A 57,427-nucleotide genomic window follows, 5' to 3' on the forward strand; every position below is an offset into this window, starting at 1 on the left:
GCAGCCCCTTCCCCGGACTGAGGGTTGTAGGCAAACTCGGCCGCCGTTCCCAGCGCCGTTGCGGGAGGCCTGGGAGGGCGAGGGGGAGGCAAGAGAAGGCGCTCCAGGCCCCGCATCCCTCGCCCTCCAAACAACCCTGCGAGGCAGGCCGGCCGGCCCTTCCCAGCCAACCGCCGCCCCGGCTCTTCCGCGGAGACCTTGAGCCCCGGAGGAGGCGGAGGCGGCGGTGCAGGGGGCGGGGGCGGCGGAGGCTCCACCCGGAGAGTCCTCGCCGCTCTATAAAGAGGCGCCCCGCAGGCGGACGGGGACACTTCGGCCCCCCATGGAGGCGCCCGGTAAGCGGCGGGGCGGCTCGGGGGTCAGCGGGGCTTCGAGCGGGGCGAGTCGGCCAGGCCTACTGTATCCCGCGGGAAAACCCTCTCCCTCCAGCCTTGGCGCCGCGTGCTGGGTCGGGTAGCGGGCGGGGAAGCGCCGCGCCCTCCCCCGCTTCCTGCCGAGCCTGCTGGCGGAGCGCCACTCTGGGCAGGCCCGGCCCGTCCTCGGGATGGCTTTGCCCGACCCGTGGGCGCGCCTGCTTCCCCGGCTCGGCCGCCGTCCTAGTTGTGCGCTTCTCTCGGCAGGCCCGGCGTGAGCGAGGGAGGAGCAAGCAGCGCCGCCCGCGAGAAGCAGCCATGGACCTGGACCGACCACCGCCGAGCGCCCTGCGCTTCCCCGGCTGGAGCGAGTCCTCGCTGCCCTCAGCCCGCGGCCGGGCAGAGCCTCCGGAAAGCGGCTACCCGAGCCTGTGCGGCCACAGCCTGGAGAGCGGCGGAGAGTCCGGCGGGGCCGCCAAATCCGGCCCGTGGAGCTCCCCGGAGCGGGGCCGAGCGGAGAGGCGGAGGAAGGTGGAGTTCTTCCGCAAGCTGGGCTACTCCTCGCAGGAGGTGCTGGGCGCCCTGCGGAAGCACGGCCCGGAGGCGGACACCAACACCATCCTCGGGGAGCTGGTGAAGCACGGGGCGGCCCCGGGCGAGAGGGAGAGGGAGCCCGCCCAGGCCGTCCCGGAGGCCTCCGAGGCGGCGCCGCTGCCGCTGCCGCTTCCGAGCAGCCTGCCAGCCCAGCCGGACGAGCAGGAGGGGGATCATCTGCGGCCGGTTGTGATCGACGGGAGCAACGTGGCCATGAGGTATGGCGGGGCGGGCGCCTCTCCGCGTTGGGGCGCAGTTGGCGGGGGGGAAGGCTTGGCGGGGCCGGGGGGCTGACCATAAGGACGAGGAGGACTCTCGTGAAGGGCGACCTCTGCCTCTTTCTCTCCTGGTTCTCGGGACTTCGCTAGAGCGGGTGCCCTTCTGTGCCCTGCCGCTTGCGTGGTCGCGGATTCACACCCTTCGGGTTCAAGCAAAGGCCCCGTCACAGTGCTCGATACTGTAGGGCAGGGGTCCCCAAACTTGGCCACTTGAAGACTTGTGGACTTCAACTCCCAGAATTCTCCAGCCAGCTATGACTTGAATCCACCAGTCTTAAAGTGGCCAAGTTTGGGGACCCCTGGTATAGGGTACCTGGCTTGAACAGAGGTTGGACTAGAGGACCTCCAAGGTCCCTTCCAACCCTATGATCATATACTCTTTGTCAGCTATGCTGGCTGGAGAATTCTGGGAGTTGAAGTCCACCAGTCTTAAAGTGGCCAAGTATGGGGAGCCCTGGCTGTAGGAACTTGAGGAGGAAGGGGCAGGCTGTGCCCAGAGAGGGAGCTTTGGCCTTGGGAGGTGAACTAGTTTGGAGTGAGCTGCTTCCAGGCTTGGCAGACCCAGTGAGAGCGGCCCTCAGAAAACAGAGATCTTGGGATCTGGTTCTGATCTGGAGTGGGAAACAATGGAGAAGGTAGAGACTGAAGCCCCTATAATGTCTCTGCTTTGGCTTCCTTCCTTCGTAACTCTACGGGTGGCAATAAGTAATTTTATCTTCTTGGGAATTTAATAATGGTTGATTGCTGGATTTTGATCATACTGTAAAGCAACGTGATGAGATTTGACAAATGGTTTTTGAGCATGGTGTGTCCTTGTCTTTGTTGCATGTGAGAGGTCTGCTTGGGATCCTCTGCAATTCCCTCTGTGTAAGGCCCAGACTCCCCCCCACCCCCCTTCAGACGAGAAGAATGAACTTTTGAAAACTGGGTGTTTGAAAAGGAAGATAGCCAGGTGATGTTCAAAGCAGGGTCTGATACCCTTCCAGGCATGCAGCTTAGATAAAGGGAGTTAGAACCACTCCCCTTTGTTTAGTTTAGTTTACTTTATTCTCATTGCGCCTTGTACAACTGAAATCAAACACCATCTTCAGTGCACATCATGACCATGACGCAAACACACATCCTTCACCTTTCACAAATTGAACCAGAAACCCCCAACACCACACCAATACTGCACTATACAGCAGAATTCAAAAGAGCTACTGCCCTGGGATAGAAGCTGTTTTTCAGCCTATTTGTCCTTGTTTTTATTATCCTGCACCATCTAATAGTTAAAAAAAAAAGGGGGTGCCCAGGATGAGATGGATCTTTGAGAATGTTTTGAACTTTCTTGAGGCAGCGGGAGCAATAAAGCTCTTCCAGAGAGGGGAGAGGGCAACCCATGATCCTCTGGGCAATTAACCCTCCGGAGCGCTTTCCTATCTGCCCCTGTGCAATTGGCAAACCATACAGAGGTGCAGTAAGTTAAGATACTCTCTATGGTGCAGCGGTAGAAGGTCACCAGCAGTTTTTCATCCAGTTGTTATTCAATTTCATTCAATTGTCCGGTGTGGATTTGGTCAATACTAAAGAAGCAACATGTTACTTCCCCCACCCCCTTTTCTGGGAATGTAGTTGAAAAGAACTTTCCGGGAAGTTTCTTTCGGAGCTGGAATCTTTATAGCCCCTTCTCCTCTTGCTATTTCTCCCAGAGGTCACAAGTTTCCAGGAATTGGCGAGGACGGGACTCCAGCCCACAGTTGCACATCATGTGCAAGTTATACAGATTCAATACAAGACTTAAGATATTCAGGTTACATCAAAAAGGATTACTTGTATCAAACACCCACCCACGTCTTTCTTCTTCCACTGTAAGAATGGCAGATACACGGATCTGACACTCTGTCTCTGAAGCAGGAAGGATTTTGCCAGGGGGGGGGGGGGCATGTGAACATCGTCTTGACTGGGTAACCAGTCTTGTGTTTCAGGCAGCTCTGCCTTGACTCTCTTGGGGGAGGGGAGGGGCATTCTTTCTTATCTAAACAGGAAGGAAGCCAGCACAGGTTAAAGGCTCACGTGACTCGAGCACCAAGTGCCTGGAGGAGCATTTCTCTCACCCTCCGGAGGTGCCTCCCACTACCCCTCTCCCCCCCCAATTGGCCTCTCAGAGGGAACTGAAAAGGTTGAGGCTCCAACCGAGGGGGGGGACGGACGGACACATTTTGGTTTTTAGGTGAAAAAGCTCTGCTTCCTAGAACAACCATGTCCCAGGATTCTAGACAGGTTGGAAATAGTGTAGTCCTCAATTGACAAGCACAGCTGAGCCCAACATTTATGTTCTAAGTGAGATAGTTGATAAGTGAGTTTTGCCCCATTTTACGACCTTTCTTGCCACAGTCGTTAAGTGAGTCACTGCAGTTGTTAAGTGAGTAACCCGGTTGTTAAATGAATCTGCCATTGGCTTTGCTTGTCAGAAGGCTGCACTTTGACCCTGGGACCCCGTAACCGTCATAAACACAAGTCGGTTGGCAAGCGTCCGAATTTTGATCATGGAACCAGGGGGGTGCTGCAACGACCGTAAGTGTGATAAACGATCCTAGGCCACCTTTTTTCAGTGCTGTTGTTAAGTTTGGTCGCTAAATGGATCGTTGAAAGTCGAGGACTTCCTGTACACGAAAGGGCCAGGATTCGTGAACCTTTAGCCTGAGCTCTAGCTGCTGAAGTGGGGGGTTGCACTTAGGGTGCCAGAAGATGTTGTGCCCCTCCCTGGGGCCGTCAGCCGGGTTAAGCACCGAACCTCCAACCCACCTGGCAAGCATCCTCCTATCACCAACCGATCCCATGAGGCTGGCGGGGGGAGGGGGGCTGCAGAAATCCGGACCGCCACCAGATAGCGGGGGGAGTCAAGCGAGCCCTAATTCTGCTCTTGGCGCCCAGACCTGGTAGCCCAGTGGGGAGAGGCCAGCCAGCATTATGACTTCTGCCCTTTCCTTGCCCTGTTTGAGATAAGCCAAATTGTTCTCCCGCTGTAAATGCCAGCCAGAGGGCACTTTTCTGGGAAAGGGGGGGCGGTTCTGAGCGGTGCCTGGACTTGGAGTTTCTGAACCATCTCTTTTCTTCAAGGGGGGGGGGGGGAAACGAAGGGGAATTTTTACGGGCTGCTTCCTGCATGAGTGGAGTGACAAAACAGTTCCTCACCGATTCACCCTTGCTTAGATAACACTCTGGCAGGTTTATGCAAATCTCGGGAGGGGCGTGTAGAGCGGAATTGTCCCCGACTTCCTCCTACAGGGATTTCTCATGCCTGTTGCCACATCAGGTGAACTACTTGGACCTTTTTCTCTTCAGCTGAGAACGGGGAAACAAAGTGGGAGAAGTTCTGTCCCTGGTATTCCTTTGCTCATCCTGCACGGCACTTCCAGGGCATTGGGGTTGGGCCAGGAAGGGCCTGGGTTGCTGGGGAGCTTTGTGGTTACTTTTCAGAAAAAGTAGTAGTAACGGGAGCTGTAGTCTCCCCTCCCTGATTTCATTGCTGCTTTTTTCTAACGTTGGACCCAGGAACTAATAGAATAACAGAGTTGGAAGGGACCTTGGAGGTCTTCTAGTCCAACCCGCCTGCCTAAGCAGGAGACCCTATGCCATTCCAGACAAATGGCTGTCCAGTCTCTTTTTTTTAACAGCCTCCAGTGATGGAGCAACCACAACTTCCGACTAAAAGACTAACCTTCATAACAGCCCACCCTCTGAGAAGAGCCCTGGGGGGCTGAGGAGCAAGGGCCAGCCTTGCCATTTGTTTCACTTGATCTGTGTGAACTGTATGTTAAATTGGGTGCTGCTAGGATTGAACTGGCATTAAACATTCACCCAGGGGCAAGGGATGTTCTCTTGCTTGCTCTAAGCCAGGGGTGTCAAACTCAAGGCCCGTGGCCCAGATCGGCCCGCAATGTGATCAGATCTGGCCTGCATGGCTGTCCTGGAAACGTCTCTCCGGCCCATCCCATCCCGGTGGGTGCATAGGAGGCAGCAGGCTCACAGGCCCAGCCCACATCATCCCAGTGCGTGCGCGCAATAGGAGGGCGCATGAGCTCACAGACACGCCCATGCCATTCCAGCTACAAGTATTTTCTATTATTTCCATGTATGATGAGGGGTTGAGGGAACTGGGTATGTGTGGGCGACTGAAGGGAAGGATTAGGGGTGACATGACACCTGTCTTCCAGTACTTGAGGAGCTGATACAAAAGCAAAGAAGAAATTACTGGCCTAATCCTGTAAGGAAGGCAGGAAGGAAACATTCTGGTGTTGCTTACAGAAACTGCCTCTCCGTTAACCCTTATTACATTCTTGGCAGGACTAGACTTCCTGTCTCTGGAACGTCTCTGGAGTTTTTTTCCCCTCCTTTGCTGGTACTTTGCTTGTGTGGAGGGACCATTCAAAGTTACAATGGCACTGAAAAAAGTGACTTATGACCATTTTTCACACTTACGACTGTTGCAGCATCGCCACAGTCACGAGAGGCCAGGCAAGGAGATGCGCGCCTTGATGTGAGTGATATTGAGTTGGCCACGCCCAGCCAATAACATGACCACCAAGCCACGCCCACCACCTAAGCCACGCCCACAGAACTGGTTGTTAAAAATTTTGAATCCTGCCCCTGGCTAAAGTGCTGGTCTAGAAACCAGCAGACTGTAAATTCTGTGTCTCTTTTAGGTGGGTAAGCCAGATGGGCCAGCCACCCACACTCAGTTTTCAGAAGAAGGCAATGGCAAACCACTTCCAAAATCTTTCCAAGGAAAGTTCAGAGACATCACCCTTCCCACCAGGCAGTCACTGGCCACTCCCAGCCCCCGATTCAACCCCTCCCAGTCCAAGGTTTAAGGGAAGAGCCAAGTTTTTTACAGCCTTCCAGAAAACTAAAAGGATAAGGCCCATCTCAGGAGGAGGTTATTCCAAAAGTCCAGGCAGCTACCAAGAAGGTGCACCTCACTGCATGTTCCAGCAGATAATAGCCTTTGAGGAAAGGGACCTGGGGCATGCTAACCCTGGCAGGTAAACTCTGGGGGAAGGGATGACCAGCACCTTGAATCATGCAGGAGCCAGGGCAATTCATGCAAGAGGGAGGGCAATGTGGGCAAGCTTGAAGTGCCCGGCACTGGGCATGGGTGATTCAAAGGCAGCCCCATCTAGTGTGCAGTGTAGTAGTCCAGCTAAGAAGTGACCTTCCGGTTTTGCTGTAGGGGTTTTCTGTAGGAATTAGGAGCTTTGTGTTGTGTGAGGATGAAGCTGAAAGGAGTTCCGAATGGGACCATGATGAGCCTTTGACTGGAAAAACTGCCATGAGGACTGGTGATGTGCAAGGTTTGGTCTCATCCCAGGAGCTGCTTTAATGAGAAGGGAGCCACTCCACCCATCAGGGAAAGTCCTTCGGGTTCCCTTAGGGGGCTGGAGACGAGAACATATGAAGAACAGTTGCAGGAACTGGGCCTGGCTAGTCTAGTGAAGAGAAAGGACCAGGGCAGACAGGATAGCAGTCTTCCAATATTTGGGGGGCTGCCCCAGAGAGGAGGAGAGGGGTCAAGCTATTTTCTAAAGCACCCGAAGGCCAGACAAGGAACAATGGATGGAAACTGATCCAGGAGAGATTCAACCTAGAACTAAGAAATTTCCTGACAGTGAGAACAAGCAACCCATGGAACAGAAGTTGCCTTCAGAAGTTGTGGGGGCTTCATCACTTGAGACTTTTAAGAAGAGATTGGACTCCCATCTCTCAGAAATGGTGTAGAGCGGGTCGGGGGGGCGGGGGGAGTTGGACTAGATGACCTGCAAGGTCCCTTCCAACACTGATTATCTGTTATCTGGTTTTAAATGGACTTGCAGAGCTGGCTCTGTGTGAATCTAGCTAGCCCTGAGGCTTAGTTCCTCCAGACGGCAGCCCTTCTTTCCGCTGTTCAGACCTTTCCTTCCTCTATTGCTTTGGCCATCTTATTGGTGCTGACACGGAACATTAACTTATCTTTCCAGAGAGGGGTTTGAGTAGGAAGAGTAGCAGGGGTGGACAGAAGAGTTGGGTGTGTGGGGGTCACTTTTGGAGGCAGTGCAGGGAAGGACCTGCTGCAGCTACTCCCAGCCCTGTCAAACTTCGTAACAAACCGCTTGTATCTTCCGGTAAAACACTCATTTCAGAACAGCTCTTGGTTTTTTAAATTGCAGTGCCATTGTTTTCTGTCAAAGAGATAGGAGAGCGGGTTGTTGATTAGGAGAGCCATTTATGTTTCACTGCTGAAAGTAAAACTGCACACATGCGAAGGGCTTGCGCTGTCATGCTGAAGAGGATAGAAACTATGGGATGGTATAGAGGGGCTTTGGAGTTCCCTTCTCTTTGCCAGAGGGGGACAAGGCATCTCTCTGGCAGAAGAGGATCTTCAGGTAACCATGGAGAATTGGGAGGTCTTCAACCCTTTCCCCAAGTATTTAGTAGATACGTTGTCAGAAATGAAGCTGCATTTGCCTGGAGGGAAGGTCTCTTAGAGTAAGTAACATGATGCAAAAAGTGGCTGAGAAACGAGTGAGCAAGGGCAATTAAAAGCAGGAGATAAAGAGAAACAAGGAAGGAAACCAAACTGCTCCATGTCAACATCATCTGCTGATGTTTTTCCATTTTTTTTCCTAGTTTGCCAATAGACCCCCCTTGGGGTGTTGCCTTTTGTGCCTCAAACTTCTCATTCTCCTTAAGAATCTCACCTTTTCTCAGGATCCTGACTCAAATATTTGTTTTCAAGTTCCATCTTTATTCATTCTTTCAATGAGAACATTGTAATAAGGACATCAAATTTCTATTCACATTTACCTGTCTAACATACTCAGGCTCTCAGCCTAGAAAAAATATATCCACAGCTAACACACCTCAGAGCCACCCCAAACACACCTTTCACATTTTCCAAATGCAAAGTTTCAATCTCAGCCATGCTTTGTGGTTCTTACTGCATTCCACAGACAAGCCCTGTCTCCATATTCTCCTAAACCATCCCATAATGCAAGCCTATTCACAGCATTATGCTGCTCTGAATCATAAATAATTGAAAGCACTTCCTTATATTCATATATTTCTCATGACCAGCTAAAAGGCAAATGGGGGCTTCCCACACCCTAGCAAAAAGTTTGCAGTGTGCTGCTCCCTTATCAGCCTGGCCTCCCACGGGATTTAGCAGGGGCCCCAGGGAGAGAGGGCGAGTCCCTCTGGAACCAAGAGAAGGTCTTGGCACCTGGGAAGAGAGGCAGAAAGCTGTAAAAGACAGGGAGTGGGGAAGGAGGTGAGTGTGCAGAACAGCCCTCCAGGCTGAAGAGGAGGGGAAGAGGTAAAACAGGTAGGGATAGGTGAGAAGACCACAGTGGTTTTCAAGAACACAGTGCTTTTCCCTGTAGGTTTATCATTCATCTAAGACAATTGGAATTAGGTGTGCCTAGTCTAGTGAAAAGGAGGGCTAGGGAGGATATGATTCAGGGGCTGCCACAAAGAATAGGATTGGATAAGGAATATGATCAGGATTAGGAATAGGATAGGAATAGGATAAGGAATAGGGATAGAATAAGGACTAGACTAGAACAGAACAGAATAGAATAACAGAGTCGGAAAGGACCTTGGAGGTCTTCTAGTCCAACCCCCTGCTTAGGCAGGAAACCCTATGCCATTTCAGACAAGTGGTTATCCAATCTCTTGCTAAGTGTTGGAGCATTCACAACTTCTGGAGGCCAGTTGTTCCACTGATTTATTGTTTTAAGTGTCAGGAAATTTCTTCTTAGTTCTAGGTTGCTTCTCTCCTTGATTAGTTTCCACCTGTTGCTTCTTGTCCTGCCCTCAGGTGCTTTGGAGAATAGCTGGACTCTGACTCCCTCTTCTTTGGGGCAGCCCCTGAGATACTGGAAGACTGCTATCATGTCTCCTCTAGTCCTTCTTGTCATTAGACTAGATATTCCTAATTCCCGCAACCATTCTTCATGTTTTTAGCCTCGAGCCCCCTAATCCTCTTCGTTTTTCTTCTCTGCACTCTTTCTAGAGTCTCAACATCTTTTTTACATCGTGGCAACTAAAACTGAATGCAGTATTCTAGGTGTGGCCTTACCAAGACATTATAAAGTGGTGTTAACACTTCACGTGATCTTGATTCTATCCCTCTGTTAATGCAGCCTAGAGCTGTGTTGGGTTTTTTAGCAGCTGCAGCATTCGGCTGGCTCATATTTAAATGGTTGTCCACTAGGACTCCGAGATCCCTCTGACAGCTACTACTATTGAGCAAGGTATCACATATACTGTACCTGTGCATTTGGTTTTTCTTGCCTAAATGTAGAACCTTGTTTTTTTCACCATTGAATTTCATTTTATTAGATAGCGCCCAATGTTCAAATCTGTCAAGATCCTTCTGTATCTTAAGCCTATCTTCTGGAGTGTTGGCTATTCCTGCCAGCTTGGTGTCATCTGAAAATTTGATGAGTTATCTATATATCCCCTCATCCAAATCATTGATGAAGATGTTGAAGAGTACTGGGCCTAAAGCAGAGCTTTGGGGTACCCCACTGCATACTTCCTTCCATGTAGATGCAGTTCCATTGAGGACTAGATACTGAGTATGCTTGGTTAGCCAGTTACAAATCCATCTGGTGGTGATGCTGTCTAACCCACACTTTCTATCTTATCAAGTAGTAGGTTATGGTCTGAAGTCCAAGTAAATTATATTGACAGCATTCCTCTGGTCCACTAATTTTGTCACTTTGTCAAAGAATATGGTAAGATTTGTCTGGTATGATCTCTTTTTGACAAACCTATGTTGGCTTTTGGTTATTACTTTGTTTGCTTCTAGGTGTTTGCTGATTTGTTTCTTGATTATCTTTTCCTGGTATTGAGGTCAGGCTGATAGGTCTGTAGTTTCCTGGATCCATTTTTATTCCTTTTTTGAAGATGGGAAGTACATCAGCTCTTTTCCAGTCCTCTGATAGTTCCCCAGTGCTCCAGGATCTTTAAAAGATATAGTTCAGTGGTTCTGAGATCTCGTCTGCCAGTTCCTTCAGAACCTCAGGGTGTAATCCATCCGGTCCAGTTGATTTGAACTCGTCTAGGGTAAACAGGTGCTCACTTGCCCTTTTCTTCCCTATTTTAACTTGTGTTCCTATTCTGTTTTTTTTGTGGTGCTGTTTTTGGTAGACAGATGCAAAAAAACAGGTTAAGTAGTTCTGCTTTCTTCCTGTTGCTTGTCACCTTTCTGCCACTTTCTCCCACCAATGGACCAATTGTTTCCTTAACTTTTTCCTTGTTTTTAACATTTTAGAAGAAACTTTTTTTTGTTATTTTTTACTTTTGCCCCAAGCCTTTGTTCATTATGAGCCTTGGCTTTCTTCACTTCACCTTTGCAGGCTCCAGCTATTTGCTGATATTCTGCCTCAGGTATGTGGCTCTCTTTCCACTTTTAATACTTGTCCTCTTTGTCTTTCAGTTTATCAGAGTGCTCTTTATGCAGCCATGCTAGTTTCTTCTGAGAGCTGTTATTTGTCTTTTTCATTGGTATTATGCTAGACTAGGAGTTTATAATCTCACTTTTCAAAATTTCCCAAGCTGCTTGTTTTTCCTTCAGGATTCTCACCCATGGAATCTTTCCCACGCTCTCTCTAAGTTAGAGAGAGCGTCAATCTATTATCCAAAGCACCAGAGGGCAAGACTTGCCTTGGATGGAAACTAGACAAGGAGAGAAGAAACCTAGAACAAAGGAGAAATTTCATGACAGTGAGAACAATTAACTAGTGGAACGGCTTGCCTTCAGAAGTTGTGGGTACTCTATCACTGGAGGTTTTTAAGAAGAGACTGGCCAGCCATTTGTCTGAAATGGTATAGGGTCTCCTGTTTGAGCAGGAGGTTGGATTAGAGGACCTCTAAGGTCCCTTCCAACCCTGTTACTTTGTTATTCTGTTACAATCAAGAGTCCATTTTCTGGCATGGTTGAATGAATTTGGACCCGGATTTCTCTCCATCCATGAGCCAACTTGGCTTGATTGTGAATAGCAGAAGGGCAGTAGTGAAGCATTAGCTCGTGGGACCCTCTGGAAAGGCTACCCCTCGCTTAGGGCTGCGCAAGGCCTGCGTACGAGATCAAGCAGGGAAGCGCTCTGAACCTCCAACTCTCTTCCCTTTGCAGCCACGGAAACAAAGACAGCTTCTCCTGCCGAGGCATCCAGCTGGCTGTGACCTGGTTTCTGGACCGTGGACACAAGGATGTCACAGTCTTCGTCCCGTCTTGGAGGAAAGAGCAGCCACGCTCTGATGTCGCCATTACAGGTAACAAGGTGGCCTTGGGCAGCTGCCCATCCTGCATTGACGCAGGCTAGCTTCTCTCTTAGGATGGGGAGGTACTTGACTGAGATGGGACATGCCGCTTCTTATCCCTCTGGTGGGACTTTTGCTTCTCATCGGCTTTAAGAGGCCGCTCCCCAAATTCTGCTGCTGGCCAAAGCATCAGGGAAGACTGTGGGCATCATTCAAGTAGACAGCCCTGTTTCCAGAAGTCTTATCACCTGAACACTTGACAGCTTCTAATGGCAAAAGTCGTGTTTGCAGATTTTTTTAAAAAAAAGCTACAGCATTTTTAGGGGATTGATTTGTATTCTTGACCTTCTAAAGCAGAGTCTCCAACCTTGGCAACTTTAAGACCGGTGAACTTCAACTCCCAGAACTCCTCAGCCAGCTATTCTGAGAGTTGAAGTCTACAAGCCTTAAAGCTGCCAAGGTTGCAGCCCCTGCTCTAAAGCATAGTCTTGTTTAGACATTTAAATTAAGAGCAAAGCTGTGGGAAGCAGCGTCTGGAAGAAAACATGGAGGAGGCGGAGGAGGAGGAGGAGGAGGAGGGACATCTAGGTAAACAAGAAAGACTAGAACAGTGATGACAAACCTTTTTGTTGTGGTGTGCCAAAAGCGCACGCGTGTGCCAACACCCACAATGCAATGTGCATGCACGTGCAACATCCCCGCCCTGCCGCCTTACCTGCAGTGCGCATTCACACATCCTCCCAGCTGATTTTCATTCCGTTTGAGGCTGTTTTCACCCTCCCAGGGACTCGTGGCAAGCCTCGGCAGCCTCGGGAGGCTGAAAACAGGCCCCCATTTCAGCACTTCTGGTATTTCCAGAAGGCCCGTCTTTCGGCCTCCCGAGGCTGCAGAGGCTTGCCAACAGCCTCCAGGAGGGCGAAAATGGCCTCAATTGGGCCGTAAGTCAGCCGGGAGGCACACACACGCACGCACAGTGCAGGTAAAGTCTGGCTAGGGCTCGCGTGCCCCTAGGCTTGCCATTACGGGACTAGAAGAGAGGGAGGACATGATTCGGCAGACCACACCTTGAGATCAGCCCAGGGCTTCTTCCTCCTGCCAAGGGGCTGTTTGGGGCACCCCCAGCTTGGCCACCTGATCGTTCCTCTGTCAGAAGCTTCAGTGGGGATGACTCCGCCCCCTCTTCCTGCAGACCAGCACATCCTCCACGACCTGGAGAAGAAGAACATCCTGGTGTTCACTCCTTCCCGGCGAGTGGCGGGCAAGCGAGTGGTCTGCTACGATGACCGCTTCATCGTGAAGCTGGCCTGGGAGTCAGACGGTATTGTGGTCTCCAACGACGTCTACCGGGACCTGCAAGCAGAACGGCCAGAGTGGAAGAAGTTCATTGAAGAACGCTTGCTGATGTACTCCTTTGTCAATGACAAGTAAGTCCTGGGTCTTGGGGAAGGCTGGAGGTGGGCCATGGGGCTGGCCGGGATTCTGGGGTGGGGTGGGGCGGGTGAAGACAACCCCCAAGGCTATGCCTGAGAATTCTGAAGTTCCCGGCTTTCCTAGCACCCTCCTAATTTGCAGCCCGCCTGCTTCTTCAGCTTGAGCTGACACCGTTGCCTATTCAGAGTTCTGCAGCGTTAATTCAGCGCCAGAAAAATAAGCACAGATGGCTGATGCTTGCCTTTAGAATCATAATAAGTAGATTTTACAAACCAGTTGTAGATTTCTCCAACATGGAGCAAACTCAGGTAGAAACGTGTTGCAAGTAACTTCAGCAGCTCAGAAACAGACATCGGTTTCACTTTAGTTCAGCAGTTTTTAGTTCAGCAGAGGAAAGAAAGTTTTTAGTTCAGCAGAGGAAAGAAGCAGTTTCATTCTGAACAGACAGGCTCAGAGCTCAACATAGCTGCAGAGCTTAATACAGAACCACGCCTAGGCTACTTCTAGTTTCAGTTTCCAAACAGTCCTCATTGGCTGACTTAGTTGCTATGCCTATTCATTGGCTGACCTTGTTAGCATGCTCTATTCCAGTTCATGAATAGACTCCGACAATGCCCAGCAGAGTCTCCTGAATCTCTGCCCAGCTTCCCAGGCCCAATAGGTTGCTCCCTTCTAGCCAGCCTTTCGGGAGGCGGTGGAGTTGGCGGGACTCCCAGCCTGATGGCACACACTGCCGTGGCCCTGGCAGATTGGGAAGGGCTGGGCCTGGCCTCAGAACCTGCGGCTCCTGATGGATGTGGTTCCTCTGCTCCCCAGGTTCATGCCTCCCGATGACCCCTTGGGACGCCATGGGCCCAGCCTGGATAATTTCCTGAGGAAGACCCCAGCAATGCCCGAGCACAAGAAGCAGCAGTGCCCCTACGGTGAGGCCACTCGCCTCTGCTTGAGGCAGAGCAGCTTGAAGGGTTTGGGGCGGTGGACGCCTGTCACACACAGCTCACCCCTTTCTCTTTGCAGGCAAGAAGTGCACCTACGGGATCAAGTGCAAGTTCTACCACCCTGAGCGGCCACACCAACTGCAGCGCTCCGTTGCCGACGAGCTCCGGGCCAATGCTGGGCTCTCCCCCACCAGGGCTGTGCCAGCCACCAAGGAGGAGAGGAGTAGCTGGAGGCCTCCCTACGGGGAGTTCTGGGCCTCTGCCCCCGCGGAGAGTGAGACAGTTCCCCTGCAGAAGGCCTTGGCTGAGAAGACGAGCTCTGCCCACCACGTTAGGCATGGCGACATGTCGCCCGTCTTCCTCAGTGCCCACGGCCTCCCAGCCCGGAAGGGCCACCCTTACAGGAGTTCAGATCAGTACCAGCAGCCTCCCAGGGACTCCCTTCCCCATGTCTCCCAAGACCACCTTGACTCGGGCCTCGGCTCCCTTGAGAGCCAGCTCTCTGAGATGTGGCCCGGTCCTGTCAAGTGGGCCCAGCAGGAGCTGCCTGGCAGGGGGAGCAGCTGCAGGGGGCAGGGGCCTGCCTATCGGGTCCCTCTCAGCCCAGAATCCAGGAGGTACAGCCAGTACGTGCCTCAGAGCTTCCTGTCTTCCCCGTCTGGCCAGGTCGCTCCGCACTCCTTTCCTGGCTACGAGGTGGCCGCCAGTGCTTCTCTGGGCCCCGGCCGCGAGTACTGGTCTGAGCCGTACCACCCAGGGCCTGCCATGTGCCAAGACCTGCCGAGGGCTCCCTGCCTGGCCTACGAGGACTCCTCACGCCACTGGGCCACCCCGGAGAACTTTGCAGAAGAGCGTACGAAGGTGCACGTCAAGCTTTGCGGGATCTTCCATCCTCACCTGGTGGACACCGTCATGAGCCGCTTCCCACACCTTTTGGACCCTCAGCAGCTGGCTGCCGAAATCCTCACGTACAAGACACAACACCCTGGGGTGTGACACGGCTGGAGAGTGGAAGGCCAACTCTAGGGGTGGGGCTGGGGCAAAACGTCCTTTGCTGCCTGCAGTTTAGGCCATCGTCCAGCGGCCACTCCTTGAGGGCAGCCACCAGCCTTGTTGGTGGCTCAGGTGCGATGAATAGGCCTGCCAAGAAAGACACCACAATGCTGAGCCATTTTCTCACGATGCCTGAAGGCTGGCTGGCTGGCTTGTGTGTCTCCTTTCAGTGGCTGCTCGGAAGGGGTTGATATGGAAAGGAACATGGAGCAAGCCCCAAGCTTTCTGGCCAGGCACAGCCAGAAGTGGAGCAGGCCAGAGAGGAAGGTACTATGATTTACAACCGTAGCCGTTCCCCAAATGGCTACCAGGGGATATGTAGCTGGTCACAAAAGAAATCGGAGGGAGGAAGGAGTTCCAGGTACTGTGGGGAACGAACTGAGTCTGACCTGCAGCCCGTCTGCCCTGTTTACAGGTGGCCAGGAAATTCTTCCTTCTTCAGCCCAAGGCAGACAGCAGCCCATTGGGGATAGTGGTGGTCTCTCCTCACTGCAGAATTGGGAAACAATTCTGGGGTCCATTACCCAGGTTTGGGGTGATTGTCCAGTGGTCTCCTTTCCCTTAGTTTAGAACCTTCTTGGGTTGTGAAGCAAAACCTTCGTTTCAAGCCAAAATTCAGCTGTCATTTCTGTTCCCCAAAGTTCCGTATTACTCTTCTGGGCCTCCGTGTTATTTCTTCTCTCCTGGAACAAGACATTGGGGGGCGCTCTGCCCCCCTTCTCCTCCTCTAGTGCTGCTGGTGGCAGGCAAGTCCTGCATGCAGGGCACCTGATACTCTCTTTGGAGGGTTGTGGCTTCTGCCTGGAGATGGAGCAGCAGTGCTGAAAGTGCATCTTAGCAATCTTAGCATTATAAACAAGTTTATATCTTAAGCTCAGATGTCACAAATCCCAAGGCTAAATGCAAAATGCATCAATGGGAAGCCAGGAGGGTCTCCAGAAAAGAGACTTGTTTTAAGAAACCGTTGGGGAACCTCTTTAGTGTCAGCTGTTTTGGGCAACTTGCCTGCCTGCTGACTGAAGACAACACCACCACTTTGTCAGTGGTTGTGGAAAGGCCCACTGGAAACTTGGGTGGGTGGGGGTGTGTTTAGCTTACCCTTTTCTATCAACTCAGTCTTGAGGATTGGTATGTCCAATACGGGCAGTTACAGATCCTTCGGTAATGAATTTGCAACAATTGTTCCCGGTCCTGCCCTTTTTAAAAATAAGCGATTCACTTGCAGGCCGGGCTCAGTTGATCGGTTGATGCACATTGCATCGGTCTCTCAAGTGGGTCTTTGGAGTAGCTGATGCTGAAGTCGTCCCAGGAGCTGCTGCCTGGGGGAGAAGCAGGGAAGCAGAAGTCCCTGTGGGCAGCTGGCAACGCCACCAGGCCCTGCGGCTCTCCCTGGCAAGCGCCCTGGAGATCATCAGCCACGCCAGCACTATGTGCTGATGAGGCCACACTGCCAAAGAAACCCTGTTTTACCTGGTTAATTATGATCCATCACAGAATTGTGGTGCTTCACATTAGTAAGCAAAATGCTTTTTAGTAATCATGTATAATCTTACAACTTTGCACACTTGTAAATTACAAGAGTCATAGTTGTTAATGAAACGTTTTCTAAGCCGAGGCTGCTTTGGTGATGATTGGTCTCCTTTTATTCTGCCCTAGGCAGAGTTGCAGTTGAGTAAAAAAAAAAATAAACCAACCTTGAACCTCGGAATGGCTGTCTCTTTTCTTCAATGGCAAAGTCTCTTTCCAAAGCACAGATCAAAGCTTTGGATGCTAAAACCGCTCTTTGCTCTTGTTCTTCAGCTGCTATAAACCTTCCCAAGGAGGGTGGGGTGCAAGTGCCCTCTGCCATGCCCCAGAGGCTTCGGAAGGAGGCCATGGGATGCTAGGAAGGCCACAGGAACGTGTCTCCCCTCCAGGATAGCTGAGGTCAAGCCCCATCTCCCAGTAACTCAGCCCAGTAACCGAGTGGGCCTGCATCCAGAGGAGGAGGGCGTAAGGGAGATCTGCTTTACGACCTGACGCTTTGAACATTTCCTCTCCTATGGCCACCCTAAGATAGGAACAGGCAATCCAGCTTGTGCTAGATGATTTGCAAAGCAGTTCACACATTATTTCGCTGCATGTGGAACAGTGATAGTATTCAGCCGGTTCTCACTGGTTCAGGCGAACCTGCAGCGATGATTTGGCATGGGTCGCCGAATCGGTAGTGACTTCTGGCTGGCCATGCCCCCAACCTGGTCGCCACTCGCTCGCTCACCCCGCCCACCTGACGCTCGCTCCTCACCTATGTGGCACACTGGGTCCTTGTGGCTTGTCTTTAACCTGCCTTCCCATGTGGTGCCTGCACCCCAACTGAGCAGCCCTGATCTTCCTGCTCACGGGTAAGCCTGCGAGTCGCACTAGCCCCCCACCGTCCCTGGAACTTGCCGAGCCCCCCCGTCCCCACTGTTCAGCTGGCTGGCTTTCCCACCGGCATAGCTTCATCCCAGGCGGTGGCGCTGGCTGCGGCCTAGCTAGCTGCCTTTCCCTACTGTCCCTGGGCTCAGCCGGCTGGCTAAGCGGCCACACGGTGCTCTCCCAGCTCTCCCTACCATGTGGCGGCCATGGCACAGCTCTCTGGGAGGGAGGGCGGATGTCCCGGGGCTGCCTCCCATAGCAGCACTGCCCCCGCCACTTGCTTCCTTTCAACCCCCGGGAGAAGCGAGTGGCGGTGGAGGGCAGGCAGATCTCCTGGGGCTCGCCGGAGCAGTCCGTCTCAGACTAGGCCTCTGTGTGTGTGTGTGAGAGAGAGAGAGAGACAAGAAAGAAAGAAAAGGAAAAATAGGAAGGAAGAGAGTGGTGTGTGTGAGAGAGAGAGAAGAAAAGAAAGCAAGAAAAAGAAGAGAAGAAATAGGAAGGGGAAGAGAGTGCATAGTGTGTGTGAGGGGGAAGAAAAAGCAAGAAAGGAAGAAAAAAAGGAAGGAGTGGTGTGCGTATGAGAGAAGAAAAAGCAAAAGAGGAAGAAAAAAAGAAAAATAGGAAGGGGGAGAAAGTATGTAGTGCGTATGTGAGAGAGACAAGGAAGGAATGAAGAGCGAAGTCAGAGAGAAAGAAAAAGAAATAGGAAGGGAGAGTGTCAGCTGGTGCTCCATTCAAAATCCAAGAAAGAAATACTTAGACTCCGTTAATGAGAGAAAATAATTCTTTTACTGGAAATCAAGTGGTAGCAACAAAAGAATTCTGAATCTGAGAAAATGACATACCACATATACAAATCACATATACAAAGTGATGGCAAAGTTTCCACCCCCAATAGTTCAATTGGCTCATCCAATTAAAAGTTGTGTATAGCATCATGTGGGCATCTCCAGGTGGTGATGAGGCCTCTGTCCGTTGACCTTGACATATTTTGATAGAGTTGGAGCTGCACATAGCATAGAATAGAAACCTAAGCAAGAATGTACCCACCGCAGCTTATACCATTCCCCCCTCCTCCCCCCGTTACTTATGACAGCCGAAATATGCAAAGCAAAGGGAGAAAATCTTGAAGGCTGACAGAGAGAGAGAAAACTCTGCTATTATTTTTAATTGTTCCATTATTTATCATATATTAATATTTTGTTCTGTCCCTACACCTATAGTGATTTTACTGCCTTTCTTTTGCCCAGGTATTTTTCAGGGTTTACAAATGTGCATTCAATGACTATAGTTCAGAGCATAAATACACATGTTTAACAGAGTTGAAAGGGACTATGGAGGTCTTCTAGTCCAACCTCCTGCTCAGGCAGGAAAACAGAGGATGCCAACTCTGAGTAGAGGTCCTGAGAAAGGTGTCAGGATAATAGAATAACACTTATAAGGGACCTTTGGGGGGAACCCTATACCATTTCAGAGAAACGGCTGTTCAATCTTTTCTTTAAAACTTCCAGTGTTGGAGCACCCAGAACTTCTGGTGGCAAGCAGTTCCACTGGTTAATTGTTCTCACTGTCAGGAAGTTTCTCCTTAGTTTTAGGTTGATTCTCTCTTTGTTCAGTTTCCATCCATTGCTTCTTGTTTGTCTTCTGGTGCTTTGAAAAATACATTGCCCCCCCCCCTCTTTCCGGCAGCCCCTTAAAAGCCTGTTGCTAAACTCTTGGGCAAAGCATGTGAGCCATTTCCATGAAATGGAAATGGTCCATGAAAGTACATCTATAGTACGTAGATAATAAAGTTGAAAAAAGGTGAACAACATTTTTACAGAACTATAGATAAGTTGAGGTTGGTGGGACAAGGAATGGCTGGGAGGGGAGGAGCCAGGCGACACACCCCTTGACATGAGTGACATTGAGCTGGCCATGACCACCCAGTCACATGACCACCAAGCCATACCCACCCAGTCACATGATCACCAAGCATACCCACCAAATAAGCCACTCCCACAGAACTGGTAGTAAAAAAAATTGAATCCCACCACTGGTCCCCTCCAGTTTTTAATAGCTCAATGATGGGCAGGGCAATTTCAGGAAAGGAGGGGATGAATTGCCTGTAGAAGTTAGCAAATCCCAAGAAGCTCTGAAGCTGTTTTCGAGTGAGAGAGGGTTGTCAATCTAAGTCCACTTTAAATTTAGCTGGGTCCATTTCTACTCCCTCGTTTGACACTCGGTAGCCCAGGTAGTCCAGGCTAGTCTTGTGGAATTTGCATTTTGACAGCTTTGCATATAGCTAGCCATGAGTTTTTTCAGGACTTGGTGCACCAGTTTAACGTGTTCTTGTAGGGTTTCAGTGAAAATGAGAATGTTGTTCAAATACACGAGGACTCCTTTATACAGGTGCTCATGTAGCACCTCGTTTATTAATTGCATAAAGATCGCAGGGGCTCCTTGTAATCCGAAAGGCATCGTTTTGAATTGAAAGCTGCCTTAAAGGACAATTAAAGGTTTAGTTTCAAAGTTAAAGTTGTCCACTTGTTGCCCTCCTTTATTTGCCCTCGGTAGTATGTCTCTCACAGGTCCAGTTTGGTGAACACCTTCCCTTTCGCTAAATGAGCTAGCTAGCATGTCCTTCACGAGGGGCAGTGGGTAGATGTTTTCCATGCATACTGCATTAATCCCTCTAAAATCCATGCATAATCTTATTGACCCATCTGTATGAATACTCGGGCCAAGTTAGTGTTGATGTAATCCCTTAATTCTGTCATCTCTCTTGGGGTCATGGAGTACATCTTTGGCTGGGGCAGTTTGGCTCCTAGCACGAATTCTATGGCACAGTTTGTGGGGTGGTGAGGCGGTAGGGCATTGCATTCCTCTTCACTAAACACTTCAGCCAAGTCACCGTATTCTTTGGGAATCTGGGGACTTCCCGGCTGTGACTCTTCAGGTGGCAGCTGCTTTTTTGCCTTCTAGCTGACTGCCTGAACTTTCCCCTGCAGGGCTAGGAGGAGGGAGAGGACCTAGTGCCAGTTTTATTTTCCGGTAACCATCTTACCGGATCCCATTTGTCCAGCCATGCCAGTCCCAGGATGACCATTTCAGTAATTTTTGGTGCCACCAAGAACCGGATAAGCTCCCAGTGGCAGCCCATCTCTAACTGCACAGGCTCAGTGACGAGGGTGGCAGGGGCTCCTCGATTAATGACCCATTGGGACTTGCTTGAAGTGTATGGGGTTGGTTAGGGGCCTCGTTTGGTTGCCTAGCTTCTGACAGAGCGGGAGGCTGATTAGGCACCAGGTGCAACCTGTGTTAGCTCTATTTCGCCCTGGGCTCCCATCTTGGGCACTACTACTCTCGACATAATAGTGAACGGACGGATGGCTTTATTTACCATAGGTTCATCCTCGCTGTCATTATTGCTGCCACCTGCTGCCAGCAGTGGGGCTTCCTGAGCCTAAGTTCCTTCCTTCCTTTCAGGGGGAGGAGAAACCTCAACACTTTGGCAGAGAAATTTCCCCTTTTCTGTGGGTGTCTGCAGTGGTTTCTTAGGCTTGGTCAATGCAGGGGTCTTTGCTTGAGGGAGAGGGGCCAGTGCCAGGCATTCAGATGCTCAACCCACACCGGAAACATTTGATTGATATCATTGATGTTCTCCTGGACAACTCTTCCAATTGGCAGGAAACAAACCAAGCTGCCTCTTGGGTTTTTTCTCTGGTGTATCTTTAGGGTGCCAGTGGACTCAATGTCCAGGGCCACCGCCATCTGGTACCAGTCATGGATGTGGCCCAGGAGGCCCTGGCAGACACAAGTATTGCGTAGCTCCTTGTCCAGGCCCTCCTTGAAAAAGTGCACTAGGAGGCATTCGGGCCAGTACCGCAATTTCCCAGCGAGCCTCTGAAACTCTCCAACATATTTTTAGCAAGCCTCTCCTTGATCACCTTAATCTGTGCCTCTGCTTCCTGGTCCTAGCTCAGTCGGGGCATTCCCAGCTCAGGGCCTCATTGTGCCGTTGGGTCACTTACTCCGCAGCTTCTGCTTCCAGGTTTTTGGTGATGGTTGTGTTTATCTCCTGGTCACTAAGCTTGTTGTCTCCATAGCAGTCGATGTGAGTGTTGGAGGTAATTCCCCGTTAGGAGAATGAGCGCATACAGGGAGACGTATTTGAGAGAAGTGTTTGAATAATACACACACAGTACACAGATACACTGTACAGTAAATGTAGGTTTTTACTTCCAGAAAGGTTTAAGCAAAGTCCAAGATAAGCAGTCCAAAAATCATTCACAGGTAAAATCAGTCAGTTTTCAATCCAGGGATAATCCAATAACAAATTCCAGTGTCAAAAACAGTTCAGTATCAGACTTACATTAAATCCAGTAATATCAGTCAATTAGAAGAAATGGAGCAATACTTTCCAACAGAAGGAAACAGAGATACACTCACACTCTCTTCTGAGACTCAGACTAAACAACCCAGGTTTCTGGCTCCATCTTATGGCCGTTTGAGAAACCACACCCAATTGCATGCTCTTGCATTCCCTTAAAGATATAGTACTAACATGTTTATCCTGGTTTATATATTTCTAACCCAAATAGCTGTTAGGTGACTCATATTCCTAACAGTGAGCCCACATCCGGTTCAGGTAGAAGGCCAGCTTAGCCGGGCTCCCATCAAAGGCAGCTCTAAAGCACGGTGGGCCGAGCCAGAGGAGGGGGCGATGCTGGGGCCGGGGCAGCTACTCATTGGGCTTGAACCCGGCCTTGCCAGGTGGCATCTGCCAGGCTGTTGGCAGCTGGGTTGTCCTGGCAGGCTAGGCTGAGCCAGAGGTGGTGGCAGTGGGCTAGCTGCCCGGATCATGGCAGTGGTAGATCTGTGCCAACTGGGAAGACTCAGCTGTGGGCTAGACTGTGCTGATGGGAGCAGTGGAGTCATGGGCCGAGTAAATAGGTCCCCCAAGGGGAGAAACATCAAAAGTTGGCAGATTCAGGTCTACTCTCACTGTCGGTTTGATGTGCGTGGCGATGCTCCCAAGGCTCAGCCGGCCAAATCTCTCCAACAGCAATCCCAGGGTTTGGTGGCGGGCTGTGATCTGGTATCTCCAATCCCCGGATTCACTGCAGGATATGTTGACAGTCCCAAAGGTACTGTCAACCTCTGCTCGAAGATTGTCTTTCTGGCCTCCCATGTCAAGGTAATTGGACGCTCTCCTACCAGCCTCTGGAATGTGGCCTAGCTGCCAATGTTTTCCTCTGCCCGGTAGAGCTCCTGATTGACCAGCCATTCGGAACAGACTTTGGGCCGGGTCCCCACCTGGCACACAATTTCCACCACCCCTTCCTCCACCCGTTGAGCCTCCAAGGGGGTTGGTAGGCTTTCTAGGGCTCCTCCACAAACCCCACAGACGCCTGCAGCCTCTCCAATCTTCTCTTCCATCTTCCCCAAGTCTTCCTGCTGCCCGAGCAGACCAGGTAGGCAGCCAGGGCTCAGGATCCCAGATAGCAACTCTGGTTGGAGTTTGGAATTTAAGAGTCGGTTTAATGTCAGGGTTCCAAGTCATAGACCCATAGCAAGCAAAACTCTGAGGCAGGTAGATTCCTCAAAGAACAGCTTTATTGGACATATCATATTGACACAGATCCTGTGAAAATCAACTCTGAAGGTTCCCGCGGTTCTCATCTAATTAAAAGTGTCACTTTCTCAAAATAATCGGTCACATGGTTTAATCACGGTGCTGTCCGGTTGCCTGGTGACATCACTCTGCCTTCCTCAGACCAGGTGTGAGAATGTCCTTGGTTCCCAAGAGAAAGTACTTTGTTTTGCCTACAAAATCCTAGCTACCTCAAATCCCCCCCTTCCTATCCCTCAGCTCCAGTGTGGTCAAGATGGCTCCGGTCAGGTCAGCTTCAGGGTTGACACTTGAGCATTGGGCCCTACCCAACAAAACACATTCCAGTAGTAAGAAAGCTAAGGTCTTGCATGTGGGCAGAAAAATCAAATGCACAGGTATTGAATAGGTGGCACCTGGCTCAACAGCAGTAACTGCAAGAGGGGTCTTGTTTGTATCAGTTGTTTAGACAGAGCAGACCCCGTATTCCCCATACAAGTCTAACCAGATAACACGTCAGAGGCACAGAAGGGCTGCTGAGCAGGGAAGGATTGTTATTCTGAGGAGCATCTTTCCAGAAGTTGAAACTCATTGACAGGGATCCCAATCGATGCCTCTGGGAATCTGTGGCAAAGCAAGAGATCCTCTCCTCAAAGGAAACTCCAGAAAGCTCCCAAAAGGCCACTTCTGCCCCAACCAACCACCTTCTCCATGGGTGGCTAAGAAGACAGAGCAGAGGCAGGCCCCGGAATCTGACTCCTTGGCCTGACTTTCTCTGCGAAGCTGAATTCACACAGCACCCGAGGGCCAAGGGAAGTTGTACCTTTCTGTATCGCAACTCAAGCCATTGTGGTTCATATCAGACTTCATTTATTAGATTTTTATCCCATTATCCTTTACAATTTAAGGCAACAAACATACCTGGTATTCCTTCCTCCTCCTGTTTTTCCCACAACAACCCTGGGAGATGGATTGAGCTGAGGCAGCACTAGAACTCGAGTCCCCCAGTTTCTAGCTTGGTGCCCTCACCACTAGGCCAGACTATGCTTTAATACTTATGCATCAGCACAATTTAGGATATCCCCTAATTTTGGTTTACTCAACCACCAGTGGTTATTCCTCTCAGTGATATGAGTGCAGCCAGAAAACAATCTAAAATGAACGTAGATTTTGTTGTTTTATTTACAATAAGGAGACATTGGTATGAAAAAGGAGACTGCTTGCCCCACACATCCATGTTTTCCCTCAAGTTGTTAGCAGGTGTTTCAGAGTAAAATGAAATCACCTTTCCCAGTTTGAAAAAAAACAAAACTATTTGGGCTCTGAAGAATAAAAGCTTCTAGCAGACAATCTGTCTTAATCTTTAACAAATGGAAAATTAAATAAAGTTTATTTTTTTTAAAAAAAGAGCCAAATACATAAGACAAAACAATTCAACCAGAAGATGGCAGCAAGTAGAGAGGACTTGACTTCGGTGGATTTTATGCATGATGAATTGGCAGCAGCTGTTTTCGCCAGCAGTGCTGCTGGTGTGAAGGCTGCTGCAAGAAAGAGCTGGGCTTGTGCTTATTCAGTCTCTTGGGAAGGGAGGGAGGAAGGAAGGAGAAAAGTTCCTGGAAGATTCATCCTGGAGGACCACTAGTAGTCCTGTGGGCACAAGGGCAGAGTGAACATCACTGGGGATGCCAGCACCAACTGTAGACACACCGCTTCCCACCCAAAGGAGCTGAGAGGGACTAGCACCACAAGGTGCCTGCTGGAGTACAGCAGGACCAAACCTGGAAAACCCTGGTCCAAATTCCGATCACTCCCCGCCCCCCACAATGCTGTCCTTCAACCATCCAAAGCAGAGGCTTCAAGAAGGACATTCTTCTCCCCTTTAAGCAAGCTTCACCACAACCCTACCCAGAACTGTGCAGTAACTGAAAGGTGGCAGGACATTGGGAAGAAAAAGAGAAGGGATACTTACAGCTCGTGGTTTTTTGTTCAACTTGAGATCAATCCTGCAATGGGAGGAAGGAAGAAGTGAGTGTTGGCCTACTGATGGCTAAGGCAGTCCCTGTGTGGGCTACAGCAGCAAAGGGTCTGATATGACCAGGCCATTGTAGCATTTCCAACCCAACTCCCAATGGCACCGAAAAGCAGATTCCACCCAACAATCAGAAGAAACACATTAAAGGGTTAGGCAGCATCCAAAGAACATGGGAACACAGCATCTGCTGGGTTAGCATGTTAAAGACAGAACTTAGAGGCAGAGGCGGCAGCAGAGGAGGAAATGGTAGCCAGAGTATTTAGTGGCACCAGTAAGAATCAATTTGTATTTTCTGCATTTGGGAAAACTGCCTTAACTGTAGGCCTCAGAAAGCAAAGCAATAAAAATCAATTTTCAGAGTTCAGTAGAAGTTTATCTGCTTTTCAAAATGACATAAAGAAGCAAAGAGGGTAGCCGAATGATTTTTTTTTTTAGCCAAGATTATTAAATAAAAAGTTACCTCCATTGTGCTTTTGTCTGTATTTTTAAAAACTTGCCAGCCTAACCTAATATACATACCTACAATTAAACAGATAAACTATGGATTAGAAGAGTTTTGAAAGCGCACGAGGGGACGTTGAAGGAGGGTGGCGAAGGGAAAAAGAAAAGTCTACACATGGACATCACAGCACAAAAACTAAGTCAAATCAAGTCAAACTTACTCAAAGTCATAATCAAACATGCCAGACGGGCTGAGGGGCAGCATTCGAAAAGAAGAAAGCAATAGAAATTAATATACTAAGGAATTAAATCAATTAGTTGATTAGCCACCCTAGCGAAGTTCAAAAATAACAAAGAGCAAGTTATACATCACTGTAATCTTGAAATATAAAATCCACCCGAGACCGCCCCCACTCCCCCAGAAGTCTGCTACCCCAAATAATCTTATAACACTGCAGGGACAAATATCAGCAACCTTGGAAAGAAAAGCAAGGTGGGAACCTCCCACCATGCTTGAAAGGAGTACAGCAAACAGCCCAATCGGTAAAGAATGGGCAAGATTCGGGCTGGACTTCCTGGAAGGAAATGGAAATGGAAGAGATTTTCCCCTGCTGCCTGGCTTAGTGCCCAGTCTTGAGAAGGCAGAATTGGGGAGAATGCTGGGCCAGGGGCATTAGCCAAGAGAGGGACTTTTTTTTTTTACTTTCCAGGGTAGCTCTGGGTGCTGAGAAGACACTATTCCTCAAGTCCAGCCCAACCTACGTCTCCACACTTTCTCCCAGCCTGTGAACAGGAAGATCTGACGTCTTTCAGAACATAATCTCCAAGCTTGACCTTTTTGTCTATTGGTACTTTCCTGCCTTGAAGAAGGCCAATATCCATTAATTGGAAGATTTCCAATTCTCAATAAGGAATGCCTCACTACACAAAAAGGGTTATCATCAGGCACTTGCAACTTAAACAAAACACATAGAACAACAACAGTCCCATTTCTCCTCTTTGTACCTTCACTTTCATTCCCTTCTCTACTGTCATTTTCAAGACTACATGAGCCACTTCCTTGCAATAAGCACAGAGAAAGTTCTTGGCTATAGCAGTAAAATGTCATTTCTGGGTTAACCTGCCAATCTAAATTGGCTATGTCTTTAAGAGAAGACGGGGTGTCTTTCTTTGAGTCCCTGGAAAACAGCTGCTGGTTTATGAACCTCCTTGGGGCAGAAGACCAGGACTGGTCTCTGAGGCTTTTCCAACCGAACCCCAAGAGAGTCCCTCAGCTGGGGATCAGCTGCCAGATTCAAAGGCCCACTTGGCCACTGAACTCATGGGGCGAACTCTGGCCCTCGTGGACCTTGTCTGTGGGGCAACAAGACAGGAATGTTAAACTGGGACTGTTCAAGAGAACAGTGTCAGGGAGGCCCTTCCTTCTCCAGAGGTTCAGGTGGGCCCAGCCCGCTCAGGGTCTCCAGTCTGCTGCTGGCTCACCTGTGCCGGTTTTTATTCTTCCGCTTTTTGTGGCTACTGTGGTGGCTCCCTGAGGCGGAAGAGGCCGCTTTCTGGGGCTTCACCCCCTGAACGGACCCATCCAGCTCTTCCACCTCTTCCTGGCTTGGCTCGTTCTCTTGGTTGTGGAAATCCGGGGACGTGTCACTCTCAGTGCCGCTGCCGGGCTCACCTGGAGGGAGAAAGGCAGGATGCCCCAGCTCGGCTACCCAGAGCCCCGGGGAAAGGGCCAAGGGGAGCTGGGAGGGAGGGACGGGCAGGGGACTTACGCTTCTCAATCAATTGGTCCTGAACTCCAGCCAGGGCGCTGACTGCCTGGGGGGCAGAAGAGAGAGTTAGTTTAGTTGACGCTACTTTTACTTTATTGCCATCGCACCTCGAGCATCGAAATCTAACGCCACCTTCAGTGCACATTGGGACGATGGAAACAAAGCACCAGGACGCCTCCTTCGCACTCTATCCCAGGGGTCTCCAACCTTGGCCACTTTAAGCCTGGAGGACTTCAACTCCCAGAATCCCCAGCCAGCTTTGCTGGCTGGGGAATTCTGGGAGTTGAAGTCCTCCAGGCTTAAAGTGGCCAAGGTTGGAGACCCCTGCTCTATGCCATGGAAGTGAGAACCCCCCACGGGGCATTCCCATCGCCCTGCTCCCTACTGTGGGGTGGGGCCCCTGCTCCCTACTGTCCCGTGCCCCCCAGCCCCCCACCTGAGCGAGTCCCCCAACTTACGGCCGCCGAGGTGACCGAGGACTTGCTGAAGAGCCGCTCCGCCTCCTTGAACTTCCGGTTCCGACGGTCGTTCTTGCTGTTGGAGTTTCTGCGGGGGAGGAGGGGGGAGGGAGAAGGGCGGGCAGAAATGGGGCCGGGGGGCGATCCCCCCCCTCCCTCCCTCCCTCCCCCGGGCGGCCCCCCACCCGCTCACTTCTGGTTGGTCAGGTAGCGGTCCCAGCCGCGGATGATGTTCCCGTACATCTGCGTGTCCTCCAGGTAGCTGCCCTCGAAGGCGTAGATCTGCCGCTCCAGGTTGGCCAGCGTCTCCTGCGGCGGAAGGACCGGCCGGGCTAGCGGGGAGGGGCGGGGCGGGGCGGGACGGTCCTCCTCCGCCGCCGCCGCCGTGCGCCCTCCCTCCCTCCCCTCCGCCCCCGCCCCGCCCGCCCGCCCGCCATGCGGCTCACCGCCAGCTCCTGCTTGCGCTTGACCAGCTCGGCCAGCTCGCGGCGGGTGTCCGGGATCTGCGGCGGGGCGCCGGCCTTGGCACTCGCCCCGTGCAGCGCCGCCATGGCCCGACCGCCAGCGCGGAGAAGCAGCCCGAGCACGACCAGGCCGCCGGAGAGGAGGAGGAGGAGGAGGAGGAGGACGCGGCGACGAGAGAGGCGGGAGGGCGGGGGCGGAGCGTGGCGCGGCGCGGCGGCGGGAGGAGGAGGAGGAGCCGCGGCCTGGAGCGCCCTCGGCCGGTCGGACGCCCGCCTTACCCGCAGGCCGCCGCGCCCTTCATGCGCCCGGGCCGCGCTGGAGCGAGAGCGAGAGGCCCGGCCCGGGGAAGTCGCCTCAGGCGTGCTGCAAGGCCGGGCGGGGAAGCGGCAGAGGCGGCAGGCCGGGATTAGCGCCCGGGGAGGCCCAACCGCGGGCGAGCCCGGCTCCTCCCCTTCCCAGAGAGGGACCCCCGCCCATCTGCCCCCCCCCGCCGCCGCGAACTCTGGAGGGGCTGTGGGGGCCGGTGGGCGCCGAGGAAGGGAGGAGATGCGCGAAGAACACAACACACACGGAGGCCTCTCTGTTCTCTTAACCAAGAAGCATCTATTTTTAAACAAACTGCACAAGGAATAAAAAAAGGAAAAAAGGAGCGGAAGGGCTTGTGGACTGTAAATGGCTGCCCTGCCATGTTCAGGATGGCCGACCCCTCGAGAGAGAGGCTTTCTCGTGGAACGTGCACTGGAAAAAAATGCCTCGGATGCTGCGCAAGAATCGAACTTTAAAAAACATCACCCCAGGGCAAAAAAAGGGGGCTTCCTGGCCTAGCCACCTCCACCCGAGGAACCTCCAGGTGTTAAGGCAGGGAGGGCACCCAGAGCTTGGAGGCTCCAATGTCCACCGGGTGGACCCCAGGGGGGTCCAGGTTCACTCGCTGTCAGCGCGACAGGTGGATTCTTCCTCCTCCTCCTCCTCCTCTTCTTCTGCCTTCTGGTCATCCTCCGTGGCATCGGAGGACTCGTGGAGGAGGACGTATTCCCTGCTGCTGAAGCCGAATTTCAGCACATCCTTCTCTCTCAGTTCATAGTAGCGCTGAGGTTCGATGCGCTGGTTATTCAGGAAGGTGCCGTTGCCTGAGCCGAGATCAATGATGTATGGTTTCACCTTCCGGCCCGCTGTGCCATCAGGACGGGTATACTGTACAAGCCTTGCAAAAGACAAAAGAAACCCATGGTAGTTAATGCCCAAAGATCCAGGAATACAGTTTGCCTCATCCGTACTTCTGAATTTGGATTCCTCCAGCCTCTCACATTGCTCTAAAGAGAGAGAGAGGGATCAAATACATCAGATCCCTTTTCATTCCATAGCTGGAGGTGTTTATGCCCAGATAACTGTGAGAAGGCAGTTTGTGTGCCTAGATTGAGTGGCTGCCCGATTCCCAGCAACTCGGGGTAGCTTACAGTGCAATGAAAGAAAAAAAGGCACATGTACCAGGAACAAACTACACAAGGTATCCAAGACAAGTAAGAGGCTTGACAGCTCCCTCAAGGCCAGGCTTTTAGAGATTTGTAGAAGAAGGGGTGAGACCAAACTCGGTTGAAGATGACATTCCTCAAATGGCAGCTCCTGGTCTCCCAGCCTGGAGCTTCTTCATTACCCTGGTGGAGAAAAATCACTGGGACTCCTGATGGGCCCTGCCTTCCTCTCCTCTTATAAAAATAACGTCCACTTCTCCATCTCAGGAAGAGGTGGACTATCTTCCACTGGATGCTCTAGAATAGATCAGGGGTCTCCAACCTTGGCAACTTTAAGCCTGGAGGACTTCAACTCCCAGAATTCCCCAGCCAGCTTTGCTGGCTGGGGAATTCTGGGAGTTGAAGTCCTCCAGGCTTAAAGTAGCCAAGGTTGGAGACCCCTGATCTAGATATTGGCCATGGGTAAGGGATGGTAGCAATGAGGCTTAACAAAGTCAACAACCAGATTCCCCACAAGGTCTTGTTTTCTCTTCAATTCCTTTTGGAAGCCAAGGGAGTGGCCTCCCCACCCATTTCTCTTCCCAAAGTCAGGCTCACAAAACCAATGAATTTTCCCTTCTACTTCTCAGCAATGGTTTTCTCCTCTCTCTAAAAGCTACCCCCCCCCTTTTATTTTTCCCACAGGTAGTCTTTGATATATGATGATTGGGGCCAAAAATCTGGTCATAAGTTATTGCAGTTATAAAGAAACCATGTTTTTCTGGGTTTTTAAAATATATATTTTCACGGCGATTGTTAAGTAACTTAATTTCCACAAATTGTGGCCATGCCACTATGGGAACCATAACTGATAGTAAATGCAAGCTGTTTGCTAAGCATCCAAGGCCAAGGTAACTCCAAATGATCTGAAAATGACTGTTGATAAATCTAGGGTTATCTGTACCTATCTCCGACTCTTCTTCTAGCTGCTTTTTAGGCAAGCAGTTTATTCAAATCTAAGCACCATCTTCTGCAGTCGAGCCTCCAAGTCCCCTCCTCAATTCTCTCTACAGTGCAACATTTGCTCCCTTTGATAGCAGTTAGTCTCTTTTGCTTGATTTGTTTCTTTTCTCAGGTCACTAATCTTTTCCTGACATTTTTTTTCCTGATGACTGTTAAACACATTACCAGGATTGTGATTTTTCCACAAATTGTGGCCAAAGCAGCACCTGCTGCAGTGTCCCATGTCACTAAATCTTAAAGGAGGTCAGGAAACAAAAAGTACACACAGGGTCAGGTCATCAAGGAAGAGTACAGTAGGCAGTTAGAATTATAAAGGTCAGGAAAGAATTTATTTGGACAAGGAATCCTACCAGGTTCTTTGGAAGAATGCACAATGAAGCCAGCAAAACACCCAACAGGTAACCAGTTTACCTGGGGATCAGTTTTCTCCAGCAAGACAACAGGAAACTGGCTGAGGCCCCGGAGCACAGATGGAAACTGACAGAAATATAGTCAGGATGCTTTTAGTTACTTAACCCAGAGCTATAAGGATGTTGACAACAATGGGATGGTTATCCAAAGTCAACACCTCCAGAGCAAATTTGCCAGGGTAACTTTATCTCACATTTTGATCAAGTAATCAGTGCTAGGTTGTGGAAGCCCTTTGGCAAAAAGCATCTTGATCTCAGCAACACATCTGATAAAATGCCCCATGACAGGCTGCTTTGCAAGTCAGCTAAGTGTAGCATGAGAGTGAAATGGATACCACGGCTGACTTGCAAATCATATCCCAAGAGTCCTCGTCAATCATTGTTGCACTAAAAAGATAAAGTGGGCAGCTTAAAAGTGCATCGCCTCTATCCTCTACTCATAAATGTTTTCCTTAATTGGGGAAAAAAGTGGTAGGAATTCTTATCAATTTGTAGAGTATATAAAATTGGATAAATACCTAGAAGACAAGAATAACAATGTTGAAAGGTTGGAGAAACAGGTCAAAAGTATCTTAATGACATTCAACAGAGACAAATGCATAGGTACAGAGTGGGAGATATCTAGCTTAATAGCAATAGTTGTGGCAATGGAATGGCACAATTGCAGCCAAAACAGAGCCCTCGGTTCCTTCTTTTCCAATGGAAGGGAAGAGGAAAGTATAGTAGGCTGGGTGGGAAAATACAAGGGGTAGCAAGCAGCAGGCTCTAGAGGTCAGAGTCAGTGTGGGACAGAAGTGGCTGCTGCTGCTGCTTTTGTTGCTAGCACAAGAAACTAAACAAGTGAAGAGAGCAGAATCTTGCCACAAGCAGCTAATCCCATTCCCCACTTCACCCTCACCCCACCCCAATTCAGAACTTACCGGTACTGAAAAACAGCATGTTGTTTAGAGCATGAGGGATGGTCAATAGGAATGTCAGCAATGCGTCGGTGCCTTCCCAACAGATAAGCACTCTGCCGGTGAATATACATAACGGGAAGAACCTCATCGTTCTTGAAGGGATATAAACGCCATCGCTTTTTGGGAATGCGTGCTTCTGGGGGTTCAGAATATTTGATTACAACGCCACGAAAAGTATTGGAATCCTCCAAAAGGGCACCAGATAGTTCAAAGCTTGGTTTTTCCTTCTTGCTAGCCTCCTTGTCCGTATTCTTGTTGCTGGGCCCTCTTCCCTCACTATTTTCCTCATCCCCACTCCCTTCCATTTGTTGACGATGTTGCCGCCGCCTCTCGTTATAGAATTCCCTTTCCGCCTCTTGATCCAGGAGATGGTGGGCGCCCTGTTCCCTTCCATGGCTCTCAGCCTGCTCTTTGGCGAGCTTCCTTCGGGCTGAATGGTCCCGGTGTCTCTCTCTATTTCTTTTTCGTCGCCTACGTTCAAGCTCTGAGCGGTCTTGATTCTGCCGCTCCTCATGTCCCCTCTGAGAATGATCCTCTGGCTCCTAGAAACAGCGGAGGAATAAATAGGTGGCTACAAGTGGAATTCAGGGACAAAGATAAATAAAACGTTCTTGGATTCCCATCTGTATTTTGTCAGAGAGTTCGCTATTATTCCAATAATGGTTGAAACACAGAGCTGCAAAACATGGCTAACATTTGAACTACGGAGTGATCGAGTGTAACTGAATGGTAAGCCCAGAAGGTCTCCAAGCTTGGCCTCTTTAAGGCCTGTGGACTTCAATTCCCAGAATTCCTCAGCCAGCTATGCTGGCTGAGGAATTCTGGGGGTTGAAGTCCACAAGCCTTAAAGAGGCCAAGCTTGGAGACCTCTGGGTCAGCCTAATGGCTAAGGGCAGCGGGGCAACGGAAGTGCGAGGATTGCCGACCTCCAGAAGCGCCTAACCTGGCCCCGAGAGGCTGGAAAAGTGGCCGGCTGCGAGGCCCAGAGCCAAGACTAGTCGTCTCAACCTATGGCCGGGAACTCGCTGGACGCAGCCCGAGAACATCCGATCTGGCGCCTGGAGAGTTGAACCGACCTGCCGCTCACTCGGCCCGCGGCCTCCTCCCTCCCGGGCACCCCGCGCCGGCTTCTTCAGCCGCGTACCTGCTTCATCCTGACGCCGGCGTGTCGCGGGCTCCGGCTCCGCTTTTCCCGGGGCAGCGGCGACCTGCTCCTCTTGCCCGAGGACCGGCGCCTCTTCCTCGACTGCGACCTTCCAACGACACACACAAACCCCGTCAGGCCCCGTCAGGCCCCGGCCCGCCACGGTCTGCCTCCCCACCTCCCACCCCCTCCCCTCCGGGTGGCCCCTGCCCTCGGCGCTCACCTGCCGGCCTCCCGGGGGCTTCCCCGCGGGCTGCGCTTCCGGTGCCTCCGCCGCCGCTCCGACTCCTCCATCGCGCCTCACCGGCTCCCAGTTCCTCGTTTCCGCCTCTAGGCCACCGCCGCCCTCCGCACGGCCCGGAAGCACTCGACCCAAGTGCTTCCGCCCTCAGTGGCGTGCCTTGCGTCCCATGAGCGTCGCGCTGCCGCCCGTGATTGGCGAGGCCAGCGGGCGGGTTTCTTGCGTCACGGCGGGCCGGAGGGCCTTGGTGCGCCTGCGCGCGCTCCCGCCCCGCCCCCGCTGGCGTCCCCGTGGCCGTGGCAACGGCGGCGCAACCAGCTGGGCGCCGGTCGGGCCCGGAGGAGCCGCCATGATCCCCCCGCGGACTCCCTCCTGCGCTACGAGACGCCGGTGCTGGTCAGCCGCAACACCGAGAAGCGCTCGCCCAAGGTAGGCGGGGGGCAGAGGGAAGGGGCCGGAGGACGGCAGGTATTCACCGCTGCACCGCTCCGCAGGCCCGGCCGTTGAAGGGGACCCCGCAGCTGACGGCGCCCGCGGGGCCCGTCTCGCCGCCCAAGGGCAAGGCGCCCTCGCCCTCGGTGGACCCCAGCAAGCAGGCCGAGGAGATCCTCAACGCCATCCTGCCGCCGCGGTGAGGCACGCGGGGGGGGCGGGGGGCGCGGGGCGGGGGACGGGACGCCCGAGGCGGCGGGGGGACGACACGCTCTCACCTGCGCTTCCCCTGCAGAGAATGGACGGAGGAGAACCAGCTCTGGGTGCAGCAGGTCTCCAGCACGCCCAGCACGCGCATGGACGTGGTGCACCTGCAGGAGCAGCTGGACCTCAAGCTGCAGCAGCGCCAGGCGCGCGAGACCGGCATCTGCCCGGTGCGGCGCGAGCTCTACTCCCAGTGCTTCGGTGAGAGGCGGGGGGGGGGGGGAGGGCGAGAGAAAAATGATAAGTTACTCTTTTATAATAGGATTCATATAATTAGACTAGAAGATTCTCTTTTGCTCTTTCTGATGCTCCTTGTTAACTTCCTCTTTTGCTCTTTCTCTGCATAAACCCCCACCCTAAAACCTAAAATGTAAATGAGACGGGGGAGGAGGAGGAGGAAGGGCTGCCAGCAGAGCCTGACTCCCCCCCACTGCTTCTCCCCCCACCAGACGAGCTCATCCGGCAGGTGACCATCAACTGCGCCGAGCGTGGGCTGCTGCTGCTGCGCGTGCGGGACGAGATCCGGATGACCATCGCGGCCTACCAGACGCTCTACGAGAGCAGCGTGGCTTTTGGCATGAGGAAGGCCTTGCAAGCCGAGCAGGGCAAATCCGACATGGAAAAAAAGGTACGGTCAGCTGGAGCTCCCTGGCGCCCGCTTGGCCCAGGCAGAGGGGGAGGCTTTCCTCCCAGGCTGCCCCACGGAGCAAGCCAGAGCAAAGGGTGGCTCGGAAACAGCAGCCGGGCCTTTCCCTGACGGGCGTCTTCCCTGCCTCCAGATTGCAGAGTTAGAGGACGAGAAACGGGACTTGGAAAGACAGGTGAACGAACAGAAGGCCAAGTGTGAAGCCATTGAAAAGAGGGAACTGGAAAGGCGGCAGGTTGAAGAAAAGAAGCACACGGAGGAGGTCCAGTTCCTGAAACGGACTAATCAGCAGCTCAAGGTTAGAGAAGACACAGACTGAGCGTTCTGGTTTTAATTGGCTGCACCTGTAGTCAGGAGTGGGATCCTACCGGCATAACAACCAGTTTGGGGAACGCACACATGCATGCCAAACGTGCATTGCACACACGTGCACGCTACCGGCTCCGGCGAGCATTTACCTTCTCCAGCTGACAAGCGGCACTCAGCAGTGCCATGCAAAGCAGCTGAGGAGGTAAAAGCATAGGATAAAGGACAGCCTAGAGCCCCGGCCGGCAGGTGGGCCGAATAGACGAACCTGGCCAAACCAGTAGCATCCCACCTCTGCCTGTAGTCACATTATTCTGCCTTCCCTGCACAATACTAGTCCTTGAGTAATGACCATAAACAGAGCCCACAATTATGCTGGTTAAGCAGGCTAATGCCTGAACTGAACTGATTTTGATTTTTGCACTGTAATTAAGCGAATCTGTTTTGTCCAGTTTTTTGCCATGTGTTCGTATCACTGTAGGATACTGCAAAGGTGAGCCAGTTGCCAAGTGCCCAAAATGTGATTGTCAGGATTCCGGCAGTTACCCCAATTAAATCATGAGTCTCAAGCCAAACTTCCAAAACTTCAAAAGGATTTATTGGGAGTTAAAATGTCCAGCACTGCCTCGGTGTAGCCAACTCTGAGACACATAATTCATTGTCACCCTTGACCCTGGTTTTCCCCCACCCCTGGGTGTATCGCAATTCATATTCTCCAATGGGACACTTCTATAGCCAAGAGTCATAACTCATGCTCTCCAGTTAGAATTTTGCACAGCAGAAACTTCAGTCACCTAGTTACTATCTTTGAAAACTACTTATGGAGTGCACTTTTGCTTTCCAAGCTGCCACACTGCTCCCCCTCCCTTTCTGTTGGCAACTAAAAAGACCATAGAAATGTTTTATGAATTGACAGTTGGGTCATGTGACAGGGTGCCGCTGCCATCTTAACTTTCAGATCAAGTCATAATTTGTAAGTTAAAGCAGTCACTAAGCAACTGGTTATAAGTCAAGGACTACCTGGACTTGGTTTTTGCCTTAGGCTGAGTTGGCCCTGGGCAATTTACACTGCTGGCGGTGTTGAAGTCTTTAGAAAAAGCCCACTTAGGATTCTGTTTTTCAAACTTAACAATTATGCTTTAATTTCTAAGCCAACCATATGCTGTTGCAGGATGGTTCATGGCTAAAATATTTGATGCAGTGTCTCTCCTTCATGTCCAGAAGCACCATAGTCTCTCAGGGAGAAGTTTTGTATCTTTTGGCATAAGGCAGTGTGGTCCTCACTAATTAACTGCTTTGTCTGCATTTTAGGCACAGCTCGAAGGCATCATTGCACCGAAGAAATAAGCTTTGTCAGCCCAATACAAAAAGTGCCTCGAGGGGGAAAAGGAGAACACGGCTGTAGATAATTTTTTCGGAAACAGTCCAGAATTTACGTGTATCTAAACTGTTCCACCTCATCTGAATCAACATAAATTCAAATACTGTTCAAATGTCTCTTGCACATTTAAAAAGAATCTCAACTGGCTTGGAATTTGTCTTTTCAATTAATATTTACTGGAGATAAATAATGGAGGTGCTTTTAAAAAAACAGTATTTTAGTTCTATGCAGGAATCTGCCCAACTGTAAAACAAAGGGCTGTACAAAATGCATTAAAATTAACCCTGACTCCTGAAATGTGATGTTTAACTGGTGTTCACACATCCTGATTAACTTCTCTTTTACCATCCATATAAGCCAAAGGTAGTAAGAAATCTTACTCTTTCTGCTGTTTTGATTGATTGTTTTCACATCAATGGTGTCTTTTGTAAGGATCCTAAATGGTAGCCAACAGTTTTCATGTCATAAATGAAAATATATTTTTAAAGATAACAATTTCAAGATGTATCTTTATTTATCTTGGGTTGTAAATCTCTGGGCTTCAGTGTCAATTTTCCTCTTGTTCCTGTTTCTATTTTTGACATTATGAGTATCATAATATCGAACACCAACTTTCTTTGAGTGCTGCCGCCGCTCTGCTCTTCTCTTCTGCAAAGGCAAAACAGTGGTTTTGGAAAAATCCAAGACAATGAACAATGTAATAAGCTGTAATTTACTATCCCAAAAGGGGTGGGGGGGAAATCCCACATGTAAGTGTTACTACAATTCTATTTTTAAATTCCACACTACATGACAACTATGCCGCATAAAATGAACAGGTTTCCCTTGGGCTGCACCTTATGAAAACCACAAAGGACAACTGATTTACATTCTACCTTGAGTTTCTATGTAACTCAAGGTGACCTACATAATGCTCCTACCTCCTGTTTCCATGAGATGGTTTGGGCTAAGGAAAAGTGACAGTCCCAAAGCCACTGAGCCAGACTTCACTGCTGATACCTACCTCCTTTGAATTTGGTTTCTTGCAGATGCAGGAACTCTGCTGTTCCTCTCCCTCTGAAATCTTCCTTTTCTTTCTTTCTTTCCGTTTTCCTAAAAATAGCACGTTGAGAATAGTAAGAGACAAAGCTCTTTCTGAAGAGCCAAACATTGTGAGCAACGAAGAGTTTTCCAGTAAAGGACAAAACTGTTTTGGAATGGGGTGGTTGTGCTCCCCTTCCACATAAAATGACAGCTTCCTGAACCCCCTTTTTCTCCGATGCATACCTTAAATATATTCAACAAATACAAGAAGCAAAGTAGATCACAAGAGCTTGAGGAAAAGTGCTCTCCAGAATAGGCGTGGGCCTTTCTACTGCAGCTTCCTAGGCTACACAGATGCATTTGGGAAGCTCTCCAAAGTGAACGAGGGCAACTGCCCTTTTTCACAGTCACTCCCTAACAATCAGCACTCAGTGCATACTGTTGGCGATTCAGATGTTAGTCAAAATCCATGCAGGTTAGTAACAGTTTATAGTTGTGAAAAAAACATTTGTGGAGGACTGGACTGTCTGCACTGCAACACACAGAATTCTGTGGCTTAAGTATGTCATGTGGAATCAAGCCAGTGTTGTCCCTTTATAAGAATAAAGCTATGAAACGTGCATAGGGTGCAGATACCACTGAAGGAGCCACCATACCTGTAGTCTTCTGAGTTTCAACAGCCACTGAATCCAACTCTGGTTTTGCAAGTATTTTTTCATTCAGCCCCTTAGGGATTCTAGGCAGGAGAGCAAACAAACAGTTACTCTACCTAAACCTGACTCCCCATTCCTCTAGCAGTTGTATAGCTCAAGTTTCATAGGACAGCCCCATTCTCCTAATTCTCTACTATGATAAGTTAAAAAAATACAGTGCACTGTAGAATATATATTTTACAAATAAGCAGCTGTGGACACAGTCAAGAAAACCAGTAAACAGATCACTGAAATAAACCCAGTGTAGGAATTGCATGTGTCAAGACCTGACTGGAGAAGGCTGTCTAGGCAGTCCTTGCTTAACAACTGCTCAGTTTAGCAACAGTTCAGAGTTACAACAGCACTGAAAAAATAACTTTACTATAAGTCACTGCACTTGTGACTGTTGCAGCATCCCTATGGTTGGTTACATGATTGAAATGTGGATGCTTTCACAATCAATAGATACTTAATGACTGTTGCATGTCCAGCAATCAGGCGCTCACCATTTGCCTGATTTACAGCTGGCTTCAAAAAAAGCCCATGGAGAAACTGGCAGTAAAATTGCAAGTCATGTGACGTCTCAATTAACGACTGCAGTGGAAGTGACATTAATCTGGTTTCCGGTCACATGTGTTGCTTAGTAACAGAGTTGCCAATCCAACTGTGGTCATTAAGTGGGGACTACCTACAATGCTGGAAAGGAAAGAGGAAGAGGATGACCAACAGCCAGGGGCATGGATTCCGTTACAGTGGCAATGAGTGCCCATTAGAAAACCTGAAAGATCAGGTAAGGACAAATCGTGGAGAGAAATCTCTCTGGCTCCTCAGAGTTAACTCTGACTTGATGTTAATAAATGAGGAGAAAGCTGCTTTGAACCTAGAAGAAACCCCTTTTTAGGATTATAATGGGGGCAAATAATGCTTTACTTGTCCTGCCTTTGGGAAGAAAAGAATTTATACATGGCAAAAATGGTGATGCCACTTCTCATAAGCTCCCACTTCCCAAGCTGCAGTTTCCCACCAACCCAACCACCACCAAGTTTTCAAGGGCCTCCCTTCTGCAAAAGCGGGCATAATATGGAGGTGTTCCAGAGTCTTTTATTCAAACCATCAACAAGGGGTGAATAACAGCCATCAATAGTAGGTGAGTTCTTTATCCCAATTGTGCATCATTAGATGTTGGAGAACTGTTTAGCATTGGAAGGGGATGAGATGGGACCTTAGCTGACAGAAAATCAAGGAAAGAAAAACCTATTTGTCCATTCCATCCCAATCATAGGGGTTGATTAATTTCTTTAGGCGACACAAATACATTGGCTGACTGTTATAACTGTTGGCAGGCCTATTTTTGCTGGACGTGATTGGGAATTCCTGCCTGTGGCAGAAGAAACTGAGGAACTTATTTTATGGCCTATTCCCACAGCTGCAGCCTTCCATGTATCTTGAGCATAAGTTCTAAAGCATGCTCCATGCATCTAAGAAGTTCCAAGTAGAAAATGGCTGCTCAAGACTAAGCTTATAGCTTAAGTGGGCAAGCCTGATTTTTTTGGAGGATGGATGGATGGATAGGAAAGATACAGGGTATGCAAACTGACTGGCTGTGCAGGAACAACTATGAGGAGAGAGCAATGTCCAGATTATTCTCTTTTCCTCCATAGTCCCTGCCTGGTTTTGGGCCCTATTCTCCCACTTGCCCAACTATTTCTGCCAGTACTATCCCATTTCAGTCCCTGCATAGACTAAAACAGCCCCTTTTGTTTCATTCAGTGGGCCAGAGAACCCCAAATGTGCATCTTTCAAGCCACCTGAAGACCACTCATCCGTGCACAGAACGTATTGTGCCTGGAATTTTTGTTTAAGTATGAATTGGGTGCTGCAACCGATGCTGGGAAGGAAGAGGATTGGGGGTCAGTCAGCCTTGAGTTACAAGATGAGTGGGTGTGTTTAGACAAAAACGACCTGCTCTCCTCCCTCAACCGCTCTTCCCCCCCCCCCCCCCCCCCCCCCCCCCCCCCCCCCCCCCCCCCCCCCCCCCCCCCCTTTTGCCTCCTTTTGACCAATCAGATGCACCAAGGAAACTCAGGTGCCCTACCTTATTGCTGAGAATCTCCTGGCCTTTGCCTTCTCCAAGAATCTCTTGTACTTGGCAATCTTCTCGTCCAGGGACCTAAGTACCACCTTTGGATCTCCTCTGGGGTTAGCCTCACAGGTTGGCCTCCCATGTGGGGAACTTGGCTCCTCCTGTTCTTCCTCTGTACTACTGTCTGTTTCACTGGTAGCCGGTATATTCACAGGGTCCAGATCCTCTTCCAAGAATTGAGAGGTCACCGTGATCTTTTCATAGTTTTGTGGCACTTGGGGCAAAGGCCATTTTGGTACCGTACTGGAGCACTCATCACTCCCAGCCTGTCCTTCACGTTGTTCTTTCATCCCTGGGTTCTCGCTTTGATTGAGGCCTATAGTCATATCTGAGGCAGCTTCTGTGGGCTGAGAGATTAAGCAATGGAGGTTAGTCTGCAGGCCAGGTCCATCCCCATCCTTCTCTTTGCCACTGGATTGCTCAACTCCAAACAATTTTGGTAGAATTTTCTATTTGTGAAGGCCCAGATTTATAAGAAAGGATAATCAAGCACACGACTCTCTCTGTGCTTGTGCATCACCACCAAGCAACCATCCAATCCTCCAATCTCCCCGAAAAGAAGAGAAGGATTCCAGACAGAAGCGATGGCGCAGTTTCCTTTTTTTTTTTTCCCTGACAACAGAACATGAAGGAGAAGGAAGGTAATTACAGGTCGTCCTCTGCTTATGATCACAACTGAGCTCAAAATGTCCATTGCTAAGCAAGACGGTTAAATGACTCTTGACCTATTTTATTTATGGCCTTTCTTGCCAACATTGTTAAGCTGAATCACTGCAGTTGTTAAGTTAATCACACCAATGTTAAATGAATCTGGCTTCCCCACTAATTTTGTTTCTGAGGTCCCAAGCAGGGATGCTGCAACGGTCATAAATATGAGTCAGTTGCCAAGCGCCCAAATTTTGATCATGTGATTCTGCGAATCCTGAAATGATCATGTGACAAACTGTCATAAGCCATTTTTTCCAGTGTCATCGTTAATTTCAAATGGTCACTAGTGAATGGTTGTAAGTTGAGGACCACCTACTACACTAAAGTTCGTTGTTTCGAACTACTCCCATGAGCAGTTTACAACTATGACAAGAGTGCAAAAACATTTTAAGTATGTGTGTATTTCTATTTGAGTAAGGTGGGCCTTCCTCACCCTGCGTGAAGACGGACATCCAAAGGCACAGAAAAGGCTCGTCTATTTGTCTGCCTATTGCGCCCAGACAGACACTATGGATGTTCATAGGGACCCAGGAAGACGGATTGTTACAAGGGAAGGAACATTTCTTATTATTTCAAGTTCTTGCTTGGAAGCCAGCACATGATCAGTTCTGATTGTTAACTATTGGCCCTTTTATTTGTTTTCAGGAGTCACTCCCCCCTTTTTTTCTTTTTGCAAAGAAACACTCAAGCTATTCTGGCAGCCCTTACCTGGGACTCTTGTTCCACATTTGGAGGCTTCACAAAGAACGGGATGCGGCCTCTCTGCCAGTCGTTCAGCACCATCCGACTGACCGTGTGCAGATCAGGCTCTCCTCCCTGGAAAGGCAAGAAAGGCCAGCAGTCACAACTGAAGAAGGGAAGAGAGGAGATCAAAGAGAACAGCCTGATGGTGAAGGGGCCTGGGACCATGACTTCAGGCAGGATGTGGAGGGGGGCGGGGGAGGCACTTATAGGCTCAACTCATACCGAACCTCCTCAAAATGTTTCATTGTGTACTTTGATGGCCTGATTCACCCAATATGCAAAGGCAAAGGGACACTCCCCAAATCACCATGGACCCCATTCCAGCCTCCTGGAGCACGCCATGAGCAGCCACACTGAGTTATCCTCTCCTTGTTCCATAATCATCTTTTCTCTCTCATCCCTTCCAGCTGCTCCCCGAAGGTTCCTCAGGAGCAGGTTCTCCTTCAGAAAACATCCCACTCGTTGAACAAACACCCGCATTAAGGGCCCCAAATTCCTTTCTCTATTCAGCACCCTTAAGACCAGATTCACCTTTAGTAACTTCCCAGTCTGGAGCGCCAGTTTCTTCAGAAAATCCTCTGCATTTTCCCAGGACTCTATTTTATATGTCTTCCGGATGTATTCCGGCTTGGCTCTGTCCAGCACTGTAGCAATGTGGTCTTCTGGACTCTTGATTTTTTCCACCTGAACCTGGAAATTACAGAACAGTTCAAACTCCCAGCTTATACCAAAGAGAGATTTCCACACACACATCTCCAATGACCACCAAGAAAATACAGCTGGAAAAGACTTGGAGGTCTTCTAGCCCAATCCCTAAACCATTCCGGACAAATCAGGTTTTTCTTGAAAACCTCCAGCAATGGAGCACCCACAGAGGTAGCCCATTCCATTGATTAATTCTTTTCACTGTGAGGAAATTTCTCTGTAGTTCTAGGCTGGATCTCTTTAAGGAGCTTTCATCCATTAGTTCTTTTCCTGCCTCAGGTGCTTTGGAGAGTAAGTCAATTGTAGCAGCCCCTTGTGTACTGGAAGACTAACACCTCCCTAATCCTTTTCTTAGGCTAAACATACCCAGTTCCTGGAACCGTTCATCATACGCTTTAGCCTCCAGTCCCAATATTTGTTGCTCTTCTCTGCACTCTTTCTAGTCTCAACATCTTTTTGTATCATGGTGACTGAAACTGGGTGCAGTGCAATATAAAGCTCTATTAGCCCTTCATGTGATTTAGATACTATCCCTCTGTTGAAGCAGCCTAGGACTGCATTGACCTTTTTGACAGTTGCTAGCTCATTGTGAAGTGGTGGTCTACTAGGTCACCAAGATCCCTCTCACAGTTACTACTGTTAAGCCAACTGCCACTATTCTGTCTCTATGCATTTTTTTTCTTGTCCAAGTGTAAGACGTTATTTTCTCACCACTGAATGCCAGGGTTCCAACTAACATACCCGTAGAAAACAAAACTCTGAGGCAGGTAGATTCCTCAAAGAATTGGATAAGTCATAGTGGCATGGGCTGATGAAAACCAGCGCCGAATACTCCCTTGGTTTTCACCCAATTAAAACTAAACGTTCTTCACTTTCTCAAAACAGTCAGTTACATGGTCCAATCAGGATATTGTCCCATTGCTGGGTGATTTCAATCTCCTCCTTCCGACAAACTGCAGGAATGTCCTTGGTTCCCAAGAGAAAGTATTTTGTTTTGGTTACAACATCCCAACTATCTCTATTCCCTGCTCCCTCTTCCTCTTCTCCAGTGTGTCAGCGCTGACATCTCAAAATGGCCTGTCAGGCCAGCTTCAGGGCTGACACTGAACTGCATGCTGTTGGATAGGACCCAGTGTTCAAATCTGTCAAGGTCCTTCTTGATCTTTTAAACCAGGGGTGTCAAACTGACAACCCACGGGCCGGAAGTTATCCGTGCAGGCCGTACCCACCCTGGCTCCAAAAGCCAAAAATGTAGTGATATGTTGCGTGATGCGATTGAGTTTGACACCTGTGTTCTAAAGTGTTAGCCATTCTTTCCAGTTTTGTGTCATCTGAAAATTGTATGAGTTTCCCTTCTATCCCCTCATCTAAATCATTCATGAAGATGTTGAAGAGCACTGGGCCTAAGACAGTGCCTCCCACTGCATGCTTTCCTTCATGTAGATGTGGTTCCATTGAGGACTAGATGTTGAGTGCAGTTTGACAGCCTGCTATGAATACAACCGGATAGTGGTACTGTCTATTCTACATTTTTCTATCTTACTAAGAAGTAGGCTGTGATCTACTTTGTCAAATACCTTACTGACATTTTAAGTAAACTAATATCTTGTGATTATTTAAGCACCTGCATCTTGGCAACGTTTCAATAATAAATAAGACTGGTAAGTCAGACTAAGGCAGAAAAAAAACTTTGCCCAATGTCTCCCTTGACACTTACCACTCCTTTCAGTACAATATCTGTTTCCGAGTCTCCTGAGGGATACACCACACCTGGGCAGTCAATAAGGAAGATACGGCGCATTAAAGTGATGTACTGCCATACCTGTAGGGGGAAAAAATAAGGCCAGCCTGTCTTTTATTTCAGAAGGAACAAAACACATGGCAGCAGCTCTTGATACTATTCAAGGATCTAAACATCAAGAATTTCATGGCCAGGAAACATGTGAGTAGCCCTTTATTGCCATGACCTCACCTGCTGTTACCTTGGAAAGTCTATTTAGCAAGCATGTTAGAGTGCAGAGCATATAATAAATCCAAGCCTGTTTTTCTTCTCTATAAAGAGAGCTTTTCTAGTGTTCATACAGCAAAAACTCAAAACCACGTTTACGTGGCAAGGGTTGGTTTTTTTGATACTGATATTTAAGTGACATTCTGTACATGGCTAATCAGCTGGGCATATTGACACAAAGTTTCTCACTCTACATGCTAGTTCCAACATGGCCATTTTGAGGACTTTCGCCCATCTGATAAAAGTTTTGTTCAGCAACCACCTCCAAAGGATAGTGACAAGTTGTCAAGTATTTTTGTCATATCTGCAGAAATAAAACCTTAAGTACAGAGAACTATAAACTACACATCGGGCACTTTTACTCCAGCCCTGCAAACCTAGAAATGAGAACATGCTTCACACTGGCACAGAAGACCTTGCCTTCAGACAGAAGAAGTCCTGTTAATCACAGTGGCTACATTCTAATCCTGAATCTGTGTGGAAGCTTGCCTTGGTTTCACCAGCAATGGGAGCCACATTGCAGACCTTCTTGGAGCGGAGAGTGTTGATTACAGAGCTCTTCCCCACATTGGGGTATCCAATGAATCCCACACTGATCTGCTTCTTATCTACATGCAGCTGTTAGGGACAACACACAGAGAATATTTATTTATTTATTGAATTTATATTGCCGCCTATACATCCATGGTGACTCGAGGCGGCTTACAGAATATAAAACCACATTTAAAATTAAAAAACAATAAAAACAAAAAGAATCAAATAAATAAATAAAGTACAATAGAACAAAATCGGGGGGGGGGGAATCACCCCCCAACCCCCACCACCCCGACAACAACAGATCACACGAGCCATATGATGGGCTCCATCCTGCTCTGGGTTCCCCAGGCCAGAATAACACACAAACACCCCAAGAATTAGAGAAAGAAGCTTTGGACCAGCAATTCAACTTTTGGAGAGCCATGTGCAAGACAGTTGATTGACTAAAAAAGTTGCCCAAACTGGCCATCTCTTTTCCATCTACAGCTTGTTGGTTTACGCTTTTAAAATGGGCTTATAAAATAAGCTTATAAAATGGGCATTCATCAGTAGAAACTTTAAGCAACCAGGTTCTATGGAAGACTGGCAAAGGCTTCAGCTGATGGGGCAACTTAGTCAGACAGGGAATTTATTTCTTTGTTTGGAAAGTGAAGTGTTAATCATTTCTGCTTTCCCTTGAAAAGCACTGGAGACTGCAAGGGGGTATTCAAAATATAACCTCGCAGCCCCCTGGCCATTCAACTGATCTCCTCTACAAGCCCACACCAATGTGATCATGTCCCATGGAGGACACGAATAGCTCATTAGGAAGCAAACGTCCAGTTTTGCTCTTTCTTTCCCCATGTGGGTGATGCTGATCCCCCTCCAGACTACGCCACTTCTTGGCTAGTCAGAAGTCCTTTGGGAGATAAATGAAATGAAAGCAGTTCGGGTGACCTGATATCACCATGACATTCTGAACCCTCCCTCAAAGTAACCATTAGACCAGAGGCCTCCAAACTTGGCAACTTTAAGACTTGTGGGCTTCAACTCCCAGAGTTCTCCAGCCAGCATAGCTTACTCTCTCATAATCCCTTCCTCTGCAATCTCTCCAATTTAGGAGGTTAAGGAGAATTCTGGGAGTTGAAGTCCACAAGTCTTAAAGTTGCCAAGTTTGGAGACCCCTGCATTAGATTGTCTACAGTAGGAGTGTCAAACTGGTGGCCCATGGGGCCAGATGCATCATGCGCAGGCCATGCCCACCCCCAGCTCCACGAAGGGGGAAAAAACCACAAAATGTCATGTTGACAGCATGATGCCACAAGCTTGACACCTGTGGTTTACAGAATAGCATTGATCTCTGGGAGAACAAATCTTTCAGACATCCAGCAGCTGACTCAAGTCTCTGCTAATTACGACAAATCACTACTCCTATCTGTGCTGCCATCAACCAAGCAACAGAATCTCCAAGAATAGCAGCTTCTTTTTTAGTTGAAGCTTCAAGGCACCTCTGGACTACTTAATTCTCTTGGAACTTTGTACCTACATCTCCCCCCGCCACCCCCAAAACCCACCCCCAACGTTCCAAATTAGTCCCTGCATCTCAAAAAGACGTTTTGGGGAAGAGGGGGTCAACCTATTCTCCATTCTGAGATGTGGGGACTGATCAGAAAATAGGTTGACTTCTTTGTGACAGCCCCTCAAGCACTGGAAGACAGCTATCATGTCACCCCATCTCTTTGCTGGACTCAACAGACTCAGTTCCCACAACTGTTCATCGCACGATTTAGCTTCCAGTCTCCTAATTATCTTTGTTGCTCTTCTCTGCATAATTTCTAGGGCCTCGGCATCTTTTTTCTATCGTGGTGAACTGGACACAGTATTCCAAGCGTGCTCTTACAAGTGCAGGCTTTTTTCTTTTTTCTTTGCAGCTGCAGCACACTGCTGGATCATCCTGAACTGGTGGGCCACTTAGCACAGTATTCTTCAGTACATTCAAGGCAAGCACAACGATTTACTATACCTTTCCAAACTGCCGCAAGAGCTGAATGAAGGCGCCTTTTCCAAAAGAGTTTGTGAGGCTGGCATGAAAGGCCAAGGTTGGATACTCCTGAGACAGCACTGCCACCCAGCGCCTCTGGAAGAAACAAGCCAAGTCTCCATGCTCAGCAGCCCCTCCACCCCATGCAACCCAACAGCTTAGGGAGGCAATTGCCGGCTGACAGGTTCTGGACCTACCCCCACCCAAGACCATTCCAAGGTACGGTAGGTAAAGCACACATTCAAGCAGCTGCAAGAAGTCATTTCTGACTTAAACCTCTGCAAGCTCTATTCCCGACATTTCCCAAGCTCACGTGCAAAATGGACTCTGCGCTGGAGACGAGCAACCAGCAGCTTCTTCTTGCAGCTCCTCATTTCCCAAGAGACCTACCGTCACCCATGTGGGCACAAGATCACATTTGTTCAAGACAAAAATGAGGTGCTTCCAGGGCTTCTCCTTCTTCAGGTAGGCCTCCACGTGAGGGGAGCGGGTCCCCATGGGATCTCTGGCATCCAACACCTGCACAATGACGTCTGATGAATCGATCACCTGGCAGTACAGAGACAGGACGAGAGAGTTCGTGAACTGGGGAAGCATCCAGGAGGATTTCCATGCTTTGACTCTTCATAACAATTAAGTTCAAGCATTTCAAACTACACAGGCCAGCAATTCTGTCGAGACTGAGATGATGAGAAATCTAGATTTGAACACATCAAACTCCAGGCCTGCTTTAACTTTATCTTGGAAGAATCTCGGTGCTTTTGGTCTACAGGTTAGGGAAACAGGCTGGAAACCAGGAGATGGTGAGCCCCAGTTTTGCCTTAGGCATGAATGCCAGCTGGGTGATTTTGGACCAGTCACCCTCTTTCAGCCCAATCCCCACCTCACAAGGAAAGATAGGAGGAAGAACAAGTATTAGGTATTCCTGCCACATTGAGTTACTTATAGAAATAATAGTGATAAAAATAATAAAATAAAAAGACAAGCAAGCTAGCTCAGGACACCTTGGCAGGAACGGCTTTCCCATGCCTTAGTCAGAAAGGTTTGTGGGAACACAATAACGCAGCCACATTCGCCACCCTTTCATATACCTTGTAAAGTTCTCCCCAGATCCGCTTAGATTGTCCTTTTTTGTAGATTTCTTCTTGCACCTCCACCCTGAAAAAGGGAACAAGATGCAGAAGCACAAAAGCACAACCATGCTGTATGTCAGCAGATGACTAGATCACAGATTCCTTTTCCCCTGGGAGAAGGAATTAATTGTCTCTTCTCACAGGATACTCTTCCATCAGCTGAACCATCCATGCAGGTGCTGCCGTGGTGGCTCCTCTCTCATGCCCTATTTATCTTTTTCCATGAGTAAAAGGACATTCATTTATTTGCAAGTGTTATTAATTTTAAGTGCCAAGTCTCAAAAGGAGACACATTGCAGGTGTCCCTTCTGTTGGGTCTACGTTGAAATCATTTAGCTGTAATCAAGTAAAACAAGGACTTGCAGACTATAGCAAAGCTCTCTGGTACATGAAATATCACTGCACCTGGAAGGGCAGAGAATATGGCAAGTCTCGTGGTCAGAATGGGAAGAAATCAAGTTGAGTGGAAGCAGAATTGCGGTAGTATCCACCCAGAACAGACAAGCCTGAAACTCCAGCCAAAGAAGTCACAGTTGTCAATGAGATGCCTTTAACGCAAGCCCCCCCCTCCCCCCAAATCATCAGGTGCTCCCAATCACTTAATGTAGCTGGAGCAATTAGTGATTAGGGATACAGGTGGATGGTGCTGGCTTAGGGAATGACTGAGCAGCCAAGACCCCATAAGGCACCTGTACACCAAACCGTATTCCTAGGTGCCAGTTCCAACAGTATACCTCACGCCAGTTTCCTCTGTCACCAGATCCCGGTCTTTGTCTTGGCTGTAGTTGCTGGCCTCAGCTACGGCATTTTCCACCAAGGACTGCATATCACTTGCCAGGAGATTTGGTCGTTTCCGCTGTGATTTTGGACCAAAGGTTGTTCCAAAGGTTTCTGTATCAAGAATGTGGACTTTGGAGTTCTAAAAGAAGAAAAGGACACTGTCTATATCAGGGGTGTCCAACCTTGGCAACTTTAAGACTTGTGGACTTCAACTCCCAGAATTCCTCAGCCAGCAAAGCTGGCTGAGGAATTCTGGGAGTTGAAGTCCACAAGTCTTAAAGTTGCCAAGGTTGGACACCCTGGTCTATATCATCCTGGCTCAGAACAAGGTGCTCCAGCTCAGCTCAATTTCCCCCATCTGAGCTTTCCCAGAGAAGAGCTACAGGGCCACAGTGACACCACTCTTGGCCCAGAGGGCTGTGCTAGCCAGCGTGTAAACTTTGTGGCTTGGCATCCCTTCCTTCCTCTGTGACTGAAATTACAAGGATGAAGACACTGCTGTTTCTTTGCTGACTGCTTTGTTTCAGCCACAGAGCATTCATTCTGCCAAAATTCAGAACTGTTCAGGATAATCTTCCTCACAACTTAGGGCAGCTCCTTCTTTGGAACCCACTTTCTCTAGCTAATAAGAACCGCTAGAGGACCCTAGTCAGAATTTACAATTTTCATTTTATTAGAGACATATGGGAACTGCTGAAAAAAAAAAAGCTGTTCAGAAGAAAATCAAGCTATGCAGGAAGATAAAGAAACATGGCTCTTTAAACCAGACCCAAAAAACATTTTTGGACTTGAGATCAAGGTATTGGGATCTGGCAAACTGGCAGGTAGACCTCAGCAGTAGCTAGAAAGCAGCTTGCAGCACCATCCCACCGAGAGCTCTCAGCCCCTGAACAGCATTACTTTGTATAGGCAAATCTTTTCTCGACAGAGGACAATTTGGGACCAGAATTTTGCTGGGCACCTTCTGACAGAGAAAAAGAAGTGGAATGATCATGCCGCATTTGTATATATTTTGAGTATATCCCATTTCACTCTTCCTCTCCTCTTTATATGAGAACTGCAGTCCATGAAATACCTAACACAAACTTGGCAGGCAGAAGAGGTCCCACAGAAGAGCCTTGAAGCTGCCCATATGGATGAATCCCCCAGTTAGCACTTCATGTCAATGAGCACATGAGTGGGGAGAACCTCCCACCGGAGCATGTAAGCCTCCTCTTGGTTGGCCTTTTGCACTGAATCACCTTTTAAGCAAAGCCTTAAATCCCTTCTTTTTATTCTCTCTCTTTTATTCTAGTTAGCTGGAGTAAAGTTAATTCGCCCCCTGCAATGCACCAAGGATAAGTGTGCAACCACCAAACAGAATGAACCAGCAATCTAGGCATTGTGTCTAGCATCTGTAAATTTCCTTGATATTGTATGCCATATGCTAAATAAATGAATTTGTTCTCTCTCTCTCTCTCTCCCTCTCTCTGGCTATAGATAACTATGAACAAATGTGAACAAAGATGAACACAACTAAAAATATAAATGATGCACCTCCACTAGGCTTTCATATTGCATTCTTATACTTTGTAATTGGCAGAGGATGTCTCATTCTGTGAGGCGGGAATGAGGGAAGGGAGACAGAGAATGCAGCTTAGAGTCTTCCCCAGAGTCCAGCCCTCTCAACCTCCATCCACACACAATGGTAACAACCTGGGTCAACAGGACAAGCGTATCACTCACATGAGGTTTAATCCTGTCATGGAGGAGAGAGAGGGGCAACTTGCTTTGTTTCATGACCACTCGATAAGGATCCTTCATCACTGTCTTCATCTCCTCCTGGAATCTCTGGAGACAGGACTGTTTGATCACACGTGTGTTTCCTACATAAAGAGGATGTTCCAATTGTTGGTTCCTGATATAGCTTACACTGACAAGATGCAGGGAGCAACACAGCGCTTGTATCAGCAGCCCTCTGATTCAACTTTGAGATTAATCAAATCCAAGCACAGAAACCACCAACCACCACCCCCCCGCAACTATCCAATCAAAGCAAGCTTACCAAACCATTTAATGTTGGGCTCCACGCGGGCCACGGTGCCTGGCGCCACCGTGGACTGGAACTCAAGTGGTCGGACCAGTTTCCCATAATTATTCCTGTATAAAGTAAAGCAACACGGGAGCCCTTATAGTAATTGGTTTGCTTATAATATACAGCTTAAACCTGTAGTTCTGTAACAGAGGCCCCTTCAGATGAAAAAAATCCTGGCCCTCTCTGGGTAAGCCGATAGAACTCAATGATGCACCAGCAAAGGTATTATGGAAGCAGATGCGCCAATCCTCTAACTTGTATTCTCTGTGTGCTAAGATGAATGCCTTTAAAATTGTATGCATTTTCAAAATGGGTGGATTACAAAAAGATTAAATAAATTAAATCCTACCCCTTAAGAAGACAAGTTGGACCATCTCCCTCCACTCTTCTTGTTTACAGGAAAGGGCAAATAAATTCTCCTTGGTCAGCAATCAGGTGGAAGGACAACTGGTTGCAGAAAGGGAGGCCTCCCTGTGCAATGCTGATACTTTTCCACAGGTTGAGCCAAGTGATGGAGCACAGTCTCTGAGAAACACATTGCTAAGAGATTTCATATTTGCAGTTGGCCCGCTTCCGTAGGCAAGGATGCTTCCATTTAGCAACTGACTGGTTTTCATATGGAGGAAAGAAGCTCCAATACTGGGGAAAATATTCATATAGCTGAGGAAAAACAAGCTAGCTGTACCTCAAACTAATGCCTTCCTGGAAAACGATCATTCTGCCACATAATAACATCAATGTAAAGATTTGCTAACTTTTGCTAACCATGTCCAGGAAGCCAAAGAACTAGAGCTTATGAGGTACCAAATCAATAAGGGGGTGATTGTGTAAGTCCCCCCTTAAAGATTTTTGATCTGAGATGGATGGTGCCTACAAAGGGGGAGCAGGTGGGATGGACTACAGTGAAACTGTCGTTTCTCAGGAAGGAAGGAGCATATTGTAAAGGGGGGGGGTGGGGGGTGGAGAGAAGAAGCAACACAGCCCAGAACTGGATAGGAGACAGAGGAAGAGAATCATTGCCACTCCCTAGAATCAACCAGGGTGGGGATCGTAAAAGTTTAGTCTGGCAAAAATTCTGGCAAATGGTGTGAGCAGATGAAGCACTAGACTTTGGCTGGATTATTGTTCTTGAGCTGGGCCGGACATGGTCAGAAGGTTGGAAAATGAACGCTTTTGATGTGACTCGGAATCCTGCGCAAAGAAGTCTTAAGCAACTGTGAAGAAAAAAAAGGCTGCAAGGAACTGGCCTCTGAAACTGCTTTCAGGGGAAATGGGGAGAAGACTAGTTCCTTTCAAGATCTTCCCAGAAACTGATACGACCGTGTCCAGAGCCAGTTCCTGATTTATCTAAGTTCAGGTTGGTGAACCAGGTAAAGCTACAAGAGAATATTTCTCAGCAAACAAACAGAATAAAAACGATACAAACAATGCAGAAAAGGTCACCAGCCAGTGGAATAATCTGGATGGAATTCTGAAGGAACATACATATCTTGAAGAACTACTGTCTTAACCCAATGGGATTGGTTTGCCCCACTCACTCCACAGGAGGGGAATGCTGCGGATCCTATCAGCCAAGAACTTCCAGCTCTTGGGGTCCAGAAGAGCCTTTTCTGTCATGGGTCCTGCCCTTTGGAAACATCATGTCCCTCAATTTGAGACCTGTACCCCCACTTTTGGCCTTCCAAAAGAGCCTGAAGACCTGGCTCTGATGGTTCCTCTGTGGCCCTAAGGGGGCATTCCATACTGGAAGTTATTAATGGACTCGGAAGGAGATCCCACCCGCACCCTGTTGCATTCTAACATTTAATTTCTACTAATTTTAATATTTAATGTGTTAGTGTTTCTATCTTTGCTTTTATGTTGTAAGCCACCCAGAGTCACCTGACACTGAAATGGGAGGCATATAAGTTCAGTAAATATTCATCAGTAAAGGTAGTCGACAACTCATGGCTGCAATAGGATCTGGAATTTTGATCACTAAGCAAATCAGTCATAAAGAAAGGAATTGTTTAGGATGCTAGCATCCTAGCATGTGCTGCTTCAGGGGCTTGGGCCATGCACAAGTTGGGGTGCTGCTGCTGCAGTACACGCAGAGCCGCCTCTGAAAGACGCCAGTGTCCCAGCCTGGCCCAGCAACATAGTGCCAGGCTGCCACACCCTGGGAAGTTCCAACTGCCAACCCAGCACAGCAGCATTTATGACTGCAAGGACATTGCAGAGTGGCTGTAGGTATTTGAACCTTCTAGACACCTTCCATCTTTAGTTCAGGATGGGGTTGTACCAGTGCACAGCCTGACGGTCCTCCTGCTTGAAGAGCAGGTGGCAACTGTGGCTGGGACAACCTTTGAACACTTTCAAACGGTGCACCAGTTATGCCCATTTTTGGAGTGAAAGGCCCTGGTCACAATAACTCATGCCCTTGTAACCTCCCTACAGACTACGGCAACATGGTCTATATGGAGTTATCCCCGAAGAGCATTTGGAAACTTCAGCGGGTACAGAATGCAACTGCCTGGATAGTAAAGGGTACCAGATAATACAGCAAACGTAACACCATTTCTGCATCAGCTGCATTGGTTACTAGTGTGCAAAATGCTGGTTGTCACCTTTAAAAACCCTATATGGCTTGGGATCGGACAAGGTGATTGGAGAATTCTGGGAGTTGAAGTCCACCAGTCTTAAAGGGGCTGAGTTTAGGGACATCTGGTATAGGGTCCCTGGCTTGAACTGGGTTGGACTAGAGGACCTCTAAGGTCCATTCCAACTTTATGATCATATACTCTTTATCAGCTGTGCTGGCTGGAGAATTCTGGGAGTTGAAGTCCACCAGTCTTAAAGTTGCCGAGTTTGGGGGAACCCCTGATTTAAAGAACCATGTCACTAATTTAACAATGGCAGTGATTCACTCAACAATTGTGGTAAGAAACGTCACAAAATGGGGGCAACGTTCACTCAGGTGTTTTACTCAGCAACAGAAACGTTGGGCTTCATTGTGGCCGTAAGTTGAGGACTATCTGTAATTTGCTGGGTTATGAGCCTGTCCGCCCATTTATGCGGTGCAGTGTGTGTGTGTGTGTGGGGGGGGCAAGGTGTCTCTGGGCCAGCTGCGCAGAAAGAAGGCAGGGGTCTCTGATTTGATCTGACACTGGATAAGGCCCAGCCACGATCAATAGCGCGAAGGATGTTTCCCCAGAGAAGGCAAACTAAGCCAGGGCTCCAGCCAGGAGGGTCATCGGGGGCCCCTCAGGCCGGCTTCTTCTTGGCCCAACAAGGAGGCGGAGAGGGGCCAGATTAGAGAATCATACCTCTTCAGCCCTTATTCTTAACACTGGTACACCACAGGGTTGCGTGTTGATTCCCTTACTCTATACTCTTTATGTGCATGACTGCATTTCCACTCACGCTAGTAATACTATTACTAAATTTGTAGATGATACAAGAGTGGTGGGACATCTCCAGGGGGGATGAGTCTGCCTACTGAGATGAGGTGGACCAACAGTTGCTTTCATGGTGTGGAGACAATAACTTGGTCCTCAACACCAATAAGATCAAGGAGCTGATAGTGGATTATAGAAGGAACAGATCAGACATCCAGCCTTTGCTTATCCATGGAGACCGAGTGGAGCAAGTGGCCAGTTTTAAGTTTCTGGGTGTTACCCTAAAGAGGACCTGACCTGGGGGCTCACATTGCAGCCCTGGTCAAAGGGGCCCAGCAGAGATTCTACTACCTGAGACTTCTCAGAAAACAACAACTGAATGAGAAACTGCTACCGTATTTCTCATATGATAAGGCCGGGTCTTATTTTTTTGAGCCCTGAAAAATGGCTAGGCCGTCTTTTCAGGGTGACTTAATTTCCCCCTCCCTCCTTGCATCTTCGGGCAGGCGGGCGGCGATGACATGGATGTTGACCTCAGCGTTGGTAGGGGCACTTCGTATTGGGGTCAATGCAGGCAGCACCATATCCGGTGTGCAACAAAAGTACTTCCTAACGGCAAGCCCCCACCATTCCCCATTTTGCATGTTTTAATATAGGCCTTAATTTGGGGGAGGGGCTTAATTTCATTTCATGCCTATAAAACATGCTGGGACTTCCTATTGGGGGGGAGGCCACATTGTTGGAGAAACAGGGTAGTGACCTTTTACCACTGCACCACAGAGAGTATCTTAACTCAGTGATCCCCAACCTTTTTGACGCCGCGGCCCGGTACCGGCATCAGCTGGGCGCCGCGCCCGGTCGGCATCAGCTGGGCGCTGCCATCTTTTGATGAAAAAGCTTCCGGTGAGCTTTCTACCCGGAAAAGCTCACTAGAAGCACTTTTTCATGAAAAAGATGGCGGCGCCCAGCAAGCCAGCGGCCCGGTAGGACTTGTTCCGCGGACCGGTGGTTGGGGACCCCTGTCTTAACTGACTGCACCTCTGTATGGTTTGCCAATTACACAGTGGCAGATAGGAAAGCACTCCAGAGGGTGAACGTCATTGGTTGCCCTCTCCCCTCTTTGGAAGAGCTTTGTAGCTTCCACTGCCTTAAGAAAGTTCAAAGCATCCTGAAAGATCCATCTCATCCTGGGAACCCTTTTTTTGAACTATTGCTATCTGGAGGATAATAATAAAAACAAGGACAAACAGGCTGAAAACCAGCTTCTATCCCAGGGCAGTAGCTCTTTTGAATTCTACTGCATAGTGCAGGGTTGGTGCGGTTTTGGGGGTTTTCAATTCAATGTGTGAAGGGTGAAGGATGCGTGTTTGTGTTTATTTTCATGGTCACGATGTGCACTGAAGATGGTGTTTGATTTCGTTCTACGAGGCGCAATGACAATAAAGTAAACTAAACCGAGGCTGCTCGGTCTTTCCACACTCACCGGTGCTCCCGCTGTCGATACATGTTGAGGCGCCGGATGGTGGCGCGGTCCCTCATGTTGTGGCCTCCGGCGCCGGCCGGCCGATCTGCGGGGACAAAGCGGAGGTTCAGCTCCCGCCGCCGGGACAAACCCCCCGCCCGCCTAACTGCGGCTCCGCTTACCCGGGTTGGTGCTGGAGCGCGACGGGTTGAGGCTGGCGCGGGGGCGGCGGCCCTGGAAGCGCGGCTTCCCCATGGCGGCGGGTGAGGCAGTGTGGCTCAGGAGCGCTAGGGCGGCCGGCAACGACTTCCGGAAAAGCCCAGACGCACTTCCGGAAGAGCCCAGACGCACTTCCGGAAGAGCCTAGACGCGCTTCCGGCTAACGGGAGTAACGCTCCCTCCGGTTGCATGACGTCACACCGTGTCACGCAATGGGGCTGTTACTTAGGCCAGGGGTTTCCAACCTTGTCCGCTTTTAAGACCTGCGGACTTCAACTCCCAGAGTTCCTCAGCCAGCAAAGCTGGCTGAGGAACTCTGGGAGTTGAAGTCCGCAAGTCTTAAAAGCGGACAAGGTTGGAGACCCCTGAAGGCGGTTGGGAAGCATCGGCTGCAGATCAAAAAAGTTGAAAACTTTTGTCCCATCAGATTGGGTAGACCTCCTCCTCCGCCCTCCCCTTCCATTCCCGAATCCAATCCTTCTCGAATTCCTTGCTTGCCTTCTTGCTTTGGACTCTCCGCTGCAGATCTTCGGAAAGGGGGAATCTGACAGGCAAGGGAGCGTAGCTCCCCAAACTTGGCCCCTTTAAGACTGGTGGACTTCAACCCCCAGAATTCTCCAGCCAGCATAGCTGATAAAAGAGTATATGATCATTAGGTTGGAAGGGACCTTGGAGGTCCTCTAGTCCAACCCCTGTTCAAGCCAGGGACCCTATACCAGGGGTCTCCAAACTTGGCCACTTCAACTCCCAGAATTCTCCAGCCGGAGTTGAAGCCCACAAGTCTTAAAGGGGCCGAGTTTGGGGACCCCTGGTGTAGGGTCTATGGCTTGAACAGGGGTTGGACTAGAGGACCTCCAAGGTCCCTTCCAACCCTATGATCATTATACTCTTTATCAGCTGTGCTGACTGGAGAATTCTGGGGGTTGAAGTCCACCAGTCTTAAAGTTGCCCCTGCCTTAATCTAACCTCTGCTTAGGAAATGTCCGTTTGAGCACAGGGTTTTCCCGCTCCAGCATTATCGCAAGAAAGGACGAACCTCCCTGCACATTTCAACTTCGCATTCGCCTCTGCACAGAAGGGAATCCCTCCTTGGAGCTAGGCGTTCTTTAAAGTCGTCTTCCCTACACGTGTATGTCCGTGCATGTCCCGTGTCGCGCATGCACACCTTTTGCACAGTGCTTTTGACCGGGCATGTTATAAAACAAAACAGGCACAAATTCCTGCAAAAAATGAGCAGAAACTGGCAGGTCGCGGTAAAAGGGGGAAAAAAAAAAGCCGCACCTCACCACCATTTTTTAAAATGTTTTTCCAAATTTTATTGTATGTACTTTATTAATTTATTTGATTCTTTTTGTTAGTTTTTATTGTTTTTTATTTTTATTTTTTATTTTAAATATGGTTTTACATTATGTAAGCCGCCTCGACTCGCCATGGGCGAATAGGCGGCAATATAAAA

General features: G+C 49.3%; 5 protein-coding genes across 9 annotated transcripts; 2 read left to right on the top strand and 3 right to left on the bottom strand.

The window, feature by feature from the left end:
- Nucleotides 1-221: 221 nt before the first annotated feature.
- On the top strand, nt 222-16,642 carry ZC3H12A (zinc finger CCCH-type containing 12A). Of its 2 annotated transcripts, XM_026673700.2 has the most exons (6): nt 222-335; nt 621-1,165; nt 11,385-11,524; nt 12,702-12,936; nt 13,760-13,866; nt 13,961-16,642. In XM_026673700.2, exons 2-6 carry the CDS (start codon nt 672-674, stop codon nt 14,875-14,877), a joined length of 1,893 nt encoding a protein of 630 aa, XP_026529485.2. In that variant the 5' UTR covers nt 222-335; nt 621-671; the 3' UTR covers nt 14,878-16,642. The 2 variants fall into 2 exon arrangements, with proteins under 2 accessions (XP_026529485.2, XP_087826601.1); XM_087970475.1 differs by lacking the exon at nt 222-335 and having other exon boundaries at nt 403-1,165.
- Nucleotides 16,643-22,911: 6,269 nt separating this feature from the next.
- Nucleotides 22,912-28,229, bottom strand: MEAF6 (MYST/Esa1 associated factor 6). 4 transcript variants are annotated; one of them, XR_015750427.1, is made up of 9 exons: nt 28,071-28,229; nt 27,818-27,933; nt 27,625-27,712; nt 27,167-27,212; nt 26,880-27,069; nt 25,619-25,648; nt 25,417-25,475; nt 24,894-24,927; nt 22,912-24,571 (listed from the first exon to the last, which is right to left on the bottom strand). XR_015750427.1 is itself a non-coding variant. In XM_087970484.1 (8 exons), exons 1-8 carry the CDS (start codon nt 28,173-28,175, stop codon nt 24,563-24,565), a joined length of 618 nt encoding a protein of 205 aa, XP_087826610.1. In that variant the 5' UTR covers nt 28,176-28,229; the 3' UTR covers nt 22,912-24,562. The 4 variants fall into 4 exon arrangements, 2 of the variants coding, with proteins under 2 accessions (XP_087826610.1, XP_087826611.1); XR_015750428.1 differs by lacking the exon at nt 25,619-25,648; XM_087970484.1 differs by lacking the exon at nt 25,417-25,475.
- A 443-nt stretch (nt 28,230-28,672) lies between these two features.
- On the bottom strand, nt 28,673-33,487 carry SNIP1 (Smad nuclear interacting protein 1). Its single transcript, XM_087970481.1, has 4 exons — nt 33,300-33,487; nt 33,077-33,185; nt 31,894-32,474; nt 28,673-29,293 (listed from the first exon to the last, which is right to left on the bottom strand). The coding sequence occupies exons 1-4, from the start codon at nt 33,368-33,370 to the stop codon at nt 29,014-29,016; spliced, it is 1,041 nt and encodes a 346-aa protein (XP_087826607.1). The 5' UTR covers nt 33,371-33,487; the 3' UTR covers nt 28,673-29,013.
- DNALI1 (dynein axonemal light intermediate chain 1) lies at nt 33,411-36,847 on the top strand (the record flags this gene model as incomplete). The annotated part of the gene is made up of 6 exons (XM_026673699.2): nt 33,411-33,746; nt 33,812-33,948; nt 34,045-34,214; nt 34,463-34,641; nt 34,793-34,957; nt 36,277-36,847. Coding segments are annotated over 6 exons (1,023 nt in total), but the record flags the coding sequence as incomplete, so codon positions are not given.
- On the bottom strand, nt 36,838-56,106 carry GNL2 (G protein nucleolar 2). The gene is made up of 16 exons (XM_026673698.2): nt 55,935-56,106; nt 55,774-55,858; nt 50,884-50,978; nt 50,565-50,704; nt 48,794-48,978; nt 48,018-48,084; nt 47,317-47,475; nt 46,909-47,022; nt 44,859-44,987; nt 44,079-44,183; nt 42,188-42,346; nt 41,621-41,728; nt 40,157-40,551; nt 38,026-38,105; nt 37,350-37,438; nt 36,838-36,994 (listed from the first exon to the last, which is right to left on the bottom strand). The coding sequence occupies exons 1-16, from the start codon at nt 56,005-56,007 to the stop codon at nt 36,857-36,859; spliced, it is 2,121 nt and encodes a 706-aa protein (XP_026529483.2). The 5' UTR covers nt 56,008-56,106; the 3' UTR covers nt 36,838-36,856.
- Nucleotides 56,107-57,427: the final 1,321 nt, after the last annotated feature.

Source organism: Notechis scutatus, chromosome 8, assembly GCF_049901735.1.
Source record: "Notechis scutatus isolate UNSWTSFEM ecotype Mainland chromosome 8, rNotScu1.2, whole genome shotgun sequence".
Taxonomy (NCBI): Eukaryota; Metazoa; Chordata; class Lepidosauria; order Squamata; family Elapidae; genus Notechis; species Notechis scutatus.

Bases quoted from the DNA above. Each gene is read 5' to 3' on its own strand.
- GNL2 (XM_026673698.2), bottom strand. From the start codon at position 56,007: ATGGGGAAGCCGCGCTTCCAGGGCCGCCGCCCCCGCGCCAGCCTCAAC. The intron at 50,705-50,883 runs GTAAGCTTGCTT...CTCTTTATGTAG, and splicing joins GCCCAACATTAAATGGTTTG to GAAACACACGTGTGATCAAA. The intron at 44,184-44,858 runs GCAAGCTTCCAC...TTCCCCCTACAG, and splicing joins CCATTGCTGGTGAAACCAAG to GTATGGCAGTACATCACTTT.
- SNIP1 (XM_087970481.1), bottom strand. From the start codon at position 33,370: ATGGAGGAGTCGGAGCGGCGGCGGAGGCACCGGAAGCGCAGCCCGCGG. The intron at 33,186-33,299 runs GTGAGCGCCGAG...TGTCGTTGGAAG, and splicing joins AGCCCCCGGGAGGCCGGCAG to GTCGCAGTCGAGGAAGAGGC. The intron at 32,475-33,076 runs GTACGCGGCTGA...CGCTGTTTCTAG, and splicing joins CCGGCGTCAGGATGAAGCAG to GAGCCAGAGGATCATTCTCA.
- MEAF6 (XM_087970484.1), bottom strand. From the start codon at position 28,175: ATGGCGGCGCTGCACGGGGCGAGTGCCAAGGCCGGCGCCCCGCCGCAG. The intron at 27,713-27,817 runs GTGAGCGGGTGG...CCTCCCCCGCAG, and splicing joins CGCTACCTGACCAACCAGAA to AAACTCCAACAGCAAGAACG. The intron at 27,213-27,624 runs GTAAGTTGGGGG...TCTGCCCCCCAG, and splicing joins CCTCGGTCACCTCGGCGGCC to GCAGTCAGCGCCCTGGCTGG.
- ZC3H12A (XM_026673700.2), top strand. From the start codon at position 672: ATGGACCTGGACCGACCACCGCCGAGCGCCCTGCGCTTCCCCGGCTGG. The intron at 11,525-12,701 runs GTAACAAGGTGG...CTCTTCCTGCAG, and splicing joins CTCTGATGTCGCCATTACAG to ACCAGCACATCCTCCACGAC. The intron at 12,937-13,759 runs GTAAGTCCTGGG...TCTGCTCCCCAG, and splicing joins TACTCCTTTGTCAATGACAA to GTTCATGCCTCCCGATGACC.